This window comes from Sapajus apella, unplaced genomic scaffold, assembly GCF_009761245.1.
Source record: "Sapajus apella isolate SASKATOON/1434 unplaced genomic scaffold, GSC_monkey_1.0 scaffold74, whole genome shotgun sequence".
Classification (NCBI taxonomy): domain Eukaryota; kingdom Metazoa; phylum Chordata; class Mammalia; order Primates; family Cebidae; genus Sapajus; species Sapajus apella.
The window spans coordinates 5,401,106-5,473,194 of NW_022437014.1; the positions used below are offsets into that span (position 1 = coordinate 5,401,106).

The 72,089-nt window shown below is 40.8% G+C and overlaps 1 protein-coding gene and 2 pseudogenes across 3 annotated transcripts in view; 2 read left to right on the top strand and 1 right to left on the bottom strand.

Moving 5' to 3' along the window:
* Window positions 1-12,976: 12,976 nt before the first annotated feature.
* LOC116532061 lies at window positions 12,977-13,829 on the bottom strand (annotated as a pseudogene).
* A 22,441-nt stretch (window positions 13,830-36,270) lies between these two features.
* LOC116532062 lies at window positions 36,271-36,795 on the top strand (annotated as a pseudogene). Its single transcript, XR_004260693.1, has one exon. The product of XR_004260693.1 is annotated as a 60S ribosomal protein L23a pseudogene (transcript).
* A 32,004-nt stretch (window positions 36,796-68,799) lies between these two features.
* The window catches only part of FBXO34 (F-box protein 34), a 93,308-nt gene continuing 90,018 nt past the window's right edge, over window positions 68,800-72,089 (top strand). The window contains exon 1 of one of the 2 annotated variants that reach the window (XM_032251137.1): window positions 68,800-69,034. The gene's annotated coding sequence lies outside the window, so the exon portion shown is untranslated. Of the gene's footprint in view, window positions 69,035-69,207; window positions 69,478-72,089 lie in introns of those variants that run through there. The other variant, XM_032251140.1, reaches the window with a different exon arrangement.

Genomic DNA, 72,089 nt, shown 5'->3' on the forward strand with positions numbered 1-72,089 from the left:
CAGGAGAATCACTTGAATACGGGAGACGGAGGTTGCAGTGAGCCAAGATTGAGCCATTGCACTCCAGCCTGGACAATAAGAGTGAAGCTCTGTCTCAAAATAAATAAATAAATTATATTTTTATATATACATATATATATATATATATATGTACACACACACACACACACACACAATTCCATTATTATGTATTTTAGTGAAGATGAATATGCCTATATAAAAGAAAAAGCTATAAACTGGTGATATTCTATGTGGCAGGGAAATTATGCCAAAATCATATTTATCACATTTATTCAGTGTGTGTATGTTGAGTTATTTTTATATAGTTGGTGACACTGTAAATTAATACGATCCTTTTGAAAAGTAATTTGGCAGTATGTGCCAAGAGCTATAAAAACTTCAAAGTCTTTTTGGTCCCCAAATGCCATATCTGATGATTTATGGTTAAAGTCATGTGTAAGTGGATGGGGCAGTTCAAACTCATGTTATTTGAGGGTCGACTGTTATTTAAATTTAAAACTGGTATGTGTTTTAAATTGGAACAACGGGAGTATGTAAATCTACATTTCCAACTGTAATTTCACTTTTTCAACTGCAAATCTTCTAAATACAAAGCAAGTATTTCCCATGAAAATCTAAAGCCCAAATTGATATATACTATACTAGATTTAATCATATTTTCTTTTTTCTTTCTTTAGAGACAAGGTCATGCTATGTTGCCCAGGCTGGTCTCAAACTCCTAGCCTTGATCCTCCTGCCTCAGCTTCCCAAAGTGCTGGGATTACAAGCATCAGCCACTGTGCCCAGCTGTATACTGGATATCTGAGACTTGGTACAAAAGAAAAGTAAGTAATTTAACATTTTTGTATTGATTTCATGTTGAATATTCCCACCCTGGAATATATCCCTGAAACTAGTTTTACTAGATCAAATGACATGATTATTTTTGTGATTCTGATAATGAAAGGTTTGAATAATTTCCTTTTCTGAAAGAATTCATGCTCGTTACTAATGCTGTGTCAGGCCAGGTACAATGGCTCATGCTTGTAATTACAGAACCTTGGGAGGCTGAGGCGAGAGTATCACTTGAGCCCAGGAGTTCAAGACCAGCCTGGGCAGCATAGTGAAACTCCATCTCTATGAAAATTAAAATTACTCAGGTGTGGTGGTGGGAGAATTACTTGAGCCCAGGAAATTGAGGCTGCTGTGATCCAGCCTGGATGACAGAGTGAGGCCCTGTTTCAAAAAAAAAGAGCAACAAACCAATATCAATATCTATCTATATAGATAGATATTGATATTGCTTTGTCACTCGCTATTTTTTGTTATTGTTTCCTTCTAGTTGTTTTCCAAGTGTTTCTTCTTGGGTAAATTACTTATTCATCTGTATAAAGCTAAGGATTTATTCAAAATGTGAACATTTTTGCAGATGCTTATAATATGAAAAGGAATTTAATAGTAAATTTTTAAATTGTAGACTAAAGACAAAGCAGAACTTTAAAGAGTTAAAGTCAGTTTTATTCAGAAATCTTACTCAGGATTATAACCTGGAAGAGTTTCCTAGAGAATGTCTGTCATACTACCCCAATGTAGCATTTCGGTTCACAGTTTTTATACATGTAGTGAAGATACGGTACAAGAAAATCACAGTAAAACTTGAGTGCAAGAGTTCCTTTGGTTCCAGTTTGCAGGGGCATAATCTTGCAACACCTTGGCAGGCTTTATCTTATGTGTCAGAAAAGGCAAGGACCAAGGTCATTTATCTTTTTTTTTTTGACATGGAGTCTCGCCCTGTTGCCCGGGCTGGAGTGCATTGGCACGATCTCGGCACACTGCAACCTCCACCTCCCGGGTTCAAGTGATTCTCCTGCTTCAGCCTCCTGAGTAGCTGGGATTACAGGTGCCACCACCATGCCCAGCTAATTTTTTGCATCTTTACTAATCTTTAGAGATGGGGTTTTACCATGTTAGCCAGGCTTGCCTTGAACTCCTGACCTCGTGATTTGCCTGCCTCAGCCTCCCAAAGTGTTGGGATTACGTGTGTGAGCCACCGCACCTGGTGGTTATTTAGCTTTTAAGGAGTACTACAGTTTCTCAGGCAAGAGACTGGGGAGCTATGTGCTCTATCCTGTTTATCATCTTTAAGGTATTCTTTGGAGAGCTGCATTTTAACAGAATCAGGGGACTGCAAAATTATACTGGCAAGCAAACATGACTTGTTATGTTTGCCACTCGGTTTCACAAAAGCCAAGATCTAGTGCCCATGGGCATATTTTAGCATTAAATCTCTATTAAGTGTATCTTATAAATATTTATGAGGTAGTATGTTGGAAAGGAGGTAGTGTTATTTATTTTTAATTAAACTAATTTTTGTTAGAAAAGTATTACATTTGCATAATACAAAGATAAGGATAAAAAACTTAAAGTGAAAAATAAAATCTCCCTCCTCTGTTCAACCATCTCCTGCCCAATCCCTAATTCAGTTCCCAGAAATCACCCGTTAAGTTTCTGTTTTCAGTTTAACCATACTTATCTACTTCAAGTTTTATCACATTTACACAAAATCTATTGATTTTCCACTATGAAAGATTAAGAATTTATTATGACCTACCTACCCTTCCACCTCTGGATTTTTTTTCTTATTTATATATTTTTTCTTCTTCTTGTTTCTTATTCTCATCCTCCTCCTCCTCCTCCTTCTTCTTCCTTTTTTTTTTTTTTTTTTTTTTTTTTTTTGAGACAGGGTCTTATTCCATCACCCAGGCTGAAGTTCAGTGGTGCAATCATGGCTCACTGCAGCTTCAAACTCCTGGGCTCAAGTGATCCTTCCACCTCAGCCTCCTAAGCAGATGGGACTACAGGTGCATACTACAACCACACCCAGCTAATTTTTAATTTTTTGTAGAGACAGGTTCTTACTATGTTGCCCAGGCTGGTCTTAAACTTCTGGCCCCAGCAATCCTACTGCCTCAGCCTTCCAAAGTGCTGGGATTACAAGTGTGAGCCACTGTGCATGACCATATATATATAATTTCCTAGTAGGTGCTTTATTCACTTTAAACGATGTATTTAAATGTTTAATTCTTCATTTATCACATTTAATATGGACTGAATAAACCGCAATGAAAGATTACTATCCTTCTATCTACTTCTCTTCCATCTGCCTCTCAATTTTTCTTATATTAATACATATCTGAATAATATTTATGATATTTATATTTCTCCTTTTCCCTTTCTCCATTGAAGCCAGTAACTGGCTCTGAATTCTATCATATCAGGGCAGTATGGAACAGGAAGGAAAGCAGAATTAGTCTATACAGTTTTTCCTGGATTTTCTTTTCTGTAAACCTAAATTCATTGAGGAGTACAGGATTGAAGGGAGGCAGGGTGGTGACTGGGAGATGCAGGAGGTGGGGAGAGGCTTCTCCTCTAGAGATTCCATGAGGGTGGGTTGTGGTGAAAAGGTATGCAGGATTCAAACATTGCTCCATGGTGGATCCAAGGAGGAGGCTCAGAAGGGTCAGACCTGTCTGCTATCTGGGGAAGGAAGGACCCTAGCACAGGGTTCCCAAGCTCAGCTAAGACTCTCATGCCTCAAATAGGGCCCCAAAAGTCCCAAAAGAGCAGAGATTTGCAGCATGGGAAACAATTATTCGTTGAGGCTCTGTTACCTGGGTATTGAGATCACTCATGTTGGGAGGGTCTCCCTTTTCTCTGATGCTTTACTAAATATGTGCCATTGATCAGACCCAGGGAGGGCAGCATAACCCCTAGGAATGTCTGTGATTACCTTTCCTATCAAGCAGGACCTAGGAGGGAGGTCTGGGGAGAAAGAGGGTATTTTCTAGATGGAGAAATTAAGTTGAAGCACAAAAACTAAGGTGGAGAAGCCCTGAGAATCATTGCCCTATCACCCCTCTCTGCTGGCCTTCCTAATATTACGGTGTCCTCCACTCTTCTTTTTCCTTATATTACTAATATAAAAAGACAAAAATGTATGGTCTGACCACGCCATGGATGGCACGGCGACCCTGGTGAACTGCCCGAACACCTCTGGAGGGCCTTCTAGAATTAGGTAACCTGAAATGACTGTAAGAAGGTAGAAAGAGGAAGAAATGATTAGCCCCTGCTGTTCCTACTTAACTTTGAGACATTCTCCATTGTTTCTTATTCTGGCCCCAATTGACAAGACTTGGCCAACCTCTTAAGGTGACACCCTACAACACCCCCCACCAGCTTGGCCAACCTTGTGACTCCACACCCTATAACCCCCTCCCAGCTTGCAGAAAACCGCCAACTGTAACTTCTGTAACTTACCGCGGCCCACTCAAAAACTATAAAACAACTCCTATCCCACTGCCCTCCACTGAGGCCCTATTCGGCCTCAGCCTGCCTGCACCCAGGTGAATAAACAGCCATGTTGCGCACACACACACACACACACACACACACACACTAAGGTGGTATTTCTTGCACACTTGAATTTGTTGAGATTTTACATGTGATTCTTTAATATAATTATTAAATATTCTGTGCTTTGCGTATTGTTACACCTGAAATTGCAAATCAATAAACAGCACTTATGAAAATATTACAAAAGTATTATTCACTGTAAACAAATATTGCGATTGGACTAAGCTAGAAGGAAACTTAATCTTATGCCCTTAAAACTTTGCCTCTGAAATCATTTCTTCATTTGTTTCTGGTTCTACTTAGCTGCCTCCATGATCGCATAACCTGATGCCTTAGATTCCTTCTTTTGCACTGAAGAATTTCCTTGAGTCATGTTTTTTCACATAGGGAGCTTGAATAGTAAATTTTTTTACTTTCTAAATGTGTTTGTTTTGTCCTCATGCTTAATTAATAATAATGCTGAGTTCCAAAAATTTTTTCCTTAGACCTTTGAAGATATTACTTTTTTCCTATATTCTCACCTACTTTTTGTCCACTTGCTCTAACATTGATTAAAGGGTGTGAACTGAAGTCTACTTCTAGGGTATTTCTAGTTCTCCTTGTAACTCCTAACAATTTTTGCTTTGAGTGTTGATGCTATGTTATTTGGTGTATAGATGTTATAACTTCATTGTGATATCTAGTTTAATGCTTTTTTCTTTTCTTTTTTTTGAGATGGAGTTTCCCTCTATTGCCCAGGCTGGAGTGCAGCTCACTGCAACCTCCACCTCCTGGGTTCAAGCAATTCTTGTGCCTCAGCCTCCCAAGTAGCTGGGACTACTGGCCCGCACCACCATTCCTGGCTAATTTTTTGTGTTTTTAGTAGAGACAGGTTTTCACCAAGTTGGCCAGGCTGGTCTCAAACTCCTGACCTCAGGTGATCCGCTCACCTCGACCTCCCAAAGCGCTGGGATTACAGGTGTGAGCCATCGCACTCAGCCTCCAGTTTAATTCTTTTTTCTTTTTTTTGGCCCAGATTCTGTGGTTATTGCAAATCTGGCATTCATTTTTCTCTCAGGCCCTAATTCTCTCTCCAGGAAGTATCTTTTGTGAACTATGCTGATGGTTGCTCCACAGCCCACTCCTGTCTTTGAGTTTTCTGATGCTAAACCTGGAGCTTATCTGAGGCTTTTTTGGAAAGAAACTGGCTTGTCTTTGGTGTTCTGAGATGCAATTTTCTCTCTTTTGATTTTTCTGGAAATTCAAACCTATCTGTGTTTTACTTTCCACATAGTCATCAACATTTCTGATACATTGATAATACTCTAATTGTTTTCCACTGTTATGTGTTTGTACTTTTATAAAGAAACTGTCTTGGTTACTTAATGTGATTTTTAACCCTTAAAAAAGTGGAGATGTATACATTTGTTAACAATGCCATGAAAGCATTTTCTTTCTCTTGAGGAAAAGTGAACTTCTTATCAGAATATCTGGCTGACCCTATAATTTAAATTAAAATAAAATTTTGGAGAAACAGAAATCAATAACTGTCTTGAAGTTTCTGTGGCAGGTATGGAATTAATCATGTGTGTACAGTCTACTGCAGCTTGACCTAGAACTTCTCCTGTGAGAGATTCTTAATAATAAGCTCTGCATCCATAGGAATAAAACTTCGTTTAGTGGCCCATTCATTTATTTCTCCCCTCTCTGGGTCTTCAACATGCATTGCATGTACATACTAAATCATTTAATCATCTTTATGCTTTTCCTTAATATTCATTAAGCAATTAATGCTTGGGTTCTCTTTTTTCCCTATCCTGAAAATGTAAAATACTGGAAAGACCTGTTTGAATAATGTATCCTTAATGGGCATTAAAAAATTTCAGTGTACAATTTAAGATATACTGTTATATAGCTATTATAGAATGCCATAATTCTAAAGGGAATTATAGTAATTTATAGTCAGAATACAGTTTATAATCAAAAATATACCAGTAAGTTCAGAGATTTGAATAAACTAGTTGCATGTAATTTTATTCTCATACTTTCTTTCTTTCTTTTTATTTTTTTTGAGATGGGTTTTTGCCATGTTGCCTAGGCTTGAAGTTCAAGCAATCTACCCGCCTCGGCCTCCCTAAGTGCTGGGGCTACAGGCGTGAGCCAGCCCATCTGGCCTGTTCTCCTACTTTCTATACATTACCAGCCTCAAAACGTTTTACAGCTAGTGGCTAATAATACTTGAAATATCTGCCAACCTAAAATGCAAGTAAAGCTAACATAGGCTGTTATATAGTAGTGATATATTAATGGAGATACAAACCTAGTGCTGAAGCTTTGTCTAAATCAGAGTAATAAGATACTCCTGGATTTCTGAAGCTATTTACCCCCATTCTCTTCACAAAGCAAAAAGGAAAATAACACTGAAAGAAGGTAGCCAGTGATACAAAAGACAACAATACTGTCTATTCTAAACAGATAAAATGTAGTGATTTCACATTTTAAAAGACACCCAAAACAGTTTTCTCCATTGCTTTTGACCAACTCCTTCTCAAGTGAAAGCCCCCTCCTCCTTCGTCTGCTCTTCAGGGTGATACCCAAATTCCAGCTCATGGAAAGCCAGTGGTAATCTGGACTCCACTTCCTCTTAAGCTTTATTTCCTAGTAGGCACTCTCCTGCTGCACGTTTTAACCACATTGAACTTCTTTCTCTCTGCTAATGGACAGGTCAAGTTTCCACTCCCCATACCTTTTTTATTATCTTCCTTCTTCTACTTGAAGAGTCATTCCTCACCCTTGTTGCCTTACACACACTTATTCTTTTTTTAAGACTAAATCCAAATAATATCTTTGTGGGGAAAGCCTTACACAAAGAATCAACACTGACCTTTCCTGTGTTTATGAAATATGTTGTGCCTTTATTACCATTAGATTGTACTGTATTTCAGAGATTAAAGTTGACCTTCTGAACTTGAACACCATGACTTTTACAAAAATCCAATGTTTAAATAAAATTCATATTGATGCAGGATTTTTTACTCCTTAGCTCAGCTAGATATGAGTTATTCTCTCACAACCAAGAAAAATTAGGCATAGGGACATCAAAGAGTGAGTGGAATAGAATTTATTAAGTGAAAAGGAAAGCTCTCAGCAAAAAGAGGGGTCCTGAAAGCAGGGATGCTGGTTGTCTTCCTTTACAGTTGAATACAAGGGCTTCTAGGTCCTCTGATGTAGCTGGGCTCCCTATTTGCATAGGGCACCAATTCCTGGTGGCTCTACCCCATCCTTCCAATGCACGTGCGGGTCCTTAGTCTGAACCACTTCACTTGGTATATTTCCTTACTGTGCATGTGTTAAGGGATGGAATTTTTCACTGCAGGCATGTTTAGGCAACTCACCTGTGCAAGATGACTTGAAGGGTTGGGGGGTTCTCCAGGGACCCTTCCCTATCTGCCTAGGAGAGTTCTCTGCCTCCTGCCTCTATCAGTATTCTCATGTCAATTCCAGCCTGAAATCATTTTTTTCTTCATATGCTAAATATACAAGTAGAAAGTTATATAATCAATTTAACTGTAAACATGTGATGTCATTATGTACATGATCTTAAATTATCCTTTTGGAAGAGAAGACGTTTTCTTTTTTAGTAGAAATGTTAGGTCCTCTGTTTTCATTGTTAACCACATCAGAATCCGTATTACCACTTTTCACTTTGGAAATCTATTGCAGCACAGCAGACTCACCATGTGGTGGCATCCAAATGCCCAGAAACCAACAGCATTTGGCCCAGTATTAGACATGTGTTCAAAAATGAAGGCAGTCAGCTTTCTAGTAGGTAGCAACAGGAAATAAAGAGTCATAAGACAATCATCTTAAAAGGGTGCTAGAAATGTTCTACATTTTGATCTAGGTGGTGATTACATAGCTTGTAATCCCAGTTACTCAGGGGGTTGAGGCATGAGAGTTGCTTGAACACAGGAGGCAAAGGTTGCAGTGAGCTGAGATCATGCCAGCCTGAGTGACAGAAGGAAACTCTGTCTCAAAAAAAAAAAAGGCTGCATCGTATAATTCCTACTCAGTCAGCAGTGAGTGAAAATTACTATTTACTCACATCCTTTCTGCCTCTGGTATTTTGTTTTGAGGTTGTATGTTTTTAATAGTAGTATAATTTCTCAAACTTTGCTTTATGACTCCTAGCCTGTATGTGTTGTTGGGGGGGGGTGTGTGTGTGGGTGGTCATGTTTAGAGATTATTTTTGTCTTGTTTAGTTTTGGTAGTAAATGGCTATTCCAGTTTAAGTCACAAGTACAGTTTGTTTCACAATGATGAAATTAAAAGAGAATATTGCAAATAGCCCAGAAATCTGGTAATCCTGCAACAGGATTTTATTTATATTGTACAATACTTTGCCTGCCAAGTATTAAGAGGGGCCAAAAGTTAAATTCAGAAAACCATGTTTGGGAAACTGCACTAAATACTGTATATAATAGGCAGACATATTTCATTGAGAGTTTTTGCTCATTGTACAGAACTGGGTTATCTAATGCAGCATTAATTATTGTATCAGGTCCAGGGTACACAGTAAATCTGGTAGGTCCCAAACTATTGTTTCTTTCCCCCGTCTTCCTCCTCCTCCTTTTGAAATAGCGTTGACTTTTTCTTCCTTATCAGGTCAGTCTTAAAGTCTCAGGAAAATCTTAGATGTAACATAGTTCAGGCTAAAAATGATTGCACAGCATAAGCTGGTCCAAGGCATTAAACTCTGTCCTTCCATCCAGGTAAAACAAACTAAAACTCCAACCTCTAGGATACCCAGATGTGACATCTTTGGAGCTGTCCTGTATTTAAAAAAAACAATAAGTTACAGAGTGAGGAAGGAATGTAGCAGGTGTGGTAAATCAGGAATGGCTTCTTGGCATAAACTGATGATGTGCTTATTTTTGAAACAAAGAGGTGTTTTATCTTACACATTCAACCCTTTTTGTAAGAGATATTTTGTAATAGTATGAGAACTAGCAATAGTTTTCCATACTATTCCTGACTGTGAGGGTAAGGATCACTTTACTTCATCATGTATATGTACCTAAATGAATAATTTTTACCTTGAGATGATTATTCCTCCAATTTATATGTGAATTTTCTTTTTTTGGATTAAGTCCTGCATAGGGATAGTCATGTAGTTTTTCAGTTTTCACAATTTTTAGAAGATAGGACAATCTTTAAACTTTTTGGGCCAGATTTGGTTTTTTGTTGTTGTTGTTGTCGTTTGTTTTTCTGAAACAGTCTCACTCCATCACCCAGGCTGGAGTGCAGTGGTGCGATCTCGGCTCACTGCAACCTCGGCCTTCTGGGTTCAAGGGATTCTCCTGCCTCTGCCTCCCAAGTAGCTAGGATTACAGGCACCCGCCACCACGCCTGGCTAATTTTTGTGCTTTAGTAGAGATGGGGTTTCACTATGTTGGTCAGGCTGGTCTCAAATTCCTTACCTCAAATGATCCACCTGCTGCGGCCTGCCAAAGTGCTGGGATTACAGGCGTGAGCCACCCCACCTGGCCTTACACCTGGGCTTTTAAATAAGAAACATTTAAAGAAAACAAGTAAGTCTTCACTCAAGACACATGGAGAGACATCCCTAGTTAATGAAGCCTTCTCATACCCTTATGATAAAGTATTCACATCCTATTCTTTCCTAGGAAACTCCAAGGCACTCTTGGTTACAACTTGTGCTGCAACATCTCTCATTTGTGTATTATCTTTTGATTCTTCAATTATTGGCACTCACTGTTCCTGAAATAGGTGTGTGCCATTTAGCCTCTACCTGACTCCCTGATCCCGATTTCTGCCTTCCCGTGACTTCAGCTCTCAGGTGAAATGGATAAACTCAGATGTGAAGTGGGAAATGACTACTGCTTTTAATGATGGAGATGTTAGATTTAAGTGGCTGCTTGGGAAGCATGCATTTGTGCTAGACAAGAAGGTTCTTCAAGGCCGTTACTATCTCAGCCTAGAAATAACATTCTACAGGACACTTAGTTTGTTTCAGGATTGGCTTCACAAGTCTTCTTTCTTATTATTTAAATCTCAACATTAATGGTCCATTGTTTTTTGTCTCTTTTATTATATACTGACACAGAACTAGTCAAAGCTTTGCAAATGTTTTCAGATGATATGAAGCTACATGAAATTTTTCATTCAATTGCTGAGTTTGACTATTAGAATATCACCTATAAGTAGTGAGGCCTAAGACTTAAGCTCTAGACACAAAGAGTAATAATTAGTATATTAATATATATTGTTTGTATTTCCTACAAGATATTAAGTGGTTAATTTATTAGCTTAAGAAAAATACTTCATTGTATTATAATTGTCAAGGAGTATATTTATTAGCTTAAGAAAAATAATTCATTATATTATAATTGTCAAGGAGTGAAAATCTTTGCTAAAAGCCTTGGCAAAGTTATGCTCCATAAATTCTTTTATGCATGAAATGTAAACATACATCAGATCCCAATAGGCATAGGCCTTTTAGGAAGTCGTTAAGTGATCAAGAACAAAAATAATTTATTTATTTACTTGTTTGTTTATTTAGAGATGGGGTCCTGCTCTGTTGCCCAGACTGGAGTGTAGTGGTACAATCATAGCTCACTGCGGCCTTGACCTCCCAGGTTCAAGCAATCCCCCAGCCTCACTGGGGGATTGCTAGTTTCCTAAGAAACTAGGACAGCAGGCACACACCACCATACCTGGCTAAAAAAAAAACTGTAGATATGAGGTCTTACTATGTTACCTAGGCTAGTCTCAAACTCCTGGGCTCAAGTAATTGAGCCTTTCAAAGTGTTGGGATGCCAGGTGTGAGCCACTGCATCTGGCCAAAAGTCATTTAATTTTACAATAGATGTATTAACAAGATTCAATCATGAGTTAATTATTCATCCCTGTTTCAGATGTTATCCTGGTTAAAAAAAAAAAAACACTTTTCTCAGCACATATTGACTTTATTTTGAAGGAAAAGGAGTATAATCAAAGCTTTTAGTCCTGCAAAGAGCAATTTCAGTCAATGAATTTAATAGTGTAAATTATTTTTACTATCGTCTCTGATGATGTATGGAAAAAGGTTAATAGAGCCTCTCTTTTCACATCTGGAACTTAAAAATCAATCCTGGTTAGTGGCATACTTTCTCCGTGCTTAATGATAACTCATAGCAGCTAGGGGTTGGTATTAATCTCTTCCTAATTAGAGAAGCACATGCCACAAATTCTTATTCTGCATGAGAGCAAAGGTGTTTTATCCATTCCTCTGATTCTTCTCACCTTACTCTCTATGAAGCAATCTGTAATGACTTTACTGTTCATCCTACAAAGTACGGGTTGATAGGAGAATTCGATTTTGAGGTGGAGAGCCTGGATTTGAATCCAGCCTCTAACTAGCTGTGTGATCTTAGTCATGTAACTTAATATCTGTGAGCCTTAGATTAGCCTGCATACAGTCATTCTAGTTACCTCACAAGACAGTGGTGATGATTAAAGATGTAATACATGGGAAAAGCATCATGCAAATACCTTTTGAAAAAAACTTTTAATTATTGAAAATTTCTTTTTTTTTTTTTTTTTTTTTTGAGACGGAGTTTCGCTCTTGTTACCCAGGCTGGAGTGCAATGGCGCGATCTCGGCTCACCGCAACCTCCGCCTCCTGGGTTCAGGCAATTCTCCTGCCTCAGCCTCCTGAGTAGCTGGGATTACAGGCACGCGCCACCATGCCCAGCTAATTTTTTGTATTTTTAGTAGAGACGGGGTTTCACCATGTTGACCAGGATGGTCTCGATCTCTTGACCTCGTGATCCACCCGCCTCGGCCTCCCAAAGTGCTGGGATTACAGGCTTGAGCCACCGCGCCCGGCCTAATTATTGAAAATTTCAATTCTTAGATCGAGAGAAAATTATCTTGTACCCTCATGTACCTATCACCCAGCCTCAACAATCATCCATTCACAGCCAATCCTGTTACATCTATATTCCACCCAGTTTCCCTTCCTTCCTCAAAAGGAATATTAAACGAATTCCAGACATCATGTCATTTCCCCCTTTAAATATTTTAGTATGTGATTCTAAAAGGTAGAATCTTTTTTTGGCATAACTATAAAACCATTATCGCCTTTAAAAAATTTAACGAATATCCAGTAAGTGTCTATTCCCCAATTGTTTTGTAAAAAATTTTTTGAAGGAAAATATGTATTGTTTTAATTATTTTTTGTACAGAAAACTCAACAGTGTACATTTTTTTTTTTTTTTTTTTTTTGAGACGGAGTTTTGCTCTTGTTGCCCAGGCTGGAGTGCAATGGCGCGATCTCGGCTCACCGCAACCTCTGCCTCCTGGGTTCAGGCAATTCTCCTGCCTCAGCCTCCTGAGTAGCTGGGATTACAGGTATGCGCCACCATGCCCAGCTGATTTTTTGTATTTTTAGTAGAGACGGGGTTTCACCATGTTGACCAGGATGGTCTCGATCTCTTGACCTCGTGATCCACCCGCCTCGGCCTCCCAAAGTGCTGGGATTACAGGCTTGAGCCACCGCGCCCGGCCCGACAGTGTACATTTAACCCAGTTTAGTGGCAAGTTCTTTAGCCTTTGCCTTTTCGAGTTTGGCAATGCCAGCCACAGACTTGGGACCCAGGACATTGCCTCCCCAGTGACTGCAGATCTCATCATACCTGTTGTAATTGGTCCTGATAGCTTCCACCAGCTTAGCCAAAGTGCCTTTGTCTTTTGAGTTAACCTGTGTGACGGCGACAGTGGTGCAGGTCTTCCTGTGGACTAGACGTCCCAGTCTTGCCTTCCCCTTGTTAATGCAGTAAGGGACTCCCATTGTACGACACAGTACAGGCAAGAAGATAACCAGCTCAATGGAATCCACGTCATGTGCAATCACCACCAGCTGAGCTTTCTTCTCCACCAAGGTGGTGACGGTGTTAACTCCTGCTGGAAGGACAGGTGGTCTCTTAGTGGGGACATCTCCTTTACCAGCAGCTTTCTTCTCAGCCCTGGGCCAACAGCCTCTGCTTCTTCTCTTGCTTTGTCTCTGGTCTATGCTTGTAGGCTGATTTCAAACTCCTGAGCTCAAGCTACTCCAGCTTAAGTAGCTGAGTAGCTGTTTGGCGGTCCAGGGCCTGGGTGAACTGGTTAATTGCAGGAGGCACTTTCAGCCGCTTATAGAGGATGGCTCTCTGCCGCTGCAACCTGATACAGCGGGACCATTTTACAAAGCAGGTGAGGTCTCTTTTGGGCTGGTTGTCCTGTTCAATGCCAAAATTCTTAGGTCTTTTCTCAAACAGGGGATTCACCACTTTCTTGGCCTCCTGCTTCTTCATGACAGCAAGGGCTGGAGCCACCTTCTTCCCCTTGGCCTTCTTTCCTTTCGGCATCTTGGGCGGTGGGAGGAGAGACAAAAATTTTTAAATAATTATTTTATTTTCAGCCTGGGCAACACATGAGACCCAGTTTCTGCAAAAAAAAATTTTCTTTTTAAATTCACCACAGATGAGGCACTGTGGCTCATGCCTATAATCCCAGCACCTTGGGAAGCCAAGGCAGGAAGATCACTTGAGCTCAGGAAATCAGCCTGAGCAATACAGCGAGACATCATCTCTACTAAAAAAATTTTTTTTTTTTTTTTTTTTTTGAGACGGAGTTTTGCTCTTGTTACCCAGGCTGGAGTGCAATGGCGCGATCTCGGCACACCGCAACCTCCGCCTCCTGGGTTCAGGCAATTCTCCTGCCTCAGCCTCCTGAGTAGCTGGGATTACAGGCACGCGCCACCATGCCCAGCTAATTTTTTGTATTTTTAGTAGAGACGGGGTTTCACCGTGTTGACCAGGATGGTCTCGATCTCTTGACCTCGTGATCCACCCGCCTCGGCCTCCCAAAGTGCTGGGATTACAGGCTTGAGCCACCGCGCCCGGCCTAAAAAAATTTTTTTAAAAATTAGCTGAGGGTGGTGGCAGGCACCTATAGTCCCACCTATGCAGGAGGCTGAGGGGGGAGAATTGCTTGAGACCAGGAGATTGAGGCTGCAGTGAGCTGTGATCGTGCCACTGCACTCCAGCCTGGGTGACAGAGCAAGATCCTGTCTCAATAAATAAATGAATAAATAAAAATTATGTGGGCATGGTGGTGTGTTCCTGCAGTCCCAGCTACTCTGGAGGCTGAGGCAGGAGGATCACTTGAGCTATGATTACACCACAGCATTCCAGCCTGGGCAAAAGAGTGAGATACTACCTAAAAAAAAAAAAAAAAGAAAACAATTACTTGGTTTGACTCAGGATTTAAATAAGGTTTACATGTAGCTTTTGGCTGATCTGTCTTTTTAGTCTAATCTATAACTGCACTGTCCAACATTGTAGCCACTAGCCATGTGTAATTATTTAAATTCAAACATTAATTAAAATTAAATCAAATTTAAAATTCCATTTCTCAGTTGCAATAGCCATGTTTCTAGTGCCAAATAGCCACATGGATAGTACAGGTACAGAACATCTCTATCATTACAGAAAGCACTGTATGACAGTGCTGGTCCACAAGTCTCTCCCTTCCTCCATTTTATTCCCTTCAATTTAATTGTCGAAAAGAAAAAAAACAAGTCATTTGTCTTATAGAATTTCCCACATTCTGGATTTTACTGGTTGATTCCTGGGGTGTCATTAAACATGTTCCTCTGCCCTATGCATTTTCTAGAAATGGGTCGTTAGAGTTAAGAGACTAAAAACTTCACCCTTTTTGTGATCTCAAGTTCAAGTATGTGATCTCGAGTGTGTAACTTGGAGTATTAGTTCTCTCATATGTAAAATGGGAATAATAGCATAACTATTTGTTGTAAAAACTAAATGATAGAATTGATAGAAGGGCTTAGCTTTACACATGGATTCAGCATATATTAGTTATCATTTGCATCATTATAATTGTTATTAGGCAGTGATTCCCGAATCCCAGTCCAATTATATTTTCTGGATACATAAAAAATTAAGTTTTCTGGAGACTCTAATTCAGAAGGTTTGTGGCCCCCTAAAATCTTTCTACCAGATGAGGTAGGATGAGTTGCAGCTACTCAGGAGGTTGAGGCAGGAGGATGGCTTGAACCTAGGAGTTCAAAGCCAGCTTGGGCAACACAGAGAGACTCTGCCTCTTAAAAAAAAAAAAAAAAAAAAGAATTCTTAGATGATTCTATGCATTTGTGTATTTGGAAATTGATGGCTTTGTGATGTATAAACTTGACGAGGCTGAACTACAATCCCCAGAAGTCCCTTTCTAGTATATTTCCTATTTGAGTGAATGGCAACAGATCTCTTGCAAGAGTTGGAAGATGAAAGGAAGGCAGCAGATATTTTGTATTATAGTATACACAGACTTTCTTTCAGTTATTCTATCAAATCTAATCTGAGTGCTACCATGAAGGGATTTTGCAATTGTAGTTAAAGTCCCCAATTAGTTGACTTTAAGTTGGTAAAAGGGAGATTATCCAGGGTGGCCCTAATTTAATCAGTTAGAAGGCCTTTAAATTAGGGCTTTTCCCAGGCCAGCTGTGTTTACTAGTGAAGTCTGTCAAATATTTAAAGAAGAACCAATTCTTCACAAATTCTTCTCATTTGTAAAAGAGGAGAAAACACTTCCCAAATTATTCTGTGAAGGCTGATGCCAAAATCAAAGACAGCACAAGAAAAAAACTAAAGACTGATATCTGTTTTGAATATAGATGCCACAATTCTCAATAAAATATTAGCAAACTGGATCCAGCAGCACATAAAAAAGGATTATACACCAAGAACAAGTAAAATTTATCCCAGGAATGCAAGGCTGGTTAACACCTGAAATAAATTGAGGTAATAAACTATATAGTAGAGTAAGGGACAAAAACCACAGGATCATTTCAATAGATGAAGGAAAAGTATTTGGCAATTTTCAACAACTGTTTATAATAAAAGCAATCAATAAACAAGGAATAGAAGGAAACATCCTCAACCTAATAAAAGGCATTTATGAAAAAGCAACAGCTAACATCATACTTAGTGGTAAAAGATTGGATGTTTTCTTCCTAAGATGAGGAACAAGGCAAAAATGTCCACTCACCACTTCCAAGCAACATTTTACTGGAGGTTATATTCAGGGCAATTGGACAAGAACATTAAATAAAAGGCATCTAGATTGAATAGAAAAAAGTAAAAATTGGGCGCAGTGGCTCATGCCTGTAATTCCAGCACTTTGGGAGGGTGAGGTGGGTAAATCACCTGAGTTCAGGAGTTTGAGACCAGTCTGGCCAACATGGCAACACCCCGTCTCTACTAAAAATATAAAAATTAGCTGGGCGTGGTGGCAGGCACCTGTAATCCCAACTACTCGGGAGGCTGAGGCAGGAGAATGGCTTGAACCTGGGAGGCGAAGGTTGCAGTGAGCTGAGATGGCGCCACTGCACTCCAGCCTGGGTGACAGTGAGACTTTGTCTCTAAATAAATAAATAAATAAAAACGATCTCCTTTTGGAGATGACATGCTCTTGTATGTAGAAAGCCCTAAGGGATCCACTAAAATCCTATTAGAACTAATAAAGGAGTTCAACAAGGTTTTAGGTTATGAGATCAGTATACAAATTCAATTATAATTCTGTGTTTGCAGTAAATAATCAAAATGAAATTAAGAAACCAATTGCATTTACATTAACATAAAAAGAATAAAATACTTAGAAATAAAAAGTATAAAGCCTATATTATGAAACCTACAAAACACTATTAAAAGAAATTTTAAAATACCTAAATAAAAAGATGACAATACTCCACAAATCAATCTGCACATTCAGTGCAATCCCCATCAGAATTTTAGCTGCACTCCAGATGAGGTAGCCTGAGTCGCAGCTACTCGGGAAGCTGAGGCAGAATTGCTTGAACCTAGAAGTACAAAGCCAGCTTGGGCAACACAAAGAGAAACTGTCTCTTAAAAAAAATAGCAAAGACCTGGAACCAACCCAAATGCCCATCGACGATAGACTGGATAGGGAAAATGTGGCACATATACACCATGGAATGTTATGCAGCCATCAAAAACGATGAGTTTGGGTCCTTTGTAGGGACATGGATGAACCTGGAAACCATCATTCTCAGCAAACTGACAGAAGAGCAGAAGATCAAACACCGCATGTTCTCACTCATAGGCGGGTGTTGAACAATGAGAACACATGGACACAGGGAGGGGAGCACTACACACTGGGGTCAGTTGGGGGGAAATAGGGGAGGGATGGTGGGGGGTGGGAAGCTGGGGAGAGATAGCAAGGGGAGAAATGCCAGATGTAGGTGATGGGGAGGAAGGCAGCAAATCACACTGCCACGTGTGTTCCTATGCAACAATTTTGCATGTTCTTCACATGTACCCCAAAACCTAAAATGCAATAAAACAAATAAATGGGGAAAAAAAAAAAAAAAAGAGAATCCTGGGCCAGGTGCAGTGGCTCACGCCTGTAATTCCAGTACTTTGGGAGGCTGAGGCGGCCAGATCACCTGAAGTCAGGAGTTCAAGACCAGCCTGACCAACATGGAGAAACCCCATCTTTACTAAAAATATTTTTAAAAATTAGCCAGGTAGGATGGTGCATGCCTGTAATCCCAGCTACTCAGGAGGCTAAGGCAGGATAATTGCTTGAACCTGGGAGGTGGAGGTTGCGGTGAGCCAAGATTGCGACATTGTGCTCCAGCCTGGGTAACAAGAGTGAAACTCCATCTCAAAAAAACAAAAAAAAAGAGAATTCCTGACTGGGTGTGGTGGCTCACTCCTGTAATCCCAGCACTTTGGAAGCCCAAGGCCAGTGGATCACCTGAGGTCAGGAGTTCAAGACTAGGCTGGCCAACATGGTAAAACCCCATCTTTACTAAAAATACAAAAATTAGCTGACCATGGTGGTGTACACCTGTAATCCAAGCTACTCAGGAGGCTGAGGCAGGAGAATTGCTTGAGCCTGGGAGGTGGAGGTTGCAATGAGCCAAGATTGCACCATTATACTCCAGCCTGGGTGACAAGAGTGAGACTCCATCTCAAAAAAAAAAAAAAAAAAAAAAAGAATTCCAGCTGCCTATGTTACAGATATCAACAAGCTAGTCCTAAAACTTATGTAAAAATGCAAGGGACCCAGAATAATCAAAACAATCTTTAAAAAGAACACAGTTGGAGAACTTACACTTCCTAATTTCAAAACTTACTACAAAGCTATATAATATGGTGTGGTGCTGACATAAGATAGAACTATACATCAATGGAATATAATTCAGAGTCCAGAAATAAACCCTCTTACATTTATGGTCAATAATGATGCTAAGATAATTAACGAAGGAAAGAATACTCTTTCCAACACATGTGATTGAGACAACTGGATATTCACATATAAAAGAATGAAGTTAAACCTTCAACATCACACTGAGCACAAAAATTATTTCAAAGGGAATTATGGATCGAAATATAAGAGCTAAACCTATAAAACACATAGAAGAAAACATAGGGGCCGGGCGCGGTGGCTCAAGCCTGTAATCCCAGCACTTTGGGAGGCCGAGGCGGGTAGATCACGAGGTCAAGAGATCGAGACCATCCTGGTCAACATGGTGAAACCCCGTCTCTATTAAAAATACAAAAAATTAGCTGGGCATGGTGGTGCGTGCCTGTAATCCCAGCTACTCAGGAAGCTGAGGCAGGAGAATTGCCTGAACCCAGGAGGCGGAGGTTGCGGTGAGCCGAGATCGCGCCATTGCACTCCAGCCTGGGTAACATGCGTGAAACTCCGTCTCAAAAAAAAAAAAAAAAAAATCACATTGAATATTAGTGTCATAGAAGAAAACATAGGAATAAATTTTCTTGATCTAAATTAGAGAATGGTTTGTTAAATATGACACTAACAACCAAAGTGACAAAAGAAAAATGTATCTGTATAAATTGGACTTCACCAGAATTTAAAACTTTTGTGCTTCAAAGAATATCATCCAGACATTGAAAAGACCACCTACTAAATGGGATAAAATATTTGCAAATTACATAGTTGATAAGGGACTTGTATTTAAAATATATAAATAACTCTTCCAGTTCAACAGTAAAAAGACAACCCCATTTACAAAATGAACAAAGGATTTGAGTAGACATTTTCCAAAAAAGATATATGAATAGCCAGTTAGCACATAAAAAGGTGTTCAACATCATTAGTCATTAGGGAAATGCAAATCAAAACCAAAATGAGACACCATTTTACATCCATTAAGATGGCTAAAAAGATTTTTTAAAATATACAATAACAAGTCAGGCACAGTGGCTTATGCCTGTAAGCCCAGCACTTAGGGAGGCTAAGGTGGGCAGATCACTTGAGGTCAGGAGTTTCAGACCAGCCTAGCCAACATGGTGAAACCCAGTTTCTACTAAAAATACAAAAAAATGAGCTAGACATGGTGGCACGCGCTTGTTATTCCAGTTACTAGGGAAGCTGAGGCAGAAGAATCACTTGAACCCAGGAAATGGAGGTTGCAGTGAGCTAAGAACTGCGTTCCAGCCTGGGCAACAGATGAAGACTCCATCTCAAAAATAAAATAAACAATAGCAAGTGTTGATGAAGATATGGAGAAATTGGAATCCTTATTGGTTGCTGGTGGGAATGTAAAATAGTGTCACTGTTTTGGAAAATAGGTTGGCACTTCCTCAAAAATTAAACATAGCGTTGCCATATGACCCAGCAATTCCACTCCTAGGTATACACCCAAGAGACATGAAAATATATGTCCACACAATAACTTTTACACAAAAGTTCAAAGCAGCATTATTCATAATAGTCCAGAAGTGAAAACAACTCAAATCTCTCAAATGATGAATGAATATCATTTTAAATGTGATTTTTTTTTTTTTTTTTTTTTGAGAAAGAGTCTCACTCCATCACCAGGCACCAGATTTTTTTTTTTTTTTTTTAGCCTCGCTGTCTTGCCCAGCCTGGAGTACAGCGGTGCAACCTCAGCGGCCCACTGCAACCTCTGCCTCCCTGGTTCAAGTGATTCTCCTTTCTCAGCCTCCTGAGTAGCTGGGACTACAGGTGCGTGCCACCACGCCCGGCTAACTTTTTGTATTTTTAGCAGAGATGGGGTTTCACTGTGTTAGCCAGGATGGTCTCGATCTTCTGACCTGGTGATCTGCCTGTCTCAGCCTCCTAAAGTGCTGGGATTACAGGTGTGAGCCACCTCGCCCGGCCTTAAATGTGATATATTTACACAATAGAATATTCAACAATGAAAAGGAATGAAGTACTGATAGACAGTACATTGTAGATGAACTTTGAAAAACGTTTTGCTAAGTAAAAGACCACATATTCTATGAGTCCATTTATATGAGTTGTCCAGACAGGCAAATCTACAGAGACAGAAAGTAGTTGACTATGACTGGGGGTGTGAGGGTTGGAGGATGTTGATAGGAAACGGGGAGTATATGCTAATGGATACAGGATTTTTTCCTGGGATGATGAAAATGTTCTAAAATTGATTGTCATGATGGTTGCACAACTTTTGTAATATTCTGTCATCAACTGAATACTTTAAATAGGTGCATTGTATGGTATATGAATTATATCCCAATAAAGCTATTATCTAAAAAGCAGAGAGAGAAGGGTTACATCTCCCCTGAGCTCAAGAGACTTCAAACAGCAGCTGGACTTGCAGTTGCACTCCCTTCCTCCTGGATCTTCCTTCCTGACTGCCTGTGGACAACAGGCTTTAGTCCTTTCCCGTAGCGTTCCAGCCTGTTCATGATCTTCCTTTGCTGACTCCCTGCTCTGTGGATTTCAGGCTTGCTTAGCCAGCCCCATCACTGTGTAAGCCAATTCCTTGTAACAAACAAACTTGTTCTGTTGTACTGGTTGAAACCTGTTATGGAAACCAGTGGTCAAGAGTTGATCTAAATATTTATCTCAAGAACTTGGGGTAGGTATCTAGTTGAGGATTTAGGGACCATGGATTCTGCCAAATATCAAATCACCATTCACTTTTAGAATGATTGTTGATGAGGCTTTGGTCAGAGGGAATAGCAGTAGTTGGGATTGGAAGAGCACCCTCCAGTGAAATCGTATTGATTCTTTCCTCCTCCAAGGTGAAGAGCTCTCTCTCTTCTTGACCATGAGCTTAATTGTTAAGCTCAATGGGTAAAGTAAACAAAAAGCTGTAGTATTATTGGGGGCCAGAGAACCTTTTTTGCCTAACTTGATGTTTCCCCTGCTCTGGAGAATCATGCATTATTTTAACACCCTTGGTTATATGTATGCTCTCACTCCTCTCAAACACCGTAATTGATTAATGAGTTTGGAGAAGATAACGGCCAGGCATAGCCTAGCCACATTCTCTTTCTTTCTCTGGGAATTGAACTTTCTGCAGGGAGCCCACACTTCCCTTTGCTCTACCATTCCATAAATTTTACTTATACAGTAAGTCCTCATGTAATGTTGTTAAGTTCTTGGAAACTGACTTTAAGTGAAATGAAACATAATGAAACCAGTTTTACCATGGCTAACTGATATAACAAGAGTTAAGTTTCTATGGCATATTTCTATCATAAAAACATCACCAAACTTCCAAATAAAGACCTAAAACACTTCTAACATTAAACATTAAAATAAATGCGAGTTAGGGTTGGGCGCAGTGGCTCACACCTGTAATCCCAGCACTTTGGAAGGCCAAGGTGGGCAGATCACAAGATCAGGAGTTTGAGACCAGCCTGACCAACATGGTGAAACCCCGTCTCTACTAGTTACAAGAAATTAGTTGGGCATGGTGGCCCGCAGCTATAATCCCAGCTACTCGGGAGGCTGAGGCAGGAGAATCGCTTGAATCCAGGAGGCGGAGGTTGCAGTGAGCCAAGATCACGCCATTGTACTCCAGCCTGGGCAACAGGGCAAGACTCTGGCTCAAAATAAGTAAATAAATAAAATAAAATGTGAGCTTACCACATATTAAGAAAGATTAATAAAGATAAGCAGGGTAATTATTTACCTAATTTTTGATGAATCAGTGAGTGAGGGCAGTATTGAGATTATAGGCATGAGACACTGCATCCAGCCTATACTTTATCTCATACTTTATCATTTGATTCAGAATTTGAAAGGGATGGTAGTTATTGGCCCCCTCAGAGACCTCAGCATGAGACAGTAGAAGAAGCAATTTACAAAAAAGTTTTGGACGTGCACAATAGTAATGCCTAAAGTAATAATAAAATTCTTAGACTTTTTAAAGAGTCAGAAGGGATCCTGGAGATAATCTAGCAGCTAGATTCTAACCCATAGAGATTAAGTAATGTGTCAAAGCTACCCAGCCTTCTAGTGACACATCAGAACTACAATCCAAATTTTCTTTTAACCCACTGCACTGTCCACCATGCCCTGCTGCTTCCTTAATATGCTGAGACTTTTAAAAATATCAAATTATGCAATTTTTTTCTCATTTTATCTGTTTCCCTAAGGATCAGACTTTTGTCATTGCTATAAACAAAGAAATAAATGCACTTCAGGTTAAATAATTTTCCCATGGCAATATGGCTTATCAGAGGTAGCTCTGGAAGTGAAACATAGTACTCTAATTTTAGTTCAAGGCTGTACTTATTTATTTTTTCTGTCAAAATGCCAAACTGAAATAAATAGAAGAGTGGGACACCATGGAAGTAGAGTTACTGTGGCAGAGGCTGTGGTTTATGTATTAATTCAGCCAACAATCTCTGGTTCCTTTTCTGGCATGATGTCACAGTATGTTGTGAGATTAAAATTTCCTCCAAAAGAATTGAAGGAAATAAATAGAATGGGGTGTCACTACTAACTCCTAAGGCCTGTGATCTTAATTAACTCTGATGTTGACTACCTCCCCAGATCTGTAAGGTCCAAAGGTAAACTTTCAGACAGTAAAATGAAAGTTTAAGTAAAATTCTAGAAGCAGTTATCTTACACATTATTCATTAGAGTAATAGAATTTAGCACTTGTATTTATAGGTTTCTTTAAATAACTATTCCTTAGTTTTATTGGTGGAAATGCAGTAATGTGAAAGATACACATTAGGCTGCAATTAGGACAGCATAGAGAATTACTTTACGAACCTGTAATCTGTTAATGAAGCCATTACTCTGAGTTTCTACAAAATCTACAACTGAATTTGATTTGATTTCTAACCAAACATCTTTAATCTTACTTGCTTTCCATGCTGAGAATTAAATCATTCATTCGTTCACAAAATAGTTTTTAAGCTACTGCAAATCAGGTACTGTTTCAGGCATTGGGAATAGCGTGATAAGTAGAACAAAGTTTCTGACCTCACTGAACAGAAGGTAGTACAAAATAATAAGCATAATAGAACCCCTTAGTTGCTGCTATTACAAATAGGCACACCTCCTGTTTAATAAAGTTATTACACTTGTGTCCTTAAAAAAGAAAATACTGTGGTCAAATACATTTGGGAAATTATGCAACTATAGTCCCTTTTTAATGTTTCAGAATATACATTAGCTTATTAAAGACCTTACAGTATTACACAGTAAAGAAATCTGTTTGACTTATTTGACTACTTAAATTTCATTTTTCTCTTTTGGAATAGTGCTTCTTAACATCTTGTGAATGAATGTTTCAAGAAGTCATTTTTAGAAAATACTAAGCTGCAGGAACTCATTATTATATATGAGATAAGGAGCTAATATCCAAAATATACAAGGACCCCAGACTATTCAATAACAAGAAAACAAGTAACCCTATTAAAAATGGGCAAAGGACTTGAATAGCTATTTCTCAGTAGAAGACATGCAAATGGCCAATAGATAGATGAAAAGATGTTTGACATATCTAATTATCAGAGCAATGCAAATTAAAACCATAATGAGATGTCACCTCACACCTGTTAGATTATACATTATTGAAAAGTTGAAAGACAGCAAGTGTTGGTGAGGACGTGGAGTAAAAGGAACCTTGTACACTGTTGCTGGGAATGTAAATTACTACAGCCATTTTGGAAAACACTATAGAGGTTCCTCAAAAAACTAAAAATAATTACCATAAAATCCAGCAATCTCACTAAAGGGTGTGTGCACAAGGGGAATGAAATCAGTATACTGAAAGAATGTCTCTACTCCCATGTCCATTGTGGCAGTATTCATATTAGCCAAGATATAGAAATAACCTAAATGTTCATTAATGGGTCTTTTAAATGTGATGTATATACACAATGGAATACTACTCAGCCTTTAAAACAATAGGGAATTCTATAATTTGTGACAACAAGGATGAACCTAGTGGATATTATGTTAAGTGGAATAAGCTAGGCACGGTGTATGATCCACTTAAAAAAGTCTAAATCTAAATCTAACAAATCTAAGCGAAACTTCTAGAAGTAGAGAGTAAAACGGTGGTTACCAGAGTCTTGGGGACGGGACAGCGGGTGAACAGGAAAGGAGAGATATTTGTTAATGGGTACAAAGTTACAGATAGATAGGAGGAGTAAGTCCTGGTGTTCTACTGCATGGCAAGGTGAGTATAGCCAATAATAATATATTGTATACTTCAAAAGAGCTGAGAGAGAGGGTTTTTAATGTTCTCACCACAAAGAAACAATAAATATTTGAGGTGGTAGATATGCTAATTACTCTGATGTGATCATTCCACAACTTATACATGTATTGAAATATCACTTTGACACCAGGCACGGTGGCTCATGGCTGTAATCCTGGCACTTTCGGAAGCTGAGACAGGTGGATTGCTTGAGCCCAGGAGATTGAGATCAGCCTGGGCAACATACCAAAACCCCTCTACAAAAAAATACAAAAATTAGCCCGGCATGGTGGGGCATGCCTGTAATCCCAGCTACTCAGGAGGCTGAGGCACGAGAATCACCTGAGCCCAGAAGGTGGAGGCTGCAGTGAGCTGAGATGGTGCTACTGCACTTTAGTCTGGGTGACAGAGTGAGACTCAAAAAATTAAAAAAAAAAAAAGAGTATCACTTTGTGCTCCATAAATAATACAATTATTACTTGTCAATTAAAAACAAAATAAAACTAAAACCAAAAACCAAAAACCAAACCCCGGAATTTTGGAATCAGCCATTTCTCCCAAGAAATCCTGGTTTCTTCTAATGGGAAATGATATTTCAAGACCACAATGTAGTCACTGTTTCTAAGCCTTTTCAGTGAACAGAACTGCATACAATAGGTATAATATCTTATAAATTGTGAACCCAGAAAACCTGAGACAGTTTCAGTTAATTTAGAAAGTGTATTTTGCCAAGGCTGAGGACCTGCACCCATGACACGGCCTCAGGAGTCCTGATGACATGCGCCCAAAGTGGCAGGGGCACAGCTTGCTTTCGTACTTTTTTTTTGAGACTCTCTCTATTGCCCAGGCTGGTGTGCAGTGGTGCCATCTTGGCTCATTGCAACTTCCGCCTCCCAGGTTCAAGTGATTCTCCAGTCTCAGCCTCCCAAATAGCTGGGATTATAGGCACACGCCACCCTGCCCAGCTAATTTTTGTACTTTTAGTAGAGATGGGGTTTCACCATGCTGGCCAGGCTGTTCTTGAGCTCCTGACCTTAAGTGATCCACCCGCCTCGGCCTCCCAAAGTGCTGGGATTACAGGCATGAGCCACCTTCCCTGGCCTGGTTTTGTACATTTTAGGGAGATATGAGACATCAATGTGTGTAAGATGTACATTGGTTCAGTATGGAAAGGTGGGACAGCTTGAGGTGAAAGCAGGGCAACTCAAAGCAGGGAGGAGGCTTCCAGGTCACAGGTAGATAAGATTCAAATGGTTGCATCCTTTTAAGTTTCTGGTTAGCCTCTCCAAATGAGGCAATCAGATATGCATTTATCTCAGGGAGCAGAGGGGTGACTTTGAATAGAATGGGAGGCAGATTTGCTATAAGCTGTTCCCAGCTCCAGTGATTTTGGGGCTCCAAGATTTATTTTCCTTTTCAGAGTTTATACTAACATTTCCATTTTAAATTATAACTACAAGGTTTTTAGTTAACTTCTATATTACATCTATATCTCCTTTCCTCCACACCAAGAACCCTAGTTCTCAAGGTAACAGGGGATAATAGAATTTGAAAATTTCATCACTTTAATTTACTTTTTCCCATGTAAAACCAACAGTCTCACAATAATAATCATAGTTATTTTAGAATAACAACATATTACTACTGACAGTTAATATTAATAATACAATCACCACCAACTGCTGTAAATGGTAAATAATTTTACATATGTTATCCCCATTCTTACCCCAGTTTTAAATTGTATCATAGCTACCCTGTCAGATCATATAACCTTTATATTTTATCATCTGCCTCCATTTTAAATTTCATTTTGTCTTAGTTATACAGGCAACTTCCTCTTTTCATCTTCTCTTAAGGCATTTTGTGTGTGTGTTTCCCTTTTTCCTTCTAGTTTAGTGTTTATCATTACTATATATATATATATATATATATATTTTTTTTTTTTTTTCAGAGATGGGGTTTTACTGTGTTGCCCAGGTTGGCCTCAAACTGCTGGACTCAAGCAGTCCTCCTGGTTCAGCCCCTCGAGTAGCTGGAACCACAGGTGTGCACCACCACACCCAGCTAATTTTTGTATTTTTTCTAGAGACAGGGTCTTGCCATGTTGCCCAGGCTGGTCTGAAACTCCTGGGCTCAAGTGATCCGCCCACTTTGGCCTCCCAGAGTGCTGGAATTACAGGCAAGAGCCATTTCGTCTGGCCACCATTATAGTTTTTTTTTTTTTTCCACATTATAATTTTGATCTGTGTCTTGAGTGTGTCTTTATGATGTACTTTAATTTTTTTGTAGGAATGTTATTCTGCTCTTTATTCTCTTTTTTTCTTTTAGTACATTTGGGATTTGGCCTTAGTATTTTTCTATTGTTTGTTCTTAAGTAAAATTAGTTTTCTTGAATTTCTAAATGGTAGCTAGGTTCATATAGATTTCCTGGCTCTGCTTTCCTTATTTATTTTTGATCTGGATCTCCTTTTTATGTGTTGTCCCTATCCTGATTTTGATCCCACACCCAGCAGTTTCTCTCAGAGCTGTGTCCTCTGTGTCCTGGAAGTGAGATTTGGTCAGTCAGTATTGGAAACTCAGAGGGGCTAGAATGTCCCCACCCCTTTAGGTCTTACTGGGTTTCCTTGTGCTCATCTGCAAAGAAAATGGGCAAAATCCCTTCCAGTTTCAGTTGCCACTAACAGATTGACCCATTGTGCTTTCCAGTGAATGTCTGTTGCTCTTTGGGTTCTCCTGTTTTCAGTCCGTCAAATGTCCCATTGGCTCCGTTTCCTATCTTTCCCACACTCCAACATCATGTAGGTGTTGTGACTGATGGTGATGTGTCCCCACATGCTTATATTTTGTGGTTTGTGGGGATGCCTTGCCGTCTTCTTTGACTGTAAATGTTATCCATGAGTTTTAATTTTGTTGTCTAGTTTCTTTGTTTATATGTAGGGGTTTGAGAAGATCCAAAACCATGCTCTCATTGCCATCTTTCTAGAAGCCCTATAACTTTCAGGGAACAGAAATTTAATATATTTTATGTAATACATTTTATTTTTTAAAAATAATTCTTCTAAAATAATTTTAATCTTACAGAAAATTGCAAGAATAATACAGAGGCTTCTTTTTATCCTTAGATGTCCTAATAAATTTTAACGTTTTACCATATTACCTTATTCTCTCTCATTTTGTATGTAAAACATATTAAAATCCAGTAAAATCATTATAATCAATACATTAAAATTGATATAATACTACCATCCAATCTGCAGACTGCATTCAAATTTCACTGATTGTCTCCATAATATCCTTTATAATCACCCTTTCCTTTCTGACCCAGGAACCAATGGAAGATCATGTGTTGAATTTAATTGTTATGTCGCTTTAACCTCCTTCAACTTGGAGATTCCTCAGTTTTTCCATGTCTTTCATGTTGACAGTTTAAAAGAGAACAGGTGATTAATTTGTAGAATGTCCCTACACTTGAGCTTGCCTTAAGTTTCTCATGGTTAGATTCAGGTCATTTGTTCATAGTGGGTTTTTTATGGAGGTGAACCACAGAAGTGATGCTATGTTCTCAGCGCAGCATCAGAAGACAACAATGTTAATTTGTCCTATTTCTATCAGTGTTGACTTTTATCACTTGGTTAAGATGGTGTCTGCCGAATTTCTTCACAGTAAAATTAATAAGTATTTTGTACTTACTAGGTTAAAAGTTGTTAATAAGTATTTTGTGGAGAGCTACTTTTATGTTATATAAATATCGTGTTCTTCATCACATTCCCCAGTCCCCACACTGGCTTTAGCATCTATTATTGGTTCTTACCTAAATCAATTATTACTATAACAGGTGACAAATGATGCTATTTTAATTCCTTTATTCTTCCTACATTTACTAGTTGGCATTCTATTATAAGGTAAAGTTTTCCTTGGCCTAGTGCAGTGGCTCATGCCTGTAATCCCAGCACTTTGGGAGGCAAAGGCAGGTGCACTTGAGGCAGGAGTTTGAAACTAGCCTGGTCAACATAGTGAGACCCCCATCTCTACAAAAGAAAAAAAGTCAAAAGATTAACTGGGCATGATGGTGCATGCCTGTAGTCTCACCTAAAGGGGAAGCTGAGGCAGGAGAATCATTTGAATCCAGGAGTTCAAGGCTGCAGTGAGCCATGCTTGTGTCACTGCACTCCAGCCTGGGTGACAGAGTGAGACTGTCTCTTTAAAAAAAAAAAAAAAAAAAAAAAAAATCTTTCTCTTTTCCCTCATTTATCTCTTTTATTCAATGGATGATAATCTGTTGCTGTCATTTATTTTGATATTCAAATTGTTCCAGATTTAGCTAATGAGAGCCCTTCAAACTGGGACTTCTCCTTCTAACATGTCCTCATCATTCATTGAGTGCTTCCCAATTTTCGTGATGAACAAGACGTTTCAGGAACATTTTGTACTGTCCTTATTCCATCCCTAAAACCAACCATTTCTTCAAGATTTCTGGATTCTGTTAGTGGAGAATGGTATTCAGAAGCCTCCATCTGGGTGCTGGGTGTGATCATTGCTACTAGGAAATCACTGCTTCCAGGTTTAGTCTTCTCTCTTTCCGAACTGTTAATTCCCTTCTGTGACAGTGGGAAACCTTGCTCTCATCTCAATACACTTACTTAGTCTCCCTGTATGTAACCAATCTCCTGACCTTATGGCTGTCTTGCAGACCAAGACATCAGCTTGCATTGAGGCCGTTGTGTAGCTGAAATGAGGCTAGCCCCTTTGCTCTTCCCACTATAACTTGTAAATGCACTACACAAAGCCAGTGAGACCCTTTTCTAAACTAATTCCTATTCTTCATGCAAGAGAGTACATATGAAATTTGGGACTCCATTTATTTAATTTATTATAATTTTGTGAAATTAATTTTGCTATAGAAATGAATGCATAAATATATTAAAATTTCTTTTTAATCTGAAGTTTCTGGCTTTGTGTTCATGAGTTTGTTATGATACAGTAAGAATATTTGCTCAACTGCTTTTTGGATACACAATTTAACAAACAAGACCTGACCAGCAGGGAAAAAATTAGTGAGAATTTAAAAAAATTAACTACAAGTATCAATTATGTTTTAAAGAGGTGATTTTAAAAGATAACAAAATTCAGCCAGGCACTGTGGCTCACGCCTGAATTTTGGGAGGCCAAGGGGGGCGGATCACGAGGTCAGGAGATCTAGACCATCCTGGCCAACATGGTGAAACCCATCTCTACTAAAATACAAAAAATTAGTCAGGCATGGTGGTGCACGCCTATAGTCCTAGCTACTCGGGAGGCTGAGGCAGGGGAATCACTTGAACCCAGGAGGCGGAGATTGCAGTAAGCCGAGATCGCACCACTAAACTCCAGCCTAGCAACAGAGCGAGACTTCGCCTCAAAAAAAAAGATATCAAAAGTCTCATGTCACTTTTAACTCAAATGTTTTCTAAAATATTTACTACATCATTGTAAGTGTTATTATTACTAATAATAACTTTGATCTGTATGAGCATTACTGTTTTCAAAGCATTTAACAAATATTATCTCACTGTTTTCCCAGCTCTGTGGAGTAGATGATATTATCTATTTTACAGACAGATCATAGGCTTATTGAGGCTATGCAACTTGTTAAAGATTGCCCAACTATTAGGTGGCAGAAATAGTATATAAACAGACTTATTTTAACTTATCATTTATTCATCCCTTTTCATTATTTCATTCCTCTGAATTGGGATTTTTCTGTCATCTCACCTGTCCTGTTTGACAGATTATAAATGAATAACTACTCTCCCATGAATTTACTGATTTTGTCACCTAGGCTTAGATCAATCAACTCTGATAGAGACATATTCAACTTGCCGAAAGTGTCTATTGTCCTGCAGTATTTACTTCCCCTGCATTCCACAGTAATAGTAATGTTTAGCCAGACAAATGGCCACCTCAGAAAAAAGTTCGTTTCCTAGCCTACTTGTCAGGGGGATATGGCCATGCGATAAGGATAGTGATGCTGACATTGCTGAGGAACCTTCCTTCAAATGTGCCTTCTATGCTCCTTTTTTGTTACTTCCTCTATCCTGCTTCCTGGAGCAGAAATTCTGCCTCGTATAATGAGAATTAGGGCTCTACCCAAGGAGTGTCATCAGGGTGGTGAGCTAGAAAAAGACTCCTGGGTCCAAGGCCGGATGTGGTGGCTCATGCTTGTAATCCCAGCACTTTGGGAGGCCAAGATGGGTGGATCACCTGAGTTTGGAGATTGAGACCAGCCTGACCAACATAGTAAAACCCTGTCTCTAAAAAAAAAAAAGACTCCTGGGTCCAAATGACTTCGTGGGGCAGAGCTACCATATCTATCCAGACTGCAGAATTCCAGACTTCAGAAAACTTAAAAGCCACTGGATATTTTTATTTAAGAGATGGTGTGTCTCTTTGTCACCCAGGCTGGAAAGCAGTGGCTTTTCATAGGCACAGTCTTAGTGCTTTGCAGCCTCCACCTCCCAGGCTCAAGAGATCTTCTCACCTAAGCCTCCCGAGTAGCTGGAACTACAAGCGCAGACCACCACGCCCAGCTAGGCCACTTTGACTTGGCCAGTCACAAGCTAATGTATACATTCAATATCTGTCTGCATATCCTACCTAAACAGACCATTCACACCACATCCAGAGGTAGGCCCTGATTGCTTTAGGGCCCCTCAGGGTGATTTCAATGTAGGGCATAGGGCCATAGTGGTCAGTTCAATAATGAGCTCCTAAATCAGTCCATTTGTAGTCTTCCCCTTGCCCAATGGCTGGTTTCCTAAGATACACATCATGGGAGGTTTGGGAGAGGCACCCTCTCTTAGGGAAGGATGTAGCCCAGATGTAAACATGAAAGCATGTAGCTTTAGAGAAATCAGGCTGAGGACATGGCTGGCTGATGGAGGAAGGTAAAAATAAAAGAATTGTGAGCATTTTCCTTCAGATTAGACCAACCTTAAAACCTGCCTAACTTGTGGTCTTTTCAGGAGAACGAGCCAACAATCATCCAATTATATTGTTTAAGCTAATTTGAATTGAGTTTTCTGTTAATTGTATCCAAAGTCATCTGATACACCTTCCAGTGGCTTCAGGATAACCTCAATGTTTCATAATGTAGATTGACATTTCTAGGGTAGTGTTTTCTTTTTTTTTTTTGGACAAGTTTGAACACAACTGTAATGGATTCCCATTTTATTCAGTATGTGACCACCTTTTGCTATCTTTTGTGTGTGTGTGTGAGTGGTGTGTGAATGGGGTCTCACTCTGTCACCCAGGCTGGAGTGCAGTGGTGCAATCATGGCTTACTGCACCCTTGACCTCCTGGACTCAAGACCCCATCTCAGCTTTCAAGTAGCTGGGACTACAGGCATGTGTCACCATGCCTGGATAATTTTTTTAGAGTTTTTTTTTTTTTGTAGATATAGGGTCTCATTGTGTTGTCCAGGCTGGTCTTGAACCCCTGGGCTCAAGTGATCCTCCTGCCTCAGCCTCCCAAAGCTGGAATTACAGGTATAAGCCACCACACCCAGTCTTACCTATTTTCATGTCCACATTGTCCCAATTTAACACAACTTTTTCACACAGCTTGTCTCATTGCTTTATTCTCTGATTTTATTTTTTAAATCTTGAAGGATGGTTTTGCAAAGGCTGCGATGGATGTGTTAAAATCCAAACATGAAGCTTACCCTTTCTGGAAAATCACTCCTTGGTTTTCTTATGCTGTCTTATTTTTCTACCTCCTTCTTTGCCCATTTTTCAAATTGTTTCTGTACTGACTCCCTTCATAAATTTGTTTTCTTCTCCAGCTCCTGAAAGGTGCTAGTTTTTTTATTTGTTTGTTTATTTATTTATTTATTTATTTTAATAGAGTTGGGGTTTCACCATGTTGGCCAGGATGGTCTCAATCTCTTGACCTCCTGATCTGCCCACCTCAGCCTCCCAAACTACTGGAATTACAGGCATGAGCCACTGTTCCTGGCCTGTTTTGTTTTTTACATTTTATTTTAAAAATTGATTTTTTAAAAAATATTTTTTATTTAAGAATTTTTTTTGTATGTTCTTCCAATGAAAAAAATTATTTCTTTAATTCACAAATAAATGTTGTATATATTTATGGTGTACAGTATGATTTGAAATATATATACATTGCGGAATGGCTAAATTGGGCTAATTAATACATGCATGACCTCATGGACATCATTTTCTTGTGGTGAGAACCGGAAAATCTACTTTCTTAGCAACCTTCAATTATGCAATATGGTGTTATTAATTATAGTCACTGTGCTCTACAGTAGATTCCCCAAACTTTTTCACCTTGCATTTCAAAGTTTGTGCCCTCTGACCAGCATCTCCCCATTTCCCTCCCCAGTTCTGGCAATCATCACTCTACACTCTTGTTTCTCTACGTTCCAATACAGGTATTGATCGACTTACGACCTATGCAACTTACGACCATTCGTCTTTATGACCACAATCGCTAGCCACGACTGCTCCATGTCTGGCAGCGCAAACGTTGCCCAGCTGGGCGTACGACAGTGCAGGACAATAAACATATATGCTATATCATATCATTATTAGTCATTTTCTTGCCTTTCTTACTAAAATGTGAGTGGTTTATATCCCTATATCTTTAACAATGTTAGAACATACTAAGTTTAAATTATATTTGAACAAGATATCCAGATGACATCTTTTATGATGAATGCTACCTATTTGTATGCCATGGAAAGTCACATAAAATTGTGATGATTTACTTTTCTATTTACAATGATAATAAATAAATACCTGGCAACTAGTCCTTTTTAACCCTAAGACTTAACGTACTTCATACTCTTCTGCTTTTCAAAACTCATCATGTGCCGTGGTTTTTCACTTCAAACCATAGACCACCGTGGTTCAGTGATCTGTGAATATTCCACAGTTTTACACAAGCCTGTGCCTTTACCACAAGTTAAGGTGGCTTTTTAAAAATGAGATTTGACAAGAACGCTTTCATAATAAGCATTCATGTCAACCTTTACTACTGGTAATGCAGTGTTTTACTTAAACCTGACGAATGTAAAAATAAGAAACAAAATGATGTAGAGATGATACAAATGGCATAAAATGAACAAAGAAAATTATGATATATAACAATAAAGAAAGAAAATTATGATAAAATATGACTTAAAGATTTTTATAACATCATTTCACAGTACTGTACATATAGTCTACTCAACTTATGACCAAATCGTGTTACGACCGGTCTGTCGGAACCAATCGTGGTCATAAGTTGAGCACTAGCTGTATTTTAGAGTCCACATATGAATGACATCATATGGTATTTCTTTTTCTGCCTGACTTATTTCACTTAATATAACGTCCTATAGGTAAACCCATGCTGTTGCAAATGACAGAGCTTAGTTCTTGACCCATAGATTTAATGCAAAGTCTTTCTCAGAGGTGTCACCCACTCACAACTTCAAATAATCACCTTTGCAATTGTCTCCAATCCTCACTGGGTTTCAGGCCTCCATTTCCAACTCCGCTAGGAGGCACTGTAGCCATCTAAAGGCAGTATACCTTAAACTGAAATCTTTCATCCAAAATTATTCATAGCTGTTCTAAGTTTTCCTATTCTTACCTAAGCATGTCATTCTCTCAGCATCTCAATTTTAAAACTTTGAAGTCATTCTTATCTTCTACTTTTCCTTTTTACCACATTTAGCCCATAAGCAACGTGTTTTTTCTATAAAGTTTTCAAGGACCACTACTAGGGTATAGCCCTTTACAATCTCACATTTGAATAACTGTGTTTATTTTATTTTTTAATTTTTTTTAAGATGGGGTTTCACCATGTTGGTCAGGCTGATTTTGAACTCCCGACCTCAGGTGATCTGCCCGCCTTGGCCTCCAAAGTGCTTGGATTACAGGCATGAGCCACCGCACCCGGCCAAATAACTGTGTTTATTTTTTAACTTGTCATTTTATCTACCTTTCCAACTCATTTTATATGTGAATTATGAAAAACTGCCTTGCCGAGAACCTTTAAAGACTCCTTAAAACTCTTATCCTGGCACTTAAACCCTCCCAAACTGGTTCTTCAGTCAGCTCTCCAAACCCATCTCCCCCTACTTGTTTACATCAACTGGACAAAGTGGTGTACCAGTTTCTTCCCAAATGCTACATTTGCGCATCTTCTTTGCTCACATCTTTTTGAAATGCCTTCTGTCCTCTTCTACATTGTTTAATCTTATCCCTTTTTCAATTATTATTAGTATTATTTTTTGAGACAGGGTCTTGTGTCTCGTTCTGTCACCCAGGCTGGAGTACAGTAGCATGATCTCAGTTCGCTGTAACCTCTGTCTCTCAGGCTGAAGCCATCATCCTACCTCAGCCTCTCGAGTAGCTGGGACAACAGGACTGTGCCATGCTAATTTTCATGCCTGGCTAATTTTTGTATTTTTTGTAGAAATGGAATTTCACTATATTGCCCAGGCTGGTCTCAGACTCCTGAACTTAAGTGATCTGCCTATCCTAGCCTCCCAAAGGGCTGGAATTACAGGTGTGAGCCACCAGGCCCCTAATCTTATCTAGTTTTCAAAGCTCAGCTCAGGTCTTACTTCCTTTTTCTTTTCTTTTCTCTCTTTTTTTTTTTTTTTTTTTTTTAGACAGAGTCCTGCTGCCACACCCAGGCTGGAATGCAATGGTGTGATCTGGCTCACTTCATCCTCCACTTCCCAGCAATTCTCCTTGCTTCAACCTCCCAAGTAGCTGGGATTACAGGTGCATGCCACCACACCTGGCTAAGTTTTGTATTTTTAGTAGAGACAGGGTTTCACCATATTGGCAAGGCTGGTCTCAAACTCCTGACCTCAAGTGATCTGCCCACCTAGGCCTCCCAAAGTGCTGGGATTACAGGTATGAGCCACCACATCCAGCCTTGAAGAAATTGTTTCTAATGTGGTAAGATGGGGGTCCCCTCTCCACTTTTTCCCTTTCTTTTCTTGGAGTCAACCTAATTGAAGACACCAGGCATTTAGCAAACCTTCCAGCAAATGCAGGAAACACCTACAGGATGTTTAACCTTACCTGTTAAAACCATCTGATTATTTTATAGACACCACAGCCTGAGCGCAGACCACTAAGAAGATCTCTTTTTTCTCCTTCTACCTTGAGCTTCCAGTATTGGAAACCCCAACCCCATCTGGACAAAACCAGACCAGGTCCAAAGATTGACAGTCAGCACCAGGAGCAATGGGTCCCTGGAGTCAAGAGAAAGGTTAAAGAGAGAGAGAGAGAGGAGAGAGACAGAGAAGGTAAAGAAAGACTGACTACAGCTTTTCACAAGATGGCGCCGAAAGCGAAGAAGGAAGCTCCTGCCCCTCCTAAAGCCGAAGCCAAAGCGAAGGCTTTAAAGGCCAAGAAGGCAGTGTTGAAAGGTGTCCACAGCCACAAAAAAAAGAAGATCCGCATGTCACCCACCTTCCGGCGGCCCAAGACACTGCGACTCCGGAGGCAGCCCAAATATCCTCGGAAGAGCGCCCCCAGGAGAAACAAACTGGACCACTATGCTATCATCAAGTTTCCGCTGACCACTGAGTCTGCCATGAAGAAGATAGAAGACAATAACACACTTGTGTTCATTGTGGATGTTAAAGCCAACAAGCACCAGATCAAACAGGCTGTGAAGAAGCTCTATGACACTGATGTGGCCGAGGTCAACACCCTGATTCGGCCTGATGGAGAGAAGAAGGCATATGTTCGACTGGCTCCTGATTACGATGCTTTGGATGTTGCCAACAAAATTGGGATCATCTAAACTGAGTCCAGCTGGCTAATTCTAAATATATGTATATTTTTCCCCAAAAAAAAAAAAAAAAAAAAAAAAGAAAGAAAGACTGACTACAGGGGAGAAGACTTCTCTGCTATGGGAATGGAAGAAGGAGAGGTTGAGACCTGGCCCCAGTGAGAGAATCTGGGTGAGTAGAAACTGCTAGAGGAAACAGAGGAATTACTGCTGTATCTCCAGTGCTAGAAGCAAAAAGCTGTTTTGTACATTCTCTCAGACTGTGTGAACTTGCCCTACTTGGTAAGGTCAGGTAGTAAGACTACTTGGGGACAATGACAGAACTATTCCCTCCTTTTTACAATATGAATAGAATGTATCAGTCAGGGTGCTGGCTCGAAATAGATGACACATTTAATGGGTTTCAACAAAGAGTTTAATAAAGGGGCTATTTTCAGAAGGGTAGGTAGGATCGAGGGACCTATCAAAGGCTAGTAAAGTACCCAGGGATTAATGACAGCTAAAATCTATTACCACTGCAGGGCTGAAGAGACAAGGGAAAGGTGCAGTGTCACCAGAGGCTGGGCAGCTAGAGCCATGAAAAAGAGACAACCTGACAGAGAACCTATCCCTTCTCTGTGGCCATAGAAGGTGGTAGCAAACCAATTCCTCTTTCCCTCTTTCCATTACCAGGAGTAGTGCTTCTCTTTGGCCATTCCCAATAAGAAGCCACAGAATTAGAGGGCACAGGGTATGCAGTTCTTGGAAATCATCCTTGTAAGGTACAGAGGAGAGCAGAGGAAAGGCAAATAATAAATCTGTAGTGAGAGGATAAACCCAGCATATGTAGTACACCACGGTTATAATAGTGATTGTTCTGTACTCTGAATCCCATAGCACTTATTGCTAAACCCTTCATTTCAATCTTCAACGACCATCTCTTGAGTGCTTCCCAAAAGTACTAGATGCTTGGGGATGATACACAAATTAACCAGACACAGCCCCTTTAGGAGCTCAAATCTGGTGGGCAACTTTGGACACAGAATTTGCTGCTTCATATTGTGTTTTATCTTTTTTAGTGGGTGCAGTGGGTTGGCTTTTTTAGACGCAAGATCAGAGATGTGTTCAAGTCTTATGTGATGGGAGTTCTATATCAGGCTCCACATCAACTAGAATCTTAGTCCACATACTGTGGCAAATGTAGTGACACCACAACAGGGTTTGTAACTATCACATCTGACTCGGATAACAGTGGCGTTCTGCTTCCTACTTTTGTCTGACTCCCATTCTTGTAACCTTTCTCTGCCTGCTCACTGCTGACCTTCTTTGTATGTCTCACTTTCAGATTCCCTGAAAGACGATGAAATTGGGCCAGTTTATCCTTCTCTGTCCCTATTGGGCAGAGTGCTTCTACAAGCCACCTTAAATGGCAATGCTTTGCTTTACATTCAGTGTATAGATGAGCAGCTATATCCTGAGTAGCCAGATCACATGAGACGGGTACAGCAGTTGTCATGAACATCTGTCATTCACAGCTGCCCAAAATTTCCCAAACAGTCTCTCCTCGTTATCATAGTTCCTCAGAAGATATCCTGCCTTCTCAATGTAGAACCCAAAACTCGCTTTCCAAGATTTCCTTCTTGTTAGGGTGCATACGTGTGATGTAGATGCTGCTAACTAGATTCAAGCGTTTGTTTCGGGATGGAGTTAGATGGGGAAGGAGGGAGAGTACAGGGCTTGCATTTTGCAGGTGCAGATCCTGGCAAAGATGATGTGGTTCTGGAGCACGTGAAGTGAACCATAGAAATGAAAGAAGCAATGGGCCTTCACATATGCACTTGCTCTATATCCCAGTTCCAGAAAACTTTTTGTTTCCCTGAGGATGAGGACTTTATGGAGAGAAAGGGCCATCAAAATAGTTGCTGACATCTTGCAGCCAGAGAAAATGTTTCAAAACGCAAATTGGATAATTACCCTCCAAAGGCTTTCCTGTGCCTCTACCATAGCCAGGAGAAGACAGGAGTGAGCTCTCCTGTTGTTCTAGGAAGAGGATGAGACACAGGTAAGGCAGGTCCCAGTGCATAGCTAGGGCCAGCCTACATCAACTGACTTGCTGCTGACACAGAGAGACACTGAGCTTGCCCAGCCCAGTCATATCAGCTGACCCCCTGCTGACCCCAAAACACATGAGCAAGTCCAGCTGAGATTAGAAGAGCTGCCCAGCTTAGCCCAGATCAGCTGACCCCGAGGCAACCCTGGGACACATGAGCAAGGCCAGCTGAGGTCAGCAAACCTACTCATCCCTACCCAGTTAAAATCAACCAAGCCCCAGCTGAGCCACAGTTTCATTGTTAACAAGATAGAGCTACTCATTGAACTGGACCAGTCCTGGCTCCAGAACCAGGTGCCACATTGAAAAGATGTTCAGGTGGCCCAATACTCTTGCCTTTGTGAGAAGAGCTCCCTCCAGCACTCACTACCCCCTCAGATTATTATTTAGAACAGCAGCAACCTGAAGGGCTTCTGAGTCATCAAACATTTCACCACCACATGCAGGAATCATGCGAAAATAATTCTTTCCTTGCTCATAGTTAGACTCCACATTCTAGAAATGTGAAGACTTTGAAAGTACCACTTGCTTTGTCCTTATTTATTTTTATTTTTTATTTTTTGAGACGGAGTCTTACCATGTCACCCAAGCTGGAGGTCAATGGCACAATCTCGGCTCACTGCAATCTCCGCCTCCCAGGTTCAAACGATTCTCCTGCCTCAGCCTCCCGAGTAGCTCAGATTACAGGCACCCACCACCATGCCCAGCTAATTTTTGTATTTTGAGTAGAGACAAGGTTTCACCATGTTGGCCAGGCTGGCCTCGTGATCCGCCTGCCTTGACCTCCCAAAGTGCTGGGATTACAGGTGTGAGACACTGCACCTGGCCCATCCTTAGCTTTTTAAAGTTAAAAGTAGTGAAGTAAGTTGAAACCATTTGTATGATCCTCTATGACTCCTCCAGTAAATTACCCCATTCACATTCAGAGGTTAGACAAAAAACAAGGAGAGAGCTGAGAATGGGGAGTTTTCTGTAACCTTTGTGGCCAGGATAAAGCTCTCATGGCCTTGGAATGAAGTATGTACTCAGGAGAGGAAGAGCTGTTGGCCAGTGTTTTATGGGCTCCCTTTCCCTGCTTCCACCGAGGTCTGTGCCTGTTGCCCACTGCTGCTTGGGTTCTAGTGCAATGCTCGCTGGTGCTCTCTGCATCTGATGTGGCTGGCAGTGTCCTGGCAACCTGAGGGTCCAGAATGATGATGATGATGATGCTCTGTGTCACACCTGTCCTGGGGACACTGTGCCAGGTGGTGGCAGCATAACCAGGGACCTCATCCCATGCCCAGGTCCTCATGGATTGCTGGTAGAAAGTAGTGGTATACATAGTCATATTTCTAATTATTAGAAGTTTACTTTATGCAAGTAGAGACAAAGAACTGGCCACGTTTGCCCTACAGGAGAAAGACATCAACTTTTTTACAATCTTAACCTCATTTGGAATAATTTTTAAAAGGCTACACGTTGCTGGGTGCAGTGGCTCACGCCTGTAATCCCAGCACTTTGGGAGGCTGAGGCAGGTGGATCATCTGAGGCCAGGAGTTCAAGACCAACCTAGCCAACATGGCAAAACTCCATCTCTACTAAAAATGCGAAAATTAGCTAGACCTGGTGGTGGGTGCCTGTAATCCCGTGTACTCGGGAATCTGAGACAGGAGAATTGCTTAAACCCAGGAGATGGAGGTTGCAGTGAGCCAAGATTATGCCACTGTACTTTAGCCTGGGCAAGAAGAGAGAAAGGAAGGAAGGAAGAAGGGAGGGAGGGAGGGAAGAAGGAAGGAGGGAGGAAGGGAGGGAAGGAAGGAGGGAAGGAAAGAGCTAAATACTGTATAATTCCAAGTATGTTACATTCTAGAAAAGGCAATATTTTTGGAGATGGTAAAAACATGAGTGGTTACAATGGATTAGGGAGAAGGGGTGTGAATAGGCAGGGCACACAGGAGTTTTAGGGCAGTGAGACTTCTGTACAATACTGCAATGGTGGATACATGCCATTAAACATTTTTCAAAACCCAAAGAATGTATAACACCAAGAGTGAATCTTAATGTAAGCTATGGACCTTGGGTGATAATGATGTATTAGGTTCATCAGTTGTAACAAATGTATCACTGTAGTGTGGGATGTTTATAGTGGTGGAGGTTGTGCATATTTGGGAACAGGTGGGGATATGGGAACTGTATTTTCTGCTTAATTTTGCTGTGAACCTAAAAACAGCACTAAAAAATAAGGTCATTATAATTTTTTTTAATCTGAAACTTATGCTAAAGTTGCAAGTGCAGTACAGAAACATTTAAAAATATATATATATTGGCCGGGCGCAGTGGCTCATGCCTGTAACAATAGCACTTTGGAAGGCTGAGGCAGGTGGATCACTTGAGGTCAGGAGTTCAAGACCAGCCTGGCCAACATGGTGAAACCCTGTCTCTACTAGAAATACAAAAATTAGCCGGGCATGGTGGCACATGCCTGTAATCCCAGCTACTCAGGAGGTTGAGACAGGAGAATTGCTTGAGCCAGGGAGGCGGATGTTGCAGTGAGCCGAGATTACATCACTGCACTCTAGCCTAGGTGGCAGAGCGAGACTCTGTCTCAAAAAAAAAAAACCAAACAAACACCACAAAAACAAAAATAAACTATTTGGTAGTATCTTTGTCAGTGTGATGCCCTATCACCTACCCCCAAATACTTTAAAGGGTTTATGTGGAAAACGCTCCTATTTAATCACAAAAACTCAGGGAATTAACATTGGTAATTAGTGGTATCTAATCCTGAAACCTCATTAAATTTCATCAGTGGTCCCAGTAATAAGGCAAAATGGATCAATTTCAAGAAGGAAAAAAAGAATTGAGAGACCTCGAGTAATTTTAATGGAAGTCACATTTGAGAACAAATGATCAAAAATAGAAAAACTGGAGGCCATTAATAAAGAGCTGGAAATTTTCAGCTCTTTTCTTGGGCTTGAAATAAAGTTTGAGAAAAGGACTGATAGAAGAGAAATCTGAACATTTAAAGCAAATTGAACTATGACATTAAAAGAAAGATTCAGTCTTTAGAAGATGCATCAAAACACATACAACTTCAAGTAGCTGCAACCAGCTTTCAAAATACATGACAAGAATGAAACAGCTTTCAAAATACATGACAAGAATGAAAACAAATTCAGAAGCACTAAAAGATGCTTTGGGGCTGGGTGTGGTGGCTCACGCCTGTAATCCAAGCACTTTGGAGGCCAAGGCGGGCAGATCATCTGAGGTCGGGAGTTCAAGACCAGCCTGACCAACATGGTGAAACCCCATCTTTAAAAAAATACATTGAAAAAAAAAAAAGATGCTTTGGATGAAAATTCTGGTTTTCAATAAAACATAAAGGTCTGCATGTGGTGGCATTCATTGTTAACAGTGTAATCCCATAATCCTAGCACTTTGGGAGGCCGAGACAGACGATCACTTCAGGCCAGGAGTTCGAGACCAGCCTGGCAAACATAGTGAAACCCCATCTCTACTGGAAAAAAAAAAAAAAAAAAAGAATTAGCCAGGTGTGGTGGTGCACACCTGTAGTCCCAGCTACTTGGGAGGATGAGGTAGAAGAAGGACTTGAACCTGGGAGGTGGAGGTTACAGTGAACAGAGATTGAACCACTGCACTGCAGCCTGGGTGACAGAGCAAGACTCTGTCTCAAAAACAACAGCAACAACAATAAAACAAGGAAACATTAAGTGAAAAGTGGAATGGGAGAGTAAATTACATTATCTAACAGAAAAAAAAAGTTAGAAACTAAATTGCACATGGAATAAGGCTTTTTGTTTGTTTGTGTTTGAGACTTGGTCTTGCTCTATTACACAGGCTGGGGCGCAATGGCACAATCTTGGCTTGCTGCAGCCTCAACTTCCCCAGTTCAAGCGATCCTCCCACCTTAGCCTCCCAAGTAGCTGGGGCTACAGGTGTGCACCAACTTGCCTGGCTCATTTTTTAATTTTTTGTAGAGACAGGGTCTCACTACATTGCCCAGGCTGGTCTACGAACTCCTGGGCTCAAGTGATCCTCTCATCTTGGCCTCCCAAAGTGCTGGGATTACAGGCGTGAGCCACTGTGCCCAGCCACAAGGGACAAGCTCTTAAATAATAAAAAGCAAGCCTCTGGGTGAACATGTGCTAAAAGTGGGAGATTAGCAAGCCTGATGGTGGGAACTTACAAGTGGAGATAATGAAGATAAACCAAAAGGAGTTTGAATAAATGGGTTGGTACTGATAAGTTAATTATTTAAAACCTCTTGAAGAAAAAAGAAACCAAGTATATGCTAACTGAAAGAAGGTAAGTTAATTGACACACTTAAAGATCACATTAAAAGTCTCCAAATGAATAAGTGTCACTGCAGGAGGAAAAAACCAAAACAAAACAAAACAGGAAGGGAGAGGCCACAGCTTTGGCAGAAACTTCAAGTTCTTTCAGAATTGCATCAAAGAAAAAAAAAATGAATTTTCACCAAAAAAAAAAAAAATTCAGAGAAAATTTGCCCTGTAAATATAGAGAAGAATCTTTTGAAGGCAGATGTAAAGATTAGTCATGCATACTGGGCGCGGTGGCTCAAGCCTGTAATCCCAGCACTGTGGGAGGCCGAGGCGGGTGGATCACGAGGTCAAGAGATCGAGACCATCCTGGTCAACATGGTGAAACCCCGTCTCTACTGAAAATACAAAACATTAGCTGGGCATGGTGGCGCATGCCTGTAATCCCAGCGACTCAGGAGGCTGGGGCAGGAGAATTGCCTGAACTCGAGAGGCGGAGGTTGCGGTGAGCCGAGATCGCGCCATTGCACTCCAGCCTGGGTAACAAGAGCGAAACTCCGTCTCAAAAAAAAAAAAGATTAGTCATGCATATAAAGAGCTGAACACCTAAAAAATAGAAACTAAATTCTTTCAGAAAAATTCAAAAAAAAAGCTGGCTATTATTATCAAAGCTAGTTTGTTACCTATGAAAGAAAGGCTTATGATAATGAGTTGGGAGCTGTGTTGTTTGAGAGAAACCCTGATTATTTAAGAGGAGAAAATGCATGCATTCAGACATCTGGAAAAGAATCCTTATATTCCAAATGGGATATTTGGCAGAGGCCCAAGAGGATCACTAGGGAATCCTCTGGATGACCAGATCCCTGGGGAAAAAGGAACATTCAATTGTACTGTCATGGAGATCCAGGGCTCAGTGTCTTGTATGAATCATATGCTGCCCTCATTGGGTCAGAATTCCAGAGAAAGGCTCCCTTCATCAGGTGGCCAACTCCATTACAATGTGGATCTTCTACAGGAACAAGAGAGACCTTGTCCTGGTGTCCGTCACACTAACAGACACTCAGGATCTTCTTTAGCTTACCCTTCCTACCTGACCTGGAAGCCACTGGTTCCAGGTAATTCTCTCATCCTTCTGTCAGGAGTGAGATGTTATAGAGGGAGCAGAAAAGCCCCAGAACATGCTATGCTGCCTTTCCATCCTTTACTGTAACTTCATCATCAAAAGCTCCTAATTGTGGTGTGCTGGAGCTAGCACTCAGGTGCTAGTGAGAGGAGATTATGCTCATCTCTTGCCAGCCTCACATTAGTAGTTTGAAATTGGTCACGATGGGGGTATTTACATCATGAAATAGGCAAACATGATATAAATTGAGCTTCCCTGCATAGCCCACTCTTATCCGGAAGACCCATTTGGCCAGCACACCCTGTTCCTTTGGCAGTAATTCTTTATTGCTCATCAGAATCACCCATGCCCGGGCTCCTCCTCCCAGAGGTTCTGATTCAATTTCTTTGGGGCTGTCACTATGCATCCTACTTTTCCAAAGCTCCCTAGGTGATTCTAAAGTGCAGCTAAGGTTGTGAACCACTGCCTGTGAATTCTTTCCACCAGCCTTTGATCTGTTTGTTGTAGAAGAGGCCTTTAAATGTTACCTTAACATTTCTCTTTTTTTCTTACCTTAACATTTCTTTAGGGAAAAACAAATCTACCTGGGGTTCTAAGTTCCCGGCTATTGGGATCTCTCTCCCCTGAGGCAAGTAAAAACCAGCAAGGGAAAAGGTTGTAGAATGCCTTGCACAGAACCCAGGGTGTTCTCAGCCAGCCAAGCCCTCTCGAGTGTACTTTGGTGTTGCTAGCTCTCCTTCTCATCGGATATCTAATGTTATCCCAGAATGATTTCTTTAATGTTGGGTGCTGCTTTTGACATAGGTCTCTGGCACTAAGTCCTTTAAAATGAGTTCTGCCTTTTCTTTTTCTTTTTTTTTTCATAAGACTTTTACACTTTTTAGGCAAAAGTAAAAGATTTTAATAATTATTCAGCTTTTTGTTTAGAACCTGCTGAGGCTTCATTAGCCCTAACAATATATTTGCAATTCATTTTGCATGAAGTATATGGATCAAGAATTTGACCACTTGGTGCGGAGTGACCACAGACTTTGCTGTATCTCCATAAAGATAGGTTGGGATCCTGTGCCTCTCTCGAACACATTTCTTGGCTCCCTGGGTCCTTCACTGTGCTTGGTCATTGAATGGTACTGTTTTGTAACAGGTCAGCCATGTATCTCTGCTTTATTTGTGTACACACTCTGAGAGTAATACGGACAGGAGACATGGAAATAGTAGGTAGAAGAGGGCAGTTCTCCAACAAAGGCCCCACCCTCAAGCCTAGAAACCCATGGCCTTAAATGAAAACAGGAGTTCCTGTTTTTGTGCCCAAAAGTTGCCCTTTGGCCTGCCATGCCCCTCCCCAACCTGTGCCCATATAAACCTCAAACCCCAGGCTCCATGGGCAGATGAACACAAGAGTAGAGGAACAAGAGTGATGCTGCATGGAAGAAAAGGAGAGAAGAGAAGGAACATCTAAACATCAACGGGAGTCCGCTGCAGGTGATTGGAGATCGGCTGTGGGAAGGCTGAACTCTAGGGGAACATCATCTTCCCACTCCATCCCCTTTCCAGCTCTCTATTCATCCTGTGAGCGCCATCTCCATCTGGCAATAAATTCCCCTGCATTTACCATCCTTTAATTTGTCCATGTGACCTGATTATTCCTGGATGCCAGACAAGAACCTGGTTACCAAGAGGGTGCTGAACTGGTTAACACTTAAGCTGTCCGTAGATGGCAGAGCTAACAGCCCACTGTAACACACCTGCTGGGGCTTCAGGAGTTGCAGGCACACACCCCTAGATGCTACTATGGGGCTGGAACCCAAAAGTGCTCACCCAGCTCCTGCACCTCCCTGTCTGTGTGCTCCCCCTCCCATAAGGAGTTTGAGATGAGCCACGCCTCTGTCCCAAGTCCTGCGAGGGAGGTCAGGGAACTCCTGTTCCAAGAGTGTGGAATTAACTAGAAAAGAAACTTATGGAAGAATGATTTAGGGGTGAGATGAGAATTTTGATATTCCATCTCATTGCCTTTTCTGTGTATGCTCTTCACAGCATTTCAGAAGCATTTGCCTGCATTTAGACTTCAAATTCCACATGTCTTATAAATGCCTTGTAGCATCTGTTATTGTCTTCTCAGTGGAAAATAGAGCAGTCATGCCCATAAATAGAGGTAGAAATCATAGCTTCACTTTTTCTACTTAACAAAGAATTATGTTTTATATAGTAAGGCTATTAAATGTTTAGTGTCTCTGTTTCACAAATGCTTTGGGTTAAGAGCAGAAAATAAAAATGAATCTAGGATTTTTTTGTTTCATGTCAATATTACCTAGAGGTAATTAATAAGTTTATTGGTTTTCTTCTCAAAGGTATTCACATCTAACCTCTTCTAAGTTTTTCAAGTGAAAAAAATCTGCATTTACTTGTTATTTTTATGAAATATATCTAAGATGCAAAAAATGTCAGAATAATTTTACAAACATCCACAGATTTACCACTTAGATTTTTTACAATGTGAACAGCCATATTTTGTTTACGTACTTTCTTTCTTAAATATGGAATTATGGACAAAATTGGAGTTCTTTTATGCCCCATTCCAATTCTTTCCCCCTTCCTTTCTCCCCAGGGGTAACTATAATTCTGACGCTGTTTTGGATATTTTTCACTCATGTCTTTAAGCTTTTATTGCAATTGTAGCTGTCCATAGCAATACGAAGTATTGTTGTGTGTGTGTGATTTGGATGTTTTTAACATTTGTATAAATGGTAGCATATAGCATATATTGTTTCGCAATTTGCTTTTATCACATGAACAAAATGTTTTCTGGCCCTTTCTCTGTTTTTTCTCCAAAGAATAGGGGAAAATGATACGTAGGGAAAAATAGTTTGCATTTTCTTAAGGATTTGAAAACAAGTTTTAAAAAATAATTAGGTACTTGTGAGTCTGGCTTTGGATAAATTTTACCGACCGTTCCATAAGACTAACAGGGAATAAAATAAAAGCGTACTCAGGCTGGACTAAAATGTTGTCAGGTTTTTTTTACTTTGATCTCTATTGCTAAAAAAAAAAAAAAAAAAAAAAAAAAAAAAAAAAAAAAAAAAATTGTCGGATTCAATTGTCACATAGATGAAACAAAATTGTGCTTTTATTTATTTATATATTTTGAAACAGGGTCTCACTCTGTCACCAGGCTAAAGTGCAGTGGCATGAAAATGGCTCACTGCAGCCTCAGCCTTCTGGACTGAAGCGATCCTCCTCTCACATCAGCCTCCTGAGTATCTGGGAACACAGGTGCATGCCATCATGCCTGGCTAATTTTTGTGTTTTTTTGAGACATAGTCTCACTCTGTCATTCAGGCTGCAGTGCAGTAGTACAATCACAGCTCACTGAAGCCTTGGCCTCCCAGGCTCAAGTGATCCTCCCACTTCAGCCTCCCTAGTAGCTGAGACTACAGGCATGTGTCACCATGCCTGGCTAATTTTTGAATTTTTTGTAGAGATGGGATTTTGCTATGTTGCCCAGGCTGGTCTCAAACTCCTGGGCTCAGGAGTTCCTCTCCCTCAGCCTTCCAAGTAGCTCAGACACAGGGGTGTGCTACCATTCCCTGCTACTTTAAATAAATTTTTTTTAGGCCAGGCACAGTGGCTCACACCTGTAATCCCAGCACTTTAGGGGTCTGAGGTAGGTGGATCACCTGAGGTGAGGAGTTTGAGACCAGCCTGGCCAACATCATGAAACCCTGTCTCTACTAAAAATACAAAAGTTAGCTGGGCATGGTGGCATGCGCCTGTTATTCCAGCTACTTGGGAAGCTGAGGCAGGAGAATTGCTTGAACCCAGGAGGCAGAGGTTGCAGTGAGCCAAGATTGCACTACTGCACCCCAGCCTGGGTGACAGAGTAAGACTCTGTCTCAAAAAAAAAAAAAAATTTTTTTTTGTAGAGGTAGCAACTGGCTCTGTTGCCCAGACTGATCTCAAACTCTTGGGCTACAGTGGTCTTCCCACCTTGGCCTTCTACAGCATTGAGATTTGAGCCACTGTGCCTGGCCTTAGATTCACATAATTTATCTTTGACAACAGTGTGCAAATTTTAGTCCCATCCATGATAATAAGGTCCAATCTGCCAACATTTGAAATCAAATGCCCTGAATAGAACATGTAAGTCATCTTACCCTTGAAAAGGCACCAAAATAAATCTGAGCCTTTGGAAAGGCCACTAAGATTCACTCTAGCACATTCAGGTAATGAAGACTAGTTATCTATTCAGGGAAAGATTATAAAGCTGTGGCCTTTAGAGAGGGTCATACTCTTTAATTTTGTTTCATTTATATAGTATCGACAAATGTGGCAATTTAAATATCATTACACTTAATGAAGAAGTATTTTTATCTCCGACTAGTGTGATGTAGTAAATGAAATTGTTCTTATTGGTTATCTATCCACTCACTGATTCAATAAATCAGTAGTGTATGCCCTGTGTATACCCTTAAAGAGCTCACATAGGAAGAGGGGTAGTTCTATGCATAAATTACATTAAAACGTTTTAAATGAAATAGCAAATGCACCCAGGCATGGTGGCTCACACCTATAATCCCAGCGCTTTGGGAGGCCGAGGTGGGGAGATCACCTAAGGTCAGGAATTCGAGGCCAGCCTGACCAACATAAAGAAAACCTGCCTCTACTAAAAGTACAAAATTAGCCAGGTGTAGTGGTGCATGCCTGTAATCCCACCTACTCGGGAGGCTGAGGCAGGAGAATCGCTTGAACTTGGGAGGCAGAGGTTGTGGTGAGCCGAGATTGTGTCACTGCACTCCAGCCTGGTCAACAAAAGTGAAACTCCGTCTCAGAAAGAAAGAAAGAGAAAGAAAGAAAGAAAAAGAAAGAATGAAAGAGAGAGAGAGGGAGGGAGGGAGGGAAAGAAACAGGGAAGAAAGAAAGAAAGAGAAAGAAAGAGAGAAAGAAAGAAGAAAGAGAGAAGGGAGGAAGGAAGGAAGGAAGGAAGGAAAGAAAGGAAAGAAAGAAAGAAAAGAAAGAAAGGAAAGAAAGAAAAGGAAGAAAGAAAGAAAGGAAGGAAGGAAGGAAAAGAAAAGAAAAGAAAGAAAAGAAAAGAAAAAAAAAAGAGAAAAGAAAAGAAAGGAAGGAAAGAAAACATGTAAACAAAGTATACCACAAGATTATGGATGTTGGGAATGACTAATGTGTTTGGGGAGTTAGAGAAAAAGTCATGGGGCAGTGACACTGCAATAGGTGGGTAGGAACATGTTGGCTTGGACCTCAGTGCTTGCTTCTTCTCTCAGCGGCTTGACAGCCACCCAGGAGAAGAGTAAGGGTGGAATTGAAAGAGGCAATGAATACCAACTTTACTCATTTTATACTATGTAGTCTCTTGAAAGAAGGATGACTCAGCCAAAAATTTGGGGGCTTGAAAAACTCCACAACTTCTTTTTTTTTCTGTGTTTTAATTGAGCTTTTATTTATCAGAATACAACTTCCTCCTTAAAGCAAGAAATTAAGAGTTGGATGTGCTGGCTGGGCACAGTGGTTCACACCTGTAATCCCAGCATTTTGGGAGGCCAAGGCAGGCAGATCATGAGGTCAGGAGTTCGAGACCAGCCTGGCAAATATAGTGAAATGCTATCTCTACTAAAAATACAAAAATTAGCCGGGCATGGTGGTGTGCGTCTGTAGTCCCAGCTACTTGGGAGTCTGAGGAAGGAGAATCACTTGAACCCAGGAGGTGGAGGTTGTGGTGAGCTGAGATCGTGCCACTGCACTCCAGCCTGGGCGACAGAGCAAGACTCCGTCTCAAAAAAAAAAATTGGATGTGCCAACACACAGAATAACATAGATATGAAAACATACTTAGGGCATTTTTGAGAAGAATGTAATGAACTTAAGAATGGGGCTAGTGACCACACTGTTTTTTTAGAATCAGGGTCTCAATCTCTCACCCAAACTGGAGTGCAGTGTTGCAATCATAGCTCACTGCAGCCCCAAACTCCTGGGTACAAGCAATTCTCTAACCTCAGCCTTCCGAGTGTCTGGGACTACAGGCACACATCACCATGCCTAGCTAACTTATTTTTTTGTAAAGACAGGATCTCCTTATGTTGCCCAAGCTGGTTTCAAACTCCTAGGCTCAAGCAATTCTTCCTCCTAGACCTCCCAAATTGCTGGGATTACAGGCATAAACACCCATACTCAGCCATTACCACACATGTTAGTATTATTCAGAGGATGGAATTCTAGAGTTTTTCCAGTACTGGAAAATGTAAAAAAGAAAATGCATGCATCCATGCAAAAGCAGCCCATGAGTAGCAGGGAATGGAAGAAATAGTTGAGAAAGGGAGAGGATTCAGATCTACACTCGATATGCAGAGACCAGAGGGATAACGTGCAGATCAAGAGAAGTCTCCTTGGCTAGTGATGACTTTCTATTGGAAAGAAAGACAAAATATATGGGAGATACAGTAGGGACAGAGGCAGGAGAGAGAAAGAAACATACAGAAAGCTAGAAAAGTGCAGCAATAGTAAAAGTAACAGATGGCAGAAGCCACAGGAGCAATGGGGCATTAAGGAGCATATAATCTGGGTGTGAAAATGTCAGCTCCAAGATAAGAAAACCAGAATAGCTCTGAACCAGGAGGAGCAATGAGATGCTCACACCTTCAGTAATTTTATAAGGTCATCCTTATGCTGCTTTGAAGGTACACTTTGGCTTTGTTGAGGGGAGGGACATCAAGAGAAAGGACAAAAAGGGCTCGACTGACTTTAGTGATACATGTGGGCATTATTGTTCAAAGTGTGTCTTGTCTTCAGGCACACAAAAATACATATAGCTCAGCCGTCTTTTTTTTTTCCATTTATTTTATTGCATTTTAGGTTTTGGGGTACATATGAAGAACATGCAAGATTGTTGCATAGGTACACACGTGGCAGTGTGATTTGCTGCCTTCCTCCCTATCACCTACATCTGGCATCTCTCCCCTTGCCATCTCTCCCCAACTTCCCACTCCCCACCATCCCTCCCCTATTTCCGCCCAACTGACCCCAGTGTGTAGCACTCTCCTCCCTGTGTCCATGTGTTCTCATTGTTCAACACCCACCTATGAGTGAGAACATGCAGTGTTTGATCTTCTGCTCTTCTGTCAGTTTACTGAGAATGATGGTTTCCAGGTTCATCCATGTCCCTACAAAGGACACAAACTCATCGTTTTTGATGGCTGCATGATATTCCATGGTGTATATGTGCCACATTTTCCCTGTTCAGTCTATCATCGATGGGCATTTGGGTTGGTTCCAGGTCTTTGCTATTGTAAACAGTGCTGCAATGAACATTCGTGTGCACGTGTCCTTATAGTAGAACGATTTATAATCCTTTGGATATATACCCAGTAATGAGATTGCTGGGTCAAATGGAATTTCTATTTCTAGGTCCTTGAGGAATCGCCACACTGTCTTCCACAATGGTTGAACTAATTTACACTCCCACCAACAGTGGAAAAGTGTTCCTATTTCTCCACATCCTCTCCAGCATCTGTTGTCTCCAGATTTTTTAATGATCGCCATTCTAACTGGCGTGAGATGGTATCTCAATGTAGTTTTGATTTGCATTTCTCTGATGACCAGTGATGATGAGCATTTTTTCATATGTTTGTTGGCCTCATGTATGTCTTCTTTTGTAAAGTATCTGTTCATATCCTTCGCCTACTTTTGAATGGGCTTGTTTGTTTTTTTTCTTGTAAATCTGTTTTAGTTCTTTGTAAATTCTGGATATCAGCCCTTTGTCAGATGAGTAAACTGCAAAAATTTTTTCCCATTCTGTTGGTTGCCAATTCACTCTAATGACTGTTTCTTTTGCTGTGCAGAAGCTGTGGAGTTTCATTAGGTCCCATTTGTCTATTTTGGCTTTTGTTGTCAATGCTTTTGGTGTTTTGGTCATGAAGTCCTTGCCTACACCTATGTGCTGAATGGTTTTGACTAGATTTTCTTCTAGGGTTTTTACGGTGTTAGGTCTTATGTTTAAGTCTTTAATCCATCTGGAGTTAATTTTAGTGTAAGGTGTCAGGAAGGGGTCCAGTTTCTGCTTTCTGCACATGGCTAGCCAGTTTTCCCAACACCATTTATTAAACAGGGAATCCTTTCCCCATTGCTTGTTTTTGTCTGGTTTGTCAAAGATCAGACGGTTGTAGATATGTTGTGTTGCGTCCGAGACCTCCGTTCTGTTTCATTGATCTCTGTTTTGGTACCAGTACCATGCTGTTTTGATTACTGTAGCCTTGTAGTATAATTTGAAGCCAGGTAGTGTGATGCCTCCTGCTTTGTTCTTTTTGCTTAGAATTGACTTGGCTATGCGGGCTCTCTTTTGGTTCCATATGAAGTTTAAGGTGGTTTTTTCCAGTTCTGTGAAGAAGGTCATTGGTAGCTTGACGGGGATAGCATTGACTCTGTAAATTACTTTGGGCAGTATGGCCATTTTCACAATATTGATTCTTCCTAACCATGAACATGGAATGTTTCTCCATCTGTTTGTGTCCTCTCTTATTTCGTTGAGCAGTACCTTGTAGTTCTCCTTGAAGAGGTCCTTAATGTACCTTGTTAGTTGTATTCCTAGGTATTTTATTCTCTTTGTGGCAATTGTGAATGGCAGTTCGTTCTTGATTTGGCTCTCTTTAAGTCTGTTATTGGTGTATAGGAATGCATGTGATTTTTGCACATTGATTTTGTATCCTGAGACTTTGCTGAAGTTGCTTTTCAGTTTCAGGAGATTTTGGGCTGAGACGATGGGGTCTTCTAGATATACAATCATGTTGTCTGCAAATAGAGACAATTTGACTTCCTCCTTTCCTATTTGAATACCCTTTATTTCTTTTTCTTGCCTGATTGACCTCGCTAGAACTTCCAGTACTATTTTGAATAGGAGTGGTGAGAGAGGGCATCCTTGTCTAGTGCCAGATTTCAAGGGGAATGCTTCCAGTTTTTGCCCATTCAGTATGATATTGGCTGTGGGTTTGTCGTAAAAGCTTTTGTTATTTTGAGATACGTTCCGTCAATACCTAGCTTATTGAGGGTTTTTAGCATAAAGGGCTGTTGAATTATGTCAAAGGCCTTCTCTGCATCAATTGAGATAAACATGTGGTTTTTGTCTTTGGTTCTGTTTATGTGGTGGACTATGTTTATAGACTTGCGTATGTTGAACCAGCCTTGCGTATCTGGGATGAAGCCTACTTGATCATGGTGGGTAAGCTTTTTGATGTGCTGTTGCAATCGGCTTGCCAGTATTTTATTGAAGATTTTTGCATCCATGTTCATCATGGATATTGGCCTGAAGTTTTCTTTTCTTGTTGAGTCTCTGCCGGGTTTTGGAATCAGGGTGATGTTGGTCTCATAAAATGATTTGGGAAGAATTCCCTCTTTTTGTATTGTTTGGAATAGTTTCAGAAGGAATAGTACCAGCTCCTCTTTGTATGTCTGGTAGAATTCAGCTGTGAGCCCATCTGGACCTGGGCTTTTTTTGGGTGGTAAGCTCTTAATTGCTGCCCCAACTTCAGACCTTGTTATGGGTCTGTTCAGGGTTTCGGCTTCTTCCTGGTTTAGGCTTGGGAGGAGGCAAGTGTCCAGGAATTTATCCATTTCTTGCAGGTTTACTAGTTGATGTGCATAGAGTTGTTTGTAATAATCTCTGGTGATGGTTTGAATTTCTGTGGAATCTGTGGTGATATCCCCTTTATTGTTTTTTATTGCATCAATTTGATTATTCTCTCTTTTCTTTTTTATTAATCTGGCTGGTCATCTGTCTATTTTGTTGATATTTTCAAAAAACCAGCTCCTGGATTTATTGATTTTTCTGAAGGGTTTTTTGTGTCTCTATCTCCTTCAGTTCTGCTCTGATCTTAGCTATTTCTTGTCTTCTGCTAGACTTTGAGTTTTTTTGATCTTGCTCCTCTAGCTCTTTCAATTTTGACGATAGAGTGTCAATTTTTGATCTCTCCTTGCTTCTCATGTGGGCACTCATTGCTATATATTTTCCTCTAGAGACTGCTTTAAATGTGTCCCAGAGATTCTGGTATCTTGTGTCTTCATTCTCGTTGGTTTCAAAGAATGTCTTTATTTCTGTCTTCATTTCATTGTTTATCCAGTCAACATTCAAGAGCAAGTTGTTCAGTTTCCATGAAGCTGTGCGGTTTTGGGTTAGTTTTTGAATTCTGAGTTCTAACTTGATTGCATTGTGGTCTGAGAGACTGTTTGTTATGATTTCCATTCTTTTGCATTTGCTGAGGAGTGATTTACTCCCAATTATGTGGTCAATTTTAGAGTAGGTGTGATGTGGTGCTGAGAAGAATGTATATTCTGTGGATTTGGGGTGGAGAGTTCTGTAAATGTCTATTAGGTTTGCTTGGTCCAGGTCTGAGTTCAAGTCCTGGATATCCTTGTTAATTTTCTGTCTGGTTGATCTGTCTAATATTGACAATGGGGTGTTAAAGTCTCCCACTATAATCATGTGGGAGTCTAAAGTCTCTTTGTAAGTCATTAAGAACTTGCCTTATGTATCTGGGTACTTCTGTATTGGGTGCGTATATATTTAGGATCGTTAGCTCTTCTTGTTGTATTGATCCTTTTACCATTATGTAATGTCTTTCTTTGTCTCTTTTGATCTTTGTTGCTTTAAAGTCTAATTTATCAGAGATGAGAATTGCAACTCCTGCTTTTTTTTGCTCTCCATTTGCTTGGTAAATCTTCCTCCATCCCTTTATTTTGAGCCTTTGTGTATCCTTGCATGTGAGATGGGTTTCCTGGATACAGCACACTGATGGGTTTTGGCTTTTTATCCAATTTGCCAGTCTGTGTCTTTTGATTGGGGCATTTAGTCCATTTACATTTAGGATTAATATTGTTATGTGTGAATTTGATGCTTCCATTTTGGTGCTAGCTGGCTGTTTTGCCCATTAGTTGATGCAGATTCTTCATTGTGTTGATTCTCTTTACCATTTGGCATGTTTTTGGAGTGGCTGGTACTGGTTGTTCCTTTATATGTGTACAGCCCCTTTCAGGAGCTCTCGTAAAGCAGGCCTGGTGGTGACGAAATCTCTGAGTACTTGCATGTTCACAAAGGATTTTATTTTTCCTTCACTTATGAAGCTTACTTTGGCTCGATAGGAGATTCTGGGTTGAAAGTTCTTTTCTTTAAGGATGTTGAATATTGGCCCCCACTCTATTCTGGCTTGTAGGGTTTCTGCTGAGAGATCTGCTGTGAGTCTGATGGGCTTCCCTTTGTGGGTAACCTCACCTTTCTCTCTGGCTGCCCTTAGTATTTTCTCCTTCATTTCAACCCTGGTGAATCTGATGATTATGTGCCTTGGAGTTGCTCTTCTTGAGGAATATCTTTTTGGTGTTCTCTGTATTTCCTGGACTTGAATATTGGCCTGCCTTGCTAGGTTGGGGAAGTTTTCCTGGATAATATCCTGAAGAGTATTTTCCAGCTTGGATTCATTATCTTCATCGCATTCAGGCACACCTATCAAACATAGATTAGGTCTTTTCACATAGTCCCACATTTCTTGGAGACTTTGTTCATTCCTTTTTACCCTTTTTTCTCTATTCTTGCCTTCCTGTTTTATTTCATTGAGTTGATCTTCGACCTCTGATATCCTTTCTTCTGCTTGGTCAATTCGGCTGTTGATACTTGTGCATGCTTCGTGAAGTTCTCGTGTTGTGTTTTTCAGCTCCATCAATTCACTTATATTCCTTTCTATTTTGTCCATTCTTGTTAGCATCTCATCAAATCTTTTTTCAAGGTTCTTAGTTTCTTTGCATTGGGTTAGAACATGTTCTTTTAGTTCACAGAAGTTTCTTACTACCCACCTTCTGAAGTCTGATTCTGTCATTTCACCACACTAGTTCTCCATCCAACCTTGTTCCCTTGCTGGTGAGGAGTTGTAATCCCTTGTAGGAGGAGAGGTTTTGTGGTTTCAGGTGTTTTCATCCTTTTTGCGCTGGTTTCTTCCCATCTTTATGGATTTGTCCACCTGTCGTCTTTGTAGTTGCTGGCTTTCAAATTGGGTCTCTGAGTGGACGTTCTGTTTGTTGATGATGAGGTTATTTCTGTTTCTTAGTTTTCCTTCTAACAGTCTGGCCCATCTGCTGTAGGTCTGCTGAGGTCCACTCCAGGCCCTGCTTGCCTGGGGATCACCTGCAGCAGCTGCAGAACAGTAAGCGTTGTTACCAGTTTTCTTCTTCTGCTATCTTTGTCCCAGAAGGATACCCGCCAAGTGTCAGTCTGATCTCTCCTTTATGAGGTCGCTCTTTGGATATACAGGGGTCAAGGAGCTGCTTGAGGAGACAGTCTGTTCTTTATAGATGCTCAAATGCTGAGCTGTGAGCTCCATTGTTCATTCAGAGCTGCTGGGCAGGTATGTTTAGGTCTGTTGCAGCAGAACTCATGAACTGCTTTTTGTTCCCAGGTGCTCTGTCCCAGGGATTTAGGGCTTTATTTATGAGTTCCGTTATGCTGCTGCCTTCTTTTTTTTTTCCTTCAGAGCTGCCCTGTCCAGCAAGGAGGCAGTCTAGTCACTGTCTGCCTGTAGAGGCTTTGCAGCTCAGCAGTCTTAAGAAGGGCCAAGGTGTGAGTTGCTGTGAAAGGTCAATGGGATTCTCTGTCAGTGACAGTGAACTGTAATACCGTGCATGATGGAGACTATATAACAATGCATTCTAAAAAAGCCAAATCTCCATAAACTTTTCCAAGGAAAGTATCTTAAGGCACCCCAATAAGGTTTCAATACTAATTAACAAAACAAATGATTTTTGTTTGGTAAGAAAATGCTGATATCTGAGCTCTGTACTTTTTTGAAGAGTTGTCTTTGGTATTTCAAAGTAAGAATTGGCAAAAAAAAAAAAAAAAAGCATAGTTATGCCTGGTAAGAAAATGTCAGCAAACTCTAAAACTGCAGAATAAGTTGCTGGTTTTTTTGTTGTTGTTCAAAGAACTCAATGCTGAGCAAAATCTATCCCCAGGACCATTTTTAACAGGCTGATGTAACTAGGTTATTTTAGTCAGGCAGCTCGTTTTTTGCTGTAGCAGGTGCCTGTGAATTAGGTGGGCTAGGGCTTAAGAAGAATAAGGACAGGCTGACTGGTCTCATGCTAATGCTGCAGGCTCCCTGACTGGAAAATGTCATTTTCTTGAAGATTTCAAAATGTCATATGAGAACCTACTCATTTACTTAAAAAACACAGTCTTATGCATTAATAGACAGATGTTTTTCCCCCACTGATTTTATCAACTGTCGGTATCATAAGATCATGAGTTAGTTTTCAGGTCATTCTGGAAGCACAGCAAAGCAAAATTATTTTATCACTAGACAATTGTAGAGCTTGCTCCAAAGGAGGTTAGTGTCTTTCCTCCTATGTTTTATTCTTTTTTTCACATATCAAATAAAAATATAAAATGTATGCCAGGATGTTTTCAGCTATAAAATTTTTTAAAGCCCTTTACATGACTTAAACAGCAATGGAATTGATTATCTCATATAACAAGAAGTCTCAGGGATTGGTTAAATCAGAGGTGTACTGATGTCCTCAGCCTCAGGTAACTTCCATCCTTCCACTTTGCCATCCTCCTGTTTCTTCAGCTAACTACTCTCATGGTTCCAAGATGACAGCCATAGTTCTAGACACCACATCACAAACACAATGGCATCTAGCAGGAGATAAGGAAAGTTTCTTGCATGTTTCTCCTTTTCTCATTGTTGGTAAATACGATTTTTTTTTTAAGGAAAGTAAGGCAGTTCAACAGAAAATGAATGTCTCTTTTTAGGGGTAAGAAAAGATTTTTTCAGTAGTATCTCAGCCAACTTCCCATTGCATTTTATTGGCTAGAATTACATCACACTCCCATAAGATTATTATGCGAGTTGAATCAGTCACTGACAGGGAGATGAGGACCACACTGATTACCCTAGAGCAGGTTCTCCAAACCTTGGCACTGCTGACGTTTTTGGTGGATAACTCTTTTTTATAGAAGCTGTTCTATGCATTGTAGGATATTGAGAAACAGCATCCTTGTCTGTCCCTCTGGATGCAGATCGTGCTTCCTTTCAAGTAGTGACAACTGGAAATGTCTCTAGGCATTGCTGATGTCCTTTGGGAGGCAAAGTCAATCACTCCATGAGAAACATTAGCTGAGGTCAATCATTGTTCACACAATGGTTCTGGGCCCACGTCCCTAGAAACACAGATAGGGTAGCCTGGGTCAGGATTCTGTTAATAAGCAAGAAAAGGGGAAATTGCTGTTCAGTAGCCAGTCAGAGGGCGGTGACTCCCACACCCCTACCATTTTCCTTTTTTGCTATTTTCAACAGATAGACCAGGGGCTTATTAAAAATATAAAAAATGTCAACATGAATTATTTGTCATTACCTAATGAATACTAGTCATTATCTAAATGCCAAGTTGACTAAGGTAAATATCCTTATAATCAATGGGTGATCTAGATAATTAAATCACAGGTAATTTGTGTTGAAGCATGAAAATCATGACTGGCTGGTTGGCTAGGTTCCGTAGGGTTCAGATGTTCTGACTTTTGGTCATGTATTTGCAGCAATGCCTTAGATTCTGCCTTTATTCAGGTCCTATTTATAATGTACATTTCTCTCTACTCATGTTACTTTTATTAGTCATCCACTGTAACATTTGTGTCCTGGATTAAATCTTTTAGTAAAAAAAAAAAAAGTATATATATTTTTATTAATTCAACAGGTATTTACTGGGTGCCTATTATGAGTCAGGCATGAGGCACTATAAAGGAAAGCAACAGCCGGGCGCGGTGGCTCAAGCCTGTAATCCCAGCACTTTGGGAGGCCGAGGCGGGTGGATCCCGAGGTCAAGAGATCGAGACCGTCCTGGTCAACATGGTGAAACCCCGTCTCTACTAAAACTACGAAAAATTAGCTGGGCATGGTGGTGCGTGCCTGTAATCCCAGCTACTCAGGAGGCTGAGGCAGGAGAATTGCCTGAACCCAGGAGGCGGAGGTTGCGGTGAGCCGAGATCGCGCCATTGCACTCCAGCCTGGGTAACAAGAGTGAAACTCCGTCTCAAAAAAAAAAAAAGAGAATAAAGGAAAGCAACAAGGCTGAAATGCTACACTGGATAGATAGGGAAGGCTCTCTGAGGCGATGACATTTTAGCTGAGACAAGTAGGAAGAATGAAGAGAGGTTGATAAAGGGAACGTGTCTGATTATGCTGGGCCACAGTAAAGGGTTCTGATTTTATTCGAAGAGTGAGGAGAAGAATCAAAGGGCTTGAAGATTATCTCTCTCTCTCTCTCTCTCTTTCTCTGTGCGTCATGCGTGTGTGTGTGTGTGTGTGTGTGTGTGTGTGTGTGTGTGATGAGCTGCTTCCCTTTGCCTGTTATATTTTTGTACTTGGAATGCAGCTGGGTTTAATTCCTTCTGTGCTATAATAATTAATGGGATATGCAAACCTGCGTTCTCCTTTTGTGATTTTTTTTCCTTCTGTTTCTTAAGGCAACGTTACTATTTTGGCTTCTGGTATCCTATGCACAGCTCTTCCATCTCCTGGCTCTTTAAAAGGCCCCAACCTCCGGGTTTAAGCTCCAGGGTCTATGGCCTTATCTGGATCATGTTGGGTTTTTTTTCTTAATTTTTTTTTTTTTGAGACAGGGTCTCACTCTGTCACCCAGGCTGGACTGCAATGGCACAATCTCGGCTCACTGCAACCTCCACCTCCCGGGTTCAAGTGATTCTCCTGCCTTAGCCACCTGAGTAGCTGGGATTACAGGCACGTGCCACCACTCCCAGCTGATTTTTGTATTTTTAGTAGATATGGGGGGGCGGGTCTCACCATGTTGGCCAGGCTGGCCTTGAACTCCTGACCTCAGGTGATCCACCCGCCTCAGCTTCCCAAAGTCCTGGGATTACAGGCATGAGCCACCTCGCCTGGCCTGGATCATGTCTTTTAATCTTACTCGACTGGCTGTGGAGAGAACACTCCCTGGGGGAACATTCCACTTTCCTAAGGAGTAACATTCCTCATTTTCTTCTATCTCCCTTTCAAAAACTTCTTCCATCTTTCATAACTGCAAGGGTTAAATGATTCTAAATATAGATCACTGTTGTCCTTGCAGAACATCTTTCTAGCATTTAAAAACAAATTATTCCACTATTGTAGAATCCCGAAAGCCAGAATCAAGCATCTGGTGCACGGTAAGCCAAACACAGATACATGAGCCTTAGTAGAGAAAGGCTTATTCAATTTGGCCAAAGCATGAGGATAGGAGAGGTACACTTTGAAATCCAACCTACCTTTGAACATAACTGAGCGTTTTTATGAGAAAGGTGGCTATGGGGAACGTGAGATTCCTAGGCTGATCAAACTTCTGAATGCCATCAAGGAGGTCTGCATGACCTATGAATCATTGTTCTTTGAAAGAAAAACAAGTTCATTTATCTTGTGGGCAGCCCCTGAGGGTTAGGATGTGAAGTTAATCAATTATTAGTGGCTACCCTCCACTGAAATGACTATGTACAAGCAATCACACATGGGGGTAGAAAAGAACAAAGAAGAAAGGAAAACAAGTGATAAATAAGTTTAGTCTAAAGCTTCCTCCATACATATTTTAAGTTCAACCTAAAAATTTCTTCATTCATAGTAAACCGAAACCTAACTGGATGTGTAAACAGACTAACCTACTTGTTAGTACTAACCCTCTGGCTTGTACCAACCACCAGATTTTGGCCAGTAGGTGGCCAACTATTCAAACTGTGTTCAAAAAAGGCAAACACGGAGCTGTATCCAATCTGGCTGTTTCTGTACCTTGCTTCCATTTTCTGTAAGTCACTTTCCATTTTCTGTCCAAAGATCTTCTACCACATGGCTGTGCTGGAGTCTCTCTGAGCCTACTTTGGCTCAGGAGGCTCCCTGATTCGTGAATCTTTCTTTGCTCAGTTAAACTGTGTTAAATTTAACTTGCCTAAAGCTTCTCTTTTATCACAAGTAAAAGAAACACCTTATGATGGTGGTTGTTTTTTTTAAAAATAATATAGGCTCAACCAGGCATGGTGGCTCATGCCTGTAATCCCAGCACTTTGGGAGTCCAAGCCCAGTGGATCACCTGAGGTCAAGAGTTCAAGACCAGCTTGGCCAACATGGTAAAACCCATCTCTATTAAAAATACAAAAATTAGCCGGGCGTGGTGGTACACCCTTGCAATTCCAGCTACTCAGGAGGTTGAGGCACAAGAATCCCTTGAACCTGGGAGGCAGAGGTTGGAGTGAGCTGAGATCACGCCACTACACTTCAGCCTGGGTGACAAGAACAAGACTCTGTCTCAAAAACAAAAACATATGTGTGTGTGTGTGTGTGTGTGTATGTGTGTGTGTGTGTGTGTGTGTGTATATATATATATATATATATATATGAGCTTGATTACACACCACTATTACTTATTGAGTACCTTCTAGGTATCAGGCACCGAGGTTGGTATTGGGATAAAGTAATGAATAAAACAGTTCCCATGCTTTCCAAAGCTATCATTCTACAGAGGTTGTAACAAATAATTTCTAGTGTAATTAGTGTTATGAAGGAATTAAACAGCTTTGTGAAAGAGAATAATTTTGGGGCAACTAGATAGGAAGGCTAGAGAAATCCTGGCTTGAAGAAGCTCTAGCCTCCTCATGCCACCCCAAATAAAAATAAAATCTAAGCAAAAACTGTGCTGGCTAGGCAAACATACGTTAAGTTCCCCAGTTTTGCACTTTCCCCGCCACCCCCAGCACCTCCAAAATCCCTCTAAATATAAATTCTGGCACCTTCAGTGCCCCAAAGAGACTATTAAGCCAACACCTATGGTAGCGTTGGGGCCATTCAGGCGAAAAGGGGTGAGGAATCTTCCAGGCTGAGGGACCTCTGGATGGAACAGAGATTGCCTGACTTGACAGAGAAGCTAACATAATGCTTTCATTGATTTCAGTTGCACTGCACTTGAGTTCCATACACTACATAGAGATTTTCAATGCAGGGGCATCAGGAATGCAGATTGGCACTTTGAGAATTCTACTAAAATTTCAAACATTAACAAGCAACTTGGAGATCATTGTGGCCTGTTATCTAATCTGCCCAAGTGTTAATTTTGATGAAAAGAATGTGAAGATTTCAGTCTAAGCCTTGCTTATAACTTTAGCAAGAGAAGGAATTTCTCCTTTTATATGTGAGATAGGGGCACAGTGGCTTACCCCTGTAAACCCACCACTTTGGGAGAGTTGAGTTGGGAGGATCATATAAGCCTGGGATTTTGAGACCAGCCTGGGCGACATAAGGAGACCCCATCTAAACAACAACAAAAAATTAGCTGGGAACAGTGGTGGGCATCTGTGGTCCAAGCTACTTGTAAGGATGAGGTCGGAGGATCACTTGAACCCGGGAGGTCAAGGCTACAGTGAGCTAAGTTGGTGCCCCTGCTGTCTAGCCTTGGCGACAGAGCAAAACCCTGTCTCAAAAAAAAAAAAAAGCATTGAGATACATGTGGAAATTGTGTGACTTACTGTATTGACAGTGCAGAAACCATCCTCTGTGTGTTCCGAGGGCAATATCATGGAAATAGGAGAATCTGGGACCTTGATTCATCTCCCATTCATTTTACTGGGAGAGGTGTCCTTGTTCTACATGTCTCTTACACCTCTTTATGGGGGTGCAGATGACCATAACACAATTTGATCTAAGGGACTTTAGAAAAAAATTAAAATTATCTTCGAAACTATGTATGTATCAGGGTGAATATTTTTAATTCTGCCAAGAGTCTCCAAAGACTCTTGGTTTTTAGCTCTTATCAGATATTCATAGGGGCACAAGATCCAAAAAGAAGGATAAAAACTATGATTTCCTGGTTTCAATACTTATTTATGTCCCTCACTGTCCACATCTCAATTATAATAGATACCCATATCTGTTAAACAGTCTGCTGCCTTGGTCCTCTAGTTTCGCCTTAGTTGTTCTATTTCTTGTGGATATTTATATTCTCATGGCTGAGTAGCCCCTGCCTATTCCCCCATCATCACCACTGAACTTCACACATGCATAAACCTGGGCATAAGATCAGGGCTTGAAGCACGTTCCAATGGCCACATTCCAGGCATATTTAAGTGCATGCTTTACCTTTGCAAAGTTGAAACTTCTAAAAGCACTTTTGCTTCTCTTTTCTTTTTTTTTTTTTTTTTTTGAGACGGAGTTTCGCTCTTGTTACCCAGGCTGGAGTGCAATGGCGCGATCTCGGCTCACCGCAACCTCCGCCTCCTGGGTTCAGGCAATTCTCCTGCCTCAGCCTCCTGAGTAGCTGGGATTACAGGCCCGCGCCACCATGCCCAGCTAATTTTTTGTAGTTTTAGTAGAGACGGGGTTTCACCATGTTGACCAGGATGGTCTTGATCTCTTGACCTCATGATCCACCCGCCTCGGCCTCCCAAAGTGCTGGGATTACAGGCTTGAGCCACCGCGCCCGGCCGCTTCTCTTTTCTTATTTGGTCTTTATAACACCGTCATGTAGGTAGAGAAAGGCACCTAGTGGCCTAGCTTCTGCAGCAAAGATAGGTCTAGATGCAAAGTCTCATGGTGTCTGCTCTTGGTTTCCTTTCTCCAGCAGGGGGAAAGTAAGTTTGATAAGGAGGGGCCAGGGGTGAGAGGGAGAAGATCAATTGGTAGGTGTCCTAGTCTGTTTTGTGCTACTATAACAGAACACCTGAGACTGCATAATGTATAAAGAACAGAGATTTATTTCTTACAGTTCTGGAGGCTGGGAAGTCTAAGGTCAAGGGGTTCACATCTCCTGAGGGCCTTCTTGCTACGTCATTCCATGTTAGAAGGTGAAAGAGCAAGAGAACACGTGACAAAGCAAGAAAGTGCAGATCACCAAAAGGCAAATTGATTTTTTTTTGAAAGTCCCTTAGATCAACTTGCCTTATGGTGATCCCCACTCCCATAAGAGTGAGATAAGGCCAAGCTTTTTTCTTTTTTTTAGACAGTCTTGCTCTGTCACCCAGGCTGGAGTGCAGTGGCACAATCTTGGCTCACTGCAACCTCCACCTCCTGGGTTCAAGCAATTCTCCTGCCTCAGCCTCCCAAGTAGCTGAGATTACAGGCACCCACCACCATGCCTGGCTAATTTTTTTTTGCATTTTTAATAGAGATGGGGTTTCACTATCTTGATTGGCCAGGCTGGTCTTGAACTCCTGACCTCAGGTGATCCACCCAGCTCGGCCTCCCAAAGTGCTAGGATTATAGGCTTGAGCCACCATGCCCGGTCCAAGCTTGCTTTTATAGTAACTCACTCTCTTGATAACTAATCCACTCCCTTGATAATAGCATTAATTCATTCATGAGGACAGAGCCCTTATGACCTAATTGCTTCTTAAAGTTCCCGCCTCTTAACTTTGTTGCATTGAGGATTAAGTTTCTAACATATTTAGGGGACGCATTCAAACCACAGCAGTGCGTGTTGAAGTAAGCTTATTAAGGAATAAGTGATAGGTTCTTAGTTTTTTGTTTTTTTCTGAGCAGAGAACAGAAATGAAACCAAGTCTATACAAGACAAGGCCATTGCACTGAGTTTTAATTTAATCTGATGTTTGCTAGCTTGAGACAACTAAATTTCAATTACTGATGGAATAACCAAGCTTATATACTATCTATATGTGGAACTTTTCTGCTGCTGTGCCACCTTGGTCTTGTTCTTCCTTCAGCTCTTACCAGTCCCATGGCCTCAGTATGCCACTGCATGCCCACCTGGGGAGAACCTTCCAGAGGACCTACCACAGGGCCTGTGGTTTCATGTACTATACTGGCTCGACTGGCTTTGTTTCTAGGGGATCATTGCCATTATATAAATGGAGAAACAGAATCAAGAGAAGGACTTGCCTAACATGGTTGCATTCTCTCCTAGTTCTTTCTCCTAGAAAGGGACTATTCAAAGTGTGGTCTGCTGGCCAATCTGAGACAAGAGCAGAAATTGAGAATACGATTTTAGAAACTTTACTAGCAAATTGATGGAATAATTCTATGTCTATGGACTTTAATTATAAATAATTCATAGGCAAGTAGCTCACTCCTGTAATCCCAGCTACTTGGGATAGATTGAGGCCATGGATTTGAGACCAGCCTGGGTAACATAGTGAGACCTCCCATCTCAAAAAAGAGATGAAAAAATATAATAATTAATAGTTTGGGCTTTTATTGTGTCTTTTAAAATTAATTTCATTTTTATAGTGGTTTATTCAGTTTTATTATATTTTATAAAATAATCAGTTCAGAATGTACTAAATATTTAAAAAAAAAAACAAAATGACAACAAAACTAATCTTTACGAATTGTTTGAGAAGCACGTGAACTCTGATGGAACTTTTGATAGTGATGTACTATTCACATGGAAACCACTATCATTTCAGTTCAATGATACCTGCATGGTGCTTTGTAGTTTCAATGTCTCTGAACCATTTTAGACTGCCAATAACAATACAGTGTCATGGTTGGGGCTCCGGAATCTTTGCTAAGTTTGACTCTATACCCTGGGCCAAATAGCTTAATGCTTTAAGCCCCAGACTCCTCCTTTGAAATAACAATAGTCCTTATCTCACAGAGGTGTTTTTCTGATTAAATGAAATAATGTATGCAAAGTACTTAGCATAATGTCTGGATGATACATCATAAATGTAATGTTGGATACTAACACTATGCAGTAAAACGCCATTAAAAAAATATATATGCATATGTTTTTTTTTTTTTAGAGACAGGGTCTCCTCCTATTGCCCAGGCTGGAGTGTAGTAGTATGATCTTCGCTAACTGTAGCCTTGAGCTCCTGGGCCTGGCCAATACCATTATAAAATACACATTATACTAATCTATCATTAAGAGAAACGTGTACATCACTAATATGGTTATAATTATTAATTAAACATTTAAGCAATATTAAGTGCAATACCCTTTAGTGAATACTAGAATATAATCTTTCCCCTAGCAGTTTAGAATCTAGCAAGGGCTATTAAATACACATATGGAAGATGTGTGCGGATTAAAGTAAGGGCCATAAAAAAAGAGGAAAAAAATTGGAGGAATCAACTTTTTGATTCCCCTAATCAACTGGAATCAAGAGGTTTGTTTTGATTTTGTTTGTTTGTTTGTTTGTTTTTTGAGACGGAGTTTCGCTCTTGTTACCCAGGCTGGAGTGCAATGGCGCGATCTCGGCTCACCGCAGCCTCCGCCTCCTGGGTTCAGGCAATTCCCCTGCCTCAGTCTCCTGAGTAGCTGGGATTACAGGCATGCGCCACCATGCCCAGCTAATATTTTGTAGTTTTAGTAGAGACGGGGGTTTCACCATGTTGACCAGGATGGTCTCGATCTCTTGACCTCGTGATCCACCCACCTCGGCCTCCCAAAGTGCTGGGATTACAGGCGTGAGCCACCGCGCCCGGCCGGTTTGTTTTGTTCATTTGAGATGGATCCAAAAGAATATATATTGAAGTTTTATAATTTTGAGCTAACTACGACAGAAGTTTCAAATGATCATGATATATTGGGCTAATATTGATTATGTATTAAAGAAGACATACAGTTTGATGCCAATGTGTACCATATAACATCCCTCCTTAATTTTTTTTTTCATTTTGACACAGAGTCTCACTCCATCACCCAGGCTGGAGTGCAGTAGTGCCATCTCAGCTCAGTGCAACCTCTGCCTCCTAGGTTTAAGCGATTCTACCACCTCAGCCTCCCAAGCAGCTGGAATTACAGGTGCATTCCACTATGCTCAGCTAATTTTTGTATTTTTAGTAGAGACGTGGTTTCACCATGTTGGCCAGGCTGGTCTCAAACTCCTGACCTCAGGTGATCCACCCTCCTCGGCCTCCCAAAGTGGTGGGATTACAGGCGTAAGCCACCTTGCCTGCCCTTACCCTCTACAATTTTTATTAAAAATATGTGTATAGATAAAGGTCTAGTTGGAGATAGTAAGTGGTTATTTCTTAGTGATGAGATTATGGGAAATATTTATTTTTATTTTGTTCTTATGTTTTGATATTTAAGATTTTACACATATCTTTTACAAGAGTTTTATAATTGGACAAAAGTACTTTTGTTAAGGACTGGCTAAAATCACAGTTGCTGATTTAAGTGTAACTTGGTACAACCTTTTATTTTATTTATTTATTTTTAAAAATAATTTTACTTTTTATTTATTCCAGCTCAAAGGTAACCTTTCTTTTTTTTTTAATTTTTTTATTTTTTATTTTTTTTATTTTTATTTATTTATTTATTTATTTTGGACGGAGTTTCGCTCTTGTTACCCAGGCTGGAGTGCAATGGCGCGATCTTGGCTCACTGCAACCTCCTCCTGGGTTCAGGCAATTCTCCTGCCTCAGCCTCCTGAGTAGCTGGGATTACAGGCACGTGCCACCATGCCCAGCTAATTTTTTTTTATTTTCAGTAGAGACGGGGTTTCACTGTGTTGACCAGGATGGTCTCGATCTCTTGACCTCGTGATCCACCCGCCTCGGCCTCCCAAAGTGCTGGGATTACAGGCTTGAGCCACCGCGCCCGGCCCCAAGGTAACCTTTCAAAAGCCATTTGGCAGTTTGTATTAGTAACTGTGAACGTGCTGATACTCTTTTTTCATCTAGTAATTTCACTTTTGGGTATCTTTAAAAATCTACATTCATGAAGATAAAAATCTACATCCATGAAGATCTCTTTATAATGGCAAAAAGTGAGGGGAAAAAAGTTATGTCCAAGAATAGAGAATTAACGCAGTAAATTTCGTGTCCACTTAATGTAATTTTACGCAGGTGTTAAACTGGTTATGAAGCTTATGTAGAAATATGAGAAATACTTATAAAAGTGAAAAGAGGATGCAAAATCACGTACCACTGCTATTACAGTGTTGTAAAATAAATGAGATGGGGCAAAAGGTCTAGAAGAAAATACATTGTCCTCATATTTTTCAGTGTTGTTAATATTACAATGAAAATAATAAGTTTAAAGGTTGAGGATCAAAAGTTCCTCACTGGCCTTCTGATTTGAATGTAGAGTATAAAAAATTTATATCCATCATTAACAAGCCCTTAAGCTTCTACAGACTTTAACAGTTTGGTGTGAACCTCAACGTTTATCTACTTTCTGACAGGTACTCCTGCCGTGATTTGCATAGGAAAGAGAGTCAGAAGGGACTCTTCCAATTTTGTCGTTTACAAATTGAAGCTCTGAACCCCAGCCTTCCAAGGTAGCAGCAGAACCAAGATGGGGATCCAGGTCTACTGGGTTATCTAATAGCATCTGAGACCATTTATAGCTTCAGGTCCATCCACGAATATAGATGAACTTGACATGTCTGCTTACTGAACCTTGGCGTCACTACCCTTCTGGCTGGCCTAGAGGGGTTTGATTGCTTTCCCCACAGTAGTGCTCAAACTTTCACTCTCCACCACTTGGGGGCGGCAGACGCGTCATCCAGGTCTCCCTTTTTACTTCCCCCTTCCTTCCCCTAGCGTCCAACAGAGGACGCCGTGACACCTTGGTACCGCGGCCCCTCCCCCGGCCAACCGTCGATTGGGCCGGCGCGTGACGTCACGCCGTTTTAGCCAAACAAATGGGTTTCGGGGCGAGCGTTGGGCGCCGCCGCGCCGCGCTGGGTGCTCGGTCCGCCTCAGTGGTGGGGAGCGAGCCAGGCCTCCTGCCGCCGGCACCGCCGCTGCTGCCGCCGCCACTGCATTGGGCTGGTGCAGCCCCGGGCCAGGCCGCGGCCGGGGCAGTAGCGCAGGTGGGTCCGGGCCGGGGTGGGGCGTGGTGCGAGGGCCGCGGGGCTGGGGTCCGGCGGCGGCCACCGTGGCCGCTCCCCGCCCCCTCCCGCCGCTTGCCTGCGCTCCCGGGGCGCCGGGCGGGTGGGGGCAGGGGTGCCGCCCGCGGGTCCCGGGCAGGGACCCGGAGGCCTGCGCCTCCTCCGGGGCAGCCCTCCCAGCGCGCACGGCCCGGGTGCTAAGCGCCCCCACGGGCCACGGAGGGTCGGGCGGGTAGGCGGGAGCGGGGTCCTGGGTCCCGGCTGAAGCCGAGGAGATCACGGATAGGCCGTGAGCGAACACCGGACCGGTGCTCCCACCTACGGGACTCAGGGCGGTGAGGAAGTCAGGGTCTGGACTGGGGTCGCCTCGCCCCTGTCGCGCCCGCCCTGGCTCGGCCACTCTGCCCTTTCCTGCCCCAGCGCAGGTGAGCTGGCGCTGGACCTCAACCTTCCACGGGGATGGGGCGGGGTGGAGGCTGGGACAACTCCCCGGCCTCTGGGCTGGCGCAAGTCGACTGCGGTTCGGCCCAAGTCCGCGATGAAGTCATAGGGCTGTGGGTCCGCGTGTCTGTGACGTCAGAAAATGGGTCCTGGGATGTCACCGCAGGCCCGGGCGGGGACCTGGACTCGCGGAAGGGCCCGGGGGACCCGCAGGGGAGAAAAAGGAAGTTGTCTTCCATCGATGCCTGGAATCACAGTGGATTTGAATCGAAAGTTGTTCGATATCAGCATTTTGGAATTTTAGTGTAATAGTTGTTCATTTCTTTAACTTTATGTCAAGCAAGCATCGTTAGTACAGCTCAATATAAGACATTTGACTTAGAAAATTTAAGTCAAGGTAGGAGGGTTTTTTGGAGGGTGTAATGTAAAAAGCCTTTTAGGAAGCTTAAATTCATAGTTTGATGGTTTGCGGTCAGAGTTACTGGAAAAAAAAAAAAAAAAAAAAAACAGTTACAGTGCTGATACATCAGTTTGCCTTACCTTTTTTTTAAAAAAAACTGGACGTCTGCTATCTGCTGTTAGCATTTTTTTTTGTTAGAAAATGGCTGGGAGATGGGAGAGATTTTTTTTTCTATTGTAAAGGGAGGGAGGAGTTTGAATTAATTCAACATTTGTCTTAAATGATAATCACCTGAGGAGTTCATTTATCCAGGTTGTCCTATCCTACCCCATGCTACCATGGATAATTGAGGGTTTTCTGTGGTTTAGAAGTTAGCAACAAGCCTTTTTCTTGCTTTCTAAGACCCTGCTATAACTTAATATAATAACATATCCAAGGACCGCTTGTCCGGATAGGTAACTGAAATTTTGTCTGTAGTGCTTTTAAATATGAAATTACAGAATTTTACAAAAGTGATTTGCCTATAAATACTGTTTTTCTTCCAAAGCTTTCAAAAAAGATCTAACTGGAAAAGAAGTTAGTCACTTGTCATAGTGACCCTCGTCAGGCATTCCAGCATATCAGTACTTTCATTCTTTCATTTCCTCCTCTCTATAGAATAATGTAAATGGAATCTAGTTCAAAAGGTAGATGGCTTAAAGTTGAGTCCTCAATCCTTCCTCACTGACTTGACTTGTAATGGTAGGGTTTTTTTTTTTTTTTCCTCTTTCAATACTTCCTGTTCCCCATTTGCTTTTTAAAGGTGATAAATTAGTGTCTCTCTGGATTTTACATCAACATGCGCATGGAAGTTGTGCCCATTTTAAGGCAGGAAATAGAAGCAAACATTTACCACTGTTAGGTACTACTGGAAGTTCACAAAACAAGGTTTTCCTGTAAATCTTATTTTGATCCTCACCACAAGCTTGGGAATTTGACAGCATTGTGTGTACTAAAAGTTCTGGTTTTTTCTTCCTTCTTTTAAGAAATTAGGAATTGTATGCTGACAGTGTTGAGTGAAGGCTCTGAAGATACAATTTGAGGCTCTGAATCACCGGAGACTGAGAGGCATCTGAGTTAATATGGAAACTGGTGATATTCAGAGTGTTAGTCAGACTTCTCTTTAAGATGAAAGAATCTTGGCAAGATATTATGTAATGCAATTGAAGGAGGTCCAAAATGGACAAATGGACACTTACATGTGTCTTTCCCAAGTAGTAGCCATTCTGGGAGCCAGCTAAATGGCTCTATGTAAGTTAGCTGTACTAGTGTTTTTTTTTTTTTTTTTTTTTTTTTTTTGGGAAACGGAGTCTTGCTCTTGGGAAACGGAGTCTTGCTCTGACACCCAGGCTGGTACATTCTCAGCTCACTGCCACCTCCACCTCCTGAGTTCAAGTGATTCTCCTGCCTCAGCCTCCTGTGTAGCTGGGACTACAGGTGCATGCCACCATGCCTGGCTAATTTTTGTATTTTTAGTAGTGATGGGGTTTCACTGCGTTGGGGAGGCTGGTCTTGAACTCCTGACCTTGTGATCCGCCCACCTAAGCCTCCCAAAGTATTGGGATTACAGGCATGAACCACCGTTCAAACCAGGTGTACTAGTATTATTGGGAAAGGATGAAAGTCAGACTAAATGAGAGTTGAAAGACTTCAGCTGGTAAGGAGATAACTGCTCTTGGGCAGTGCGTTTTCCCCCTCTGTTTTGCTTAGCAGTTATGAAGCTTTTATTTTTCCTCATGGAAAATGAGTTAATAGGTGAAGAATAAATGTCTTAGTGTATATTGATGTGACTGAGGAACAATGACAGATATTTAAAAAGCCAGCTTGTGAGTGTTGTATAATTACCTAACAAGCCATAATTCATGTTAAAGATTTTTACAGTCTGTTTCTATTTTTGACAGGATATTTTTCACCTCATGCTTTCCAGTTTTGGATCTGGGAAGTAGCTTTTACTTCTTATGAATGGTTTTATGGAAATTAATTTTGAGATTGCTTTTATTATTTTAAGTCATTTTATTCACTTACATCATTTGAAGGCAATGAATTAATCAATCTTTGGTTGTATGGCGTCTTTCTGATGGATAAAAGCAAACGTCAAGAAGAATGGGAGTGCTGTGCTATTTCATAGAAATTCTTTAGGATATGTTTGTTGGATCA